The following is a 72,089-nucleotide window of genomic DNA, read 5'->3' on the forward strand; positions in this document are numbered from 1 at the left end:
AGTTTCTCTCTTTCTCTTTTTGCCCTTACCTATAAAGCTTGACCCCAGGGAAACCGCTACACAGAAATAAACATGACCTGGACAGTTTTACCATCCATATATACACATGATCTGGACAGTTTAACCCTCCATATATATTTTTCAATTCCGTGCTGTTGCACATACTTCTGCCACACTGCACAAACCGTAAATCTTCAAAGTAAGATTCCAATACACAATGTAAATGAGCAAAAGGTAACAAACTAAAACAGGAAATTGTGGCATCACCTGATGAACCATTCTGTACGTGGCAGGTGTGAGAAGGTCAAGATGGGAGATTAGTAAACACTGTCAGCAGTGTTGGACTGGGAGGTGGGAAAGCTGAGGAAATCCACTTGCTGGCCAAGCAGTAGTAATAAGGTGTTGCTGCTCACAGTGAAGACTTCCTTCAGGTTTCTATTGGGAATGATAACACAGGGTCACTGCTGCTTGGCCAGCAGGTGGATTTCCTCAGCTTTTCCACCTCCCAGTCTGACACTGACTGTCAGGTAAAAGTGTTCCACAGGTGTCAACTGTGCAAGCAGCCATTTGGTTGCCATAAGCTATGTAAATAAAAGCAATCAATGAAGATAAAACACCGAGATCAGATTCTTAAGACAAAAACATTTTAATTAAAAAAGAAAAACAAACTATGTACAGAAAAACAAACCACATTTTGTAAAAATAAACCATGGATTCTGGTACTGCCTCTGACTTAACAATAGGGGGGATGTTAAATAAAAAAAAAAAAAAAAAAAAATTCTGCAAAGTGCACCTCTACTGATTGTCCCATCAAAATCCCCCAACTGATAGTCGCTGGTTGCATTTAGAGGCTGAGGAGTGTTTGCACAGCATGAAACCTATAGGAAATAAAGCCTTTACTGCTGCTACACCCTCCTCTGTCATGATTCTCGGTTACCTTTCCTGAGATCCCTGATTCTAAATGCATGCCCAGGCATCTAACCGCATCCTGCTACCTGGCTAGAAGAACAAACACCAACCTCTACTTCTGGGGAGAGGAAAGGGGCAATGGATTATATAAATACAGGTGCACTTTAAGCCTGCAACAGAAACACAACGATCCAAGACCAAGGAGTTCAGAGAGGACAGGCGTGGTACAGTATCATTTAGGAAGCACATGAAAGTAGCTCTGGATGATGAAAGGAAGACCATTTTTCGAAGTAAATCATTATACCCAGCTACAGATATTCTGTGTTCTTGCATATGTAAAATAATCCAAACTCCATAACTGTGTACAGAGGCAGGACATCAAATGCACGATACAAGAAGAAAACAGACCCATACAAACAGACAGACATCCATAGAATTAGCAGTGTCACAGTTTTCCATGCTACAGGCTGCTTTAACCACAACAGTCCCAGCAGGGAAACCATGCAGGTCCTGCTGGCTGGGAACGGGCTCTTTAAAAAAAAAGGGACAGAAACAACAGATTCATGTAATGGTTTCCAAAGCCCTTTAGGCACTTAAAGCTCACAAACTTTGGCCATTTATAAGGGATAAGGGGAAAAGGGTGAAGTCCACACTTGAGTCTCAGCACCAGGCTCCTTTCGCACTGCTGCCCATCAGATCCGTCATGCCGTGTAGCCCTTCATGGCACTGCATCAGCAACAGAGGTTTTGTACGGCCACTTCCCTTCCGAAAGTCAAGGTCTTAAAAGAAAAGATGGTGGATGTACCACATAATGGAGGGTGACTGGTTTTGATGGGACAGGTATTGCTGTGTGCATGGGGAGGAGAGGGCAGGAAGTCTTACTACTTCATGAAGGATCACCACAATCTGCCAGGTCTCGCTGCTCAAAGTACCTACACAAAAAATAAAAAAGGGGCGTTTAATGCATTCACATCACTGTAACCATATTTTACACTTTGAGCTTATATTCATCTTGAGCTGCATCTCTGAAGCACTATGAATGAAGGTTTGAATGAGAGCAGTGATACCCTGCATTTAAAATGAATTGGGAGTGGTAGACTTGCACTGAATTTTTCTCCAAAAGCAGCCTGTCCTGTTTTGCCACCTTTGAAGTTTGTTCCCGATTGCTTCATACTCAGTTGATGCCTGGAAGGCAGCGGCCAGAGGTGTTGAAATACGATGTGCTTGTGATAAGTTTCAAGAAAAAAGTCAGTGTGCAGGATTTCAAAGTGAAAAAGTCACATTGACAAACGTTAATTTGATCCCTTTTGCAAAGAATATGCACCACATAGACCATACATACACACGATATATTCTCAGATATATGCTATATTTTGTGAGCCTCTGGATATTTAGACACATTCTATGTGGGCAACTAAACTTTTTGCAATAATGAGCAAAGCCCTGTCCTTTTGCAAGTTCAGTCCTGGTCAATTATTGACTAACAAGGTCGCATCCGGAATGTTAAAAGTAATGCCTTGTACACATTCTAGATGGTTCTCAGCTGAGGCAGCCATTCAGCTAAAACTCTAAAGGTAGCCATACTCTGGTCGATTTGCCATCAGATTCGACCAACAGATAGATCCCTCTCTGATCGAATCTGATCAGAGAGGGATCGTATGGCTGCCTTTACTGCAAACAGATTGTGAATCGATTTCAGCCTGAAACAGATTCACCAACTGCTGAGCTGCCGCTGTCGCCCCCGGGCCCCCGCATACATTACCTGAAGCCTGGTCCCGGGCATCTTCCCTGCATTGGCTCCCGGCAGGAATCTTCTCCGCATCAGCTTCCGCATCCCGGCATCCGGCATAACTTTCTGTCACTCCAGTGACAGCGGAAGTTCAAATAGAGCGCCCTCTATTTGTACTTCCGCTGTCACTGCAGTGACACAGGAAGTTATGCCGGATGCCGGGATGCGGAAGCTGATGCGGAGAAGATGCCAGCCGGGAGCCGATGCGGAGAAGATGCCCGGGTCCAGGCTTCAGGTAATGTATACCTGCGTCGGTCGTACGCCGCTAGTGATGTGCTTCTTACCCGCGGCGATCGCCGGTAACTTTCTGCACGGCGTGATTGACGAGACCGATCTATTTCGGGCCGAAATAGATCGAAAATTAGCGTGTTGCGTGAACGATTTGACAGCAGATTCGATCCCAGTGTTCGAATCTGCTGTCAATCGGCGGGTAATCGGCCTAGTGTATGGCCAGCTTAAGAGGTTTACAGCAGCCCCCCAATCTCCCTCTGATGTGTATGTGAGAGATATCTGGACTACATGCACCACTGTCCTCCCTCCTTACCCCCTCATATTTCATGCCACTCTATCGTGTGCAGAGCGTCAGTCCTCCATAGCAACAGAACACTTAGCTAGCCTATAGGCTAGCAACATGTCTGTACAGAGCCCAGCCCCATCCCAAACCCTGTGGGTGACCGTAAGGCCTGGAACCCACTGAAAACAGCAAACGCAAAACGCTACCGCTAGAGTTTTGTCTGAGCGGTTTGCAAGCGGATTCATGCGCGTTTTCGGTCGCGTTTTGCAACATTGTATTTTTTTGCTCAGCGGTTGTGTAGCGTTTTGCGTTTTTATCCTGATTGGTCCTGTGAATTATTTTTAATTTTGTTACAGTGTGCTGAACCGCAAAACGCTAGCAAAACCGCTCAGTTTAAGGTTTTGCTGAGCGTTTCTGCTAGCGTTTCAATACTTTACATTGAAGCGCTAACGCTCCCAAAATGCTGCATGTCCTGCGTTTGCGTTTCTGGGAAACGCAAACGCTCCTGTGGAAGTTGCCCCATCCATTAACATCAGCTGAGCGTTTTGGCAAAACGCTAGCGTATCGCAGCGCTGCCAAAATGCTCAAAAAAACGCTCTTGTGGGTTCCAGCCCTAATTGTGTGTGTACACATCTCAAGAGGCAGGGTTAGGGTTTAGCTTGTAAAGAGTGGCGATGCTCTTTTGCATAGGGATCAGGTGATTGCAGTTTAGCTGTGTTAAACATTTTGCCTCATTTCTCCACTTGGGCTAAAGCTCCGTACTCGCCACCCAACGGGGCCAGCGACATCCCCTTGATTGTTCAGCGACGCCTCTTCCTGCAGGTGGGTATGCACGACGTCACGCGCCATTACATGTTCGATACGAACAAGACTTCAAGAGATCTGAAATATCCGATCCGCCGTGATGGTTGTTATCGCCGCGCGATGGTCATGTGATTGTGCGCCTGTTCCTACGTCACAATATTGCGGAAACGACCGCTCGACGCTTACATTTTTTTTTTTTTTTTTTTTAAAGGGATACATAGCTTAAGACTACAATACTACATGGAAATAAAGGATGAATTGTGCAAAAACTATAAACACACTTACATTATGAGAGAATTCCAGCATTTACACAATATATATTTTAAAGGGAACCCGAGGTGAGAGGGATATGGAGGCTGACATATTTATTTCCTTTTAACATGGCATATAGAAATCCCTTCGCCTCAGGATCAGAAAAAGTACAAGATATGTCCTCCAATATTCAGACCTTTAGGATGCATAAATCCTGGCTTATGTCTACAGTTACTTTACATGGCAAATTAATATTTACCTTCCAACAAGACAGATGAGCAAGTTGAGAGCAGACACTCTCTCATCTTCCTTGTGTTCCTGCAGAGAACAAAGACCATCATTTCAAATTTCCAGAACAAATTCACTGTAATCATCCCCCCCCCCCCCCCCCCAAAAAAAAAAAAACGCATACAGACTATTAGATGTGATCATTTATAGCATCAGTAAAGTTAATTCATCACCCAATTATAACCCATTCACATTAATCAATTCAAACAACAATGGATGGGTGTTGTTAGCCCAAAAGGGATTGTCCTAGAAGTACCAGTGACGTGCGTGCGTGCATGTGTGATATCTGGCCGATTCGATCATAATGGCAGCACTAGGACAATTTCCAATAGACTTCCCGGATATCGGTCTGCAGTGCGTGGGTAGGCAACAGATCCCTCTCTGATCAGATTCGATCAGAGAGGCATCTCTCGGTTGTTCAGTCTGGTGGCATATGCACAGGTGTACAGCCAACACTCATGTTGTCCCTTCAGTCGGAGATGGTGAGAGGGGCGAGTGGTGTGCGTCACTGGCCAGAACTCTGCAGCGATATGGTGACCTGCCTCCTTAAGCTGGAGGAGGAGATCCTGATGGAAGCTTCAGGATGACGCAAGCATTGGGCATAAGTGTGAATACATTTTTTACCTTAAAAAAAAAAAAAGTGACTTCTATTGGCCCCACACTGTCAGCTAGTTGGCAAATCAGCTTTGTGGGTGATTACTATTAACTTAATGTAAAGTGAAGAATCTCTATGGTAACTAAATGTTAGAATATTAGTAAGTATTGCAATTCAAGTTTCATTTTCTTCAGTAGGCTGCATACAAGGTTAGTTCCTTCAGCTTATCAGATGGAAATCCGGCAGTATGTGGCTGGAATAAGCCAAGTTGGTACACATCTGTTAGATGTGACACCTGAAAAAAGGGTGCAGGAGCTCTTACAGAAAAAAAGTGCACTGCCATAGGCACCCATTGTAAAAGCCGCGATTTGCAGCAAAGAAAGCGGCACCTGCTAAAAAGAAAAACAAAAAAAAAATTGCCTTCTTTGCTGTAAATAGCATCTTTTATAATGGTTGCGATATGCGGCAAGGAAGTTAAATTTCAGCACCGGGAGGCACCTGGTTAGCGGCAGTGACACTAAATTTCGGCACCCAATGGCATTGCAAGCGCCATAAGTTTGCTAACATTCTCATTGCGGCATTGCACAGCAGGCACCTTCCTCGACTTGAAACCAGTCCTACTCCATACAGCCACATTAGTCCTTGCCATGCATTGATGAGAATCAACCAATCTGAAATAGTCTGCATGAATGTTGGATCAGTGTCGCTCTGTAAAATTAATAAGCTGAGGTCATTGCATTCCAGCGGTTCTGGAAGTGTGGTTAGCTTTCAGGGACAACACAGGATGATTTGAATATTCAGTAGTGATCCATTGTTGGAGACATCATATGCTCACTCCAACCTGAATTATCGCAAGTACCTTCTGTTTTAAGAAGGCAAACTTTTTGTTTAATAGAGAGATAGAATGCCAAATCATGCTATACATACCACCCCTGCTCTGATTTGGGAGCACCTGCGTGCTAGCTGCCGGATGAGGGAGTGAGCCTCTGGCATAAGTGGTTTCTCTAAGCAGGCAAGCAAGGCGTACAACCACCGACCCTGAGAAGACAGGAACGAAAGCAGATATCAAAGAAACAAATGAGGCTACAAGAACAATATACTATATATAAATAGGACACTTACCAACTCTGGAGTAAAATCTCTCTCTTCAAACCAGTTCACCAGGTACTCCAACACGCTTGTAACTGTTGCCTTCAAAAACAAGAAAAATATCTCCAATGATTTACTTGAACTACCTTCACAGATTAGACTGGGCTGGAGAACATCACCTATGGCTACACAGCACCACCCCCTGCTTTATTCACATGCTGGGAAGGAGAAGGCCTCTTTCACACAGGAGGCTGGACTGCACACACCATGCACTTTATCCTTCCATTTACTAGCCATCGGCCATAACTCAATGCAGCATTTGAAGCCCCACGTGGCAGCATTTGACAGCCAGTGCAGGAACCCGGCAGCAAGAATCTGCATCGAGACGTGTCTGCGCTCAGATGTGACTCCATGTGATGAGCCCCACTGCACTGCCAATGCCTAGCAAGGGCCCAGCTGACACAAAGCAGCAGCTGACGGGCCTAACAGAGTTACCGCTGCTCTGGATCCTATATAACCTTCCCTGTGCTCTCTCATTCCTCTCATTCTAGCATTATCACCTCCGTTTGCTTTGGAAGCCTCCCAAGGCTGCATATATACTTGTGTCCCCAAGTGCTTTTGAAGACAGGTGGCTCCGTACTACGCATACACGTTCTCCCATGTGCAGTATGGAGCCATCGGTCTTCTGTAGCGCTCAAGTGCTTCCGATGCTTTGCCAGGGGCCCACCAGATGTGTATTCCACCAGCTGGACCAATGTAGACAATGGTGGTGATAGCGCTGGAACGAGGGGAGCAAGAGAGGAAAGGGAAAGCTCTATAGGATCCAGAGCCTTACCTCTCCATAGGCAAGTATCTGTTCCCCTCCCCCACTTCCCATTTACTTTAAGTGGAGGGAATATTTTAAACAACCTGCCATGGCTGCCTACTACATACATTGTTCAAATGCAACAATCAACATTCTTAATACTTCCAGACTAAAATTAGTTTTAAAACGAGAACGGATGGAAATGTCAGTTTGATGGCTAAGCTTTCTTAGGCAGGGGCCATCCTTGCCCCCTTCGAGTGCACTCGCACTAAAAGGTGGATCACATTGCTTGCGTTTTTAAAAACAGACAGCTTGCGGCTTTAATTAAAAATATTTTGTATACATATAGAACAATTCTACCACAAGAGTGGATAGATAACTAACCACTTTTGCTCTTACCTGGCTCATTCGACTGACGATACTCAGCAAAGGTGGAAACCCAACCTGGGATACAATACAAATGTGATTTGTAATAGTAAAGCAGTAAAATTTACTATAGAGGAAGAAGCTTCAGCCCTTAAAATATCAGATCTGAGTTAGAGCAGATATTGTTAATATTCATGAAAGCAAAGACAGCCATACTATTCCACGAAAAGAAAAGGAAAAAAAAAAAAAAACACATACAGTGGTGTGAGAAACTATTTGCCCCCTTCCTGATTTCTTATTCTTTTGCATGTTTGTCACACTTAAATGTTTCTGCTCATCAAAAAACGTTAACTATTAGTCAAAGATAACATAATTGAACACAAAATGCAGTTTTAAATGATGGTTTTTATTATTTAGTGAGAAAAAAAACTGAAAACCTACATGGCCCTGTGTGAAAACGAAATTGCCCCCTGAACCTAATAACTGGTTGGGCCACCCTCAGCAGCAATAACTGCAATCAAGCGTTTGCGATAACTTGCAACAAGTCTTTTACAGCGCTCTGGAGGAATTTTGGCCCACTCATCTTTGCTGAATTGTTGTAATTCAGCTTTGAGGGTTTTCTAGCATGAACCGCCTTTTTAAGGTCATGCCACAACATCTCAATAGGATTCAGGTCAGGACTTTGACTAGGCCACTCCAAAGTTTTCATTTTGTTTTTCTTCAGCCATTCAGAGGTGGATTTGATGGTGTGTTTTTGGGTCATTGTCCTGCTGCAGCACCCAAGATCGCTTCAGCTTGAGTTGACGAACAGATGGCCGGACATTCTCCTTCAGGAATTTTTGGTAGACAGTACAATTCATGGATCCATCTATCACAGCAAGCCTTCCAGGACCTGAAGCAGCAAAACAACCCAAGACCATCACACTACCACCACCATATTTTACTGTTGGTATGATGTTCTGTTGCTGAAATGCTGTGTTACTTCTACGCCAGATGTAACGGGACACGCACCTTCCAAAAAGTTCAACTTTTGTCTCGTCGGTCCACAAGGTATTTTCCCAAAAGTCTTGGCAATCATTGAGATGTTTTTTAGCAAAATTGAGACGAGCCTTAATGTTCTTTTTGCTTAAAAGTGGTTTGCGCCTTGGATATCTGCCATGCAGGCCGTTTTTGCCCAGTCTCTTTGTTATGGTGGAGTCGTGAACACTGACCTTAATTGAGGCAAGTGAGGCCTGCAGTTCTTTAGATGTTGTCCTGGGGTCTTTTGTGGCCTCTCGGATGAATTTTCTCTGCGCTCTTGGGGTAATTTTGGTCAGCCGGCCACTCCTGGGAAGGTTCATCACTGTTCCAGGTTTTTGCCATTTGTGGATAATAGCTCTCACTGTGGTTCGCTGGAGTCCTAAAGCTTTAGAAATGGCTTTATAACCTTTACCAGACTGATAGATCTCAATTACAGTACTTTTGTTGTCATTTGTTCCTGAATTTCTTTGAATCTTGGCATGATGTCTAGCTTTTGAGGTGCTTTTGGTCTACTTCTCTGTGTCAGATAGCTCCTATTTAAGTGATTTCTTGATTGAAACAGGTGTGGCAGTAATCAGGCCTGGGGGTGGCTACAAAAATTGAACTCAGGTGTGATAAACCACAGTTAAGTTATTTTTTTTAACAAGGGGGGGCAATCACTTTTTCACACTGGGCCATGTAGATTTTGAGTTTTTTTTCTCACTAAATAATAAAAACCATCATTTAAAACTGCATTTTGTGTTCAATTATGTAATCTTTGACTAATAGTTAAAGTTTTTTGATGAGCAGAAACAATTAAGTGTGACAAACATGCAAAAGAATAAGAAATCAGGAAGGGGGCAAATAGTTTTTCACACCACTGTATATAAGTAGATAAATACTTGATCCACTTACATAACTTATGCATTGTACTGTCCACGTTTTGATTTCAGTGAATTTTATGTAGTAAGTAAAGAGAAAACGGTTCCAGGCATTTTCCATATGTACTGCCTTTGACTGAAGCCAATCCGATGCAATTTCCTCCATTACTCTTTTTTTCTTCTGCCTGAAATGGTGTATACACTGAAAACCCTCTTCCCCACTGAGCTCTATACTGTACTGCACTGCCATATCTAGTTTCCTTTACTAAAATATGATCTATGTTTTGTGTTTACAGACTCCAGAAGAGTCTCCAGACATGCTGTGGGGGGGGGGGGGGGGGTGTTATAGGAGAAGGTGTATTTCACTTCTCACCCTCCTGTCACACTGAACTGCCCTCAGCCAATCAGTGAGGAGCAGGAACATGGGAGGGGGGACAAGCTTATCTCTCCCCAGCAATATACCAAAATAGAGCCAAGCTGACTGACATAATAGTCATTACAACTGACATAGTCATTACAACAAAAACATTTATGACTATATTGTAATGCTTGCAATGCAGTATTAGGATGTAGACTGCATACAAAACACAGAGCAGTAGGTAAATGGTATTTGACTCTATGGCTGACAATCCCGCTTGAGGCTAGAAACCCACTAGGAGCGATTTCTAATCGCTAGCGATTTGAAACGCTCTTGCTAATGCAATGCTATGGGGGATTTTTATAAAATCAAACTGCTCAAGTGGGATCAAGAGAGTTTTCAAATCGCAAAACGCTCAGGGAAAAAAAAAAAAAAAAATCCCTCCTAGTGGGTTCCAGGCCTTAAACAAACACTCTCCAATACACACAATGTTTCCAGTACACTTTCAATTGGTGGAGAGCTCTCTGTGCCAAGCTATAATTTAGCCAATCTCTATAGAAAACATAACATGCTAGGAGACATCAATGCCCAAGCGATACTATGGAGTGATGCTGTAACATCGGCTGGCTACAATGTATTTGTATATGAAAAATGCTTTAGGGTGTAGTTTTACTATTTGGCCACAAGATGGCCACAGTAACTTTTTTTGTTTATGCGACCTGCAAGCGTACAGGAAGTACGCTTGCAGGAAGACTTCCTGTACGCTTGCAGGAAGGGTTAGGAGGCTGGGAAACTTATTTTCTCACAATGATCGCTGCTTCTCGTAGAAGCAGCTGATCATTGCGGGGGGCAGAGATCAACAAACGGGAAAGGTTTTTCCCGTTCATTGATCTCCGGGCGAGTGGGCGGCGGCGTGCACGAGCGCGGACAGCGGCGTCAGGTATCCGTACCGCTGGGGGTAAAGTGGTTAAAGAATGATGCAAAGAAAAAAAAGCTGTATAACTTAAAATAAAAATATGAGAATATTTACTTTGCTACGAATGTTCTATGAATTATCCATACTACACATACAATTCATTATAAGTGGGTTTTTTTTTTCACTTCAGTGTCACTTTAAGGCCTCTTGCACACTACATGCGATTCCAATTTTTTTATAAATTCCGATTAAAAAAAAACAAACAAGCACTGCAGTACTTTCTTAAAAATCGGAATTAAAAAATTGGATCGTATAAAGAAAAAAGAAGAATTAATCGGAATTGCATGTAGTGTGCGAGAGGCCTAAGTGCAGCCCTATTTATTAGTTATTCCAGCTTTTCCTACTTCTATCAAGTCTGTACATGTGGACAGCAGTGGCTGGACCTTTTAACCTCCTCCCCACTCACCTTGTGATGATTTGTCAATCACCACCTTCCTTAGGTAACAGAAGTCTGGAGGCTTCCCAGTGAGGGAGCCTAAAGTAAACAATGAGAGTTAGAGCCTGAATTAACACTTTTCCAGCAGCAGCAACAGCAACGAAGGTTTTCTCCTGATCAGCTATGTTCTCTCACTTAGCAGAAGGGAACTGCAGCCAGAGTACAGAAGCTGGATATGGGCCTGGTTCCACTGCTGACAGACAGCATTTTCCCTCAGACAAAAGTAACAGGGCAGCACCCATTGCTGAGCAGAGGTGGGCCAAGTGGCACTGCTGTGGCACTCAGGTATTCAAATTATAAAATTATAGAGTGCATGGAACAATTAATGTCACACACTGTCCCCTCAGTGAGGCACCCAATGTAATGTCCTTTGCACAGTCATATGTCCTGCCCACAATCTAGAGCTATTTGGGGGGAAAACCAGATGAAACACACTTGCCACTGCCCATTGTTAACTGCAGAAACATAAAAAGAACAAGTTCCCACAGCAACCTGAAGTACTAACCAACAAAAGCAGACCTACATTTTCAAAACTGGTTTCCTCAGTTCCCAAATGTTTACAGAGTATCAGAAGGAGCGATGATGTAACATTGGTAAACACACTTTACTATTTTTAACCACTTGAGGACCTAGGGCTTTCTACCCTTTAAGGACCGGCCACTTTTTTTCCATTCAGACCACTGCAGCTTTCACGGTTTATTGCTCGCTCATACAACCTACCACCTAAATGAATTTTGGCTCCTTTTCTTGTCACTAATAAAGCTTTCTTTTGGTGCTATTTGATTGCTCCTGCGATTTTTACTTTTTATTATATTCAGCAAAAAAGACATGAATTTTGGCAAAAAAATGATTTTTTTAACTTTCTGTGCTGACATTTTTCAAATAAAGTAAAATTTCTGTATACATGCAGCGCGAAAAATGTGGACAAACATGTTTTGGATAAAAAAAAAAAAAACATTCAGTGTATATTTATTGGTTTGGGTAAAAGTTATAGCGTTTACAAACTATGGTGCAAAAAGTGAATTTTCCCATTTTCAAGCATCTATGACTTTTCTGACCCCCTGTCATGTTTCATGAGGGGCTAGAATTCCAGGATAGTATAAATACCCCCCAAATGACCCCATTTTGGAAAGAAGACATCCCAAAGTATTCACTGAGAGGCATAGTGAGTTCATAGAAGATATTTTTTGTCACAAGTAAGCGGAAAATGACACTTTGTGACAACAACAACAACAAAAAAAAAAAAAAAGTTTCCATTTCTTCTAACTTGCGACAAAAAAAAAAATGAAATCTGCCACGGACTCACCATGCCCCTCTCTGAATACCTTGAAGGGTCTACTTTCCAAAATGGGGTCATTTGTGGGGTGTGTTTACTGTCCTGACATTTTGGGGGGTGCTAAATTGTAAGCACCCCTGTAAAGCCTAAAGGTGCTCATTGGACTTTGGACCCCTTAGCGCAGTTAGGCTGCACATGTGGTATTGCCCTACTCAGGAGAAGTAGTATAATGTGTTTTGGGGTGTGTTTTTACACATACCCATGCTGGGTGGGAGAAATACCTCTGTAAATGACAATTTTTTAATTTTTTTTTTTTTTTTTTAACACACAATTGTCCATTTACAGAGTTATTTCTCCCACCCAGCATGGGTATGTGTAAAAATACACCCCAAAACACATTATACTACTTCTCCCGAGTACGGCGATACCACATGTGTGGCACTTTTTTGCACCCTAACTGTGCTAAGGGGCCCAAAGTCCAATGAGTACCTTTAGGATTTCACAGGTCATTTTGCGGAATTTGATTTCTTTTATTTTTTGTCACAAGTTAGCGGAAAATTGATTTTTATTGTTTTTTTCACAAAGTGTCATTTTCCACTAACTTGTGACAAAAAATAAAATTTTCTATGAACTCACCATACTCCTAACGGAATACCTTGGGGTGTCTTCTTTCTAAAATGGGGTCATTTGTGGGGTTCCTATACTGCCCTGGCATTTTAGGGGCCCTAAACCGTGAGGAGTAGTCTGGAAATCAAATTCCGCAAAATGACCTGTGAAATCCTAAAGGTACTCATTGGACTTTGAGCCCCTTAGCACAGTTAGGGTGCAAAAAAGTGCCACACATGTGGTATCGCCGTACTCGGGAGAAGTAGTACAATGTGTTTTGGGGTGTATTTTTACACATACCCATGCTGGGTGGGAGAAATAACTCTGTAAATGGACTATTGTGTGTAAAAAAAAAAAAATCAAAAGATTGTCATTTACAGAGGTATTTCTCCCACCCAGCATGGGTATGTGTAAAAATACACCCCAAAACACATTATACTACTTCTCCTGAGTACGGCGGTACCACATGTGTGGCACTTTTTTGCACCCTAACTGCGCTAAGGGGCCCAGAGTCCAATGAGTACCTTTAGGCTTTACAGGGGTGCTCACAATTTAGCACCCCGCCCACTTGCCAGGACAGTTAACAAACCCCACAAATGACCCCATTTTGGAAAGAATACACAACAAGGTATTCCATGAGGGTAATGGTGAGGTCATTGAAAATCTTATTTTTTGTCACAAGTAAACGGAAAATGACACTTTGTTAAAAAAAAAAATAAAAAAAAAATTCTGCTAACTTGTGACAAAAACTAAAATCTATTATGAACTCACCGTGCACCTCACATAATACTTTAGGGTGTCCTCTTTCCAAAATAGGGTCATTTGTGGAGTCTGTCCTGGCATTTTAGGGTCTCTGCAATCATTACATGTATGGCCAGTATTAGGAGTTTCTGCTATACTCCTTATATTGGGTATACGGGTAATGCACTCTGGGCTGAAAGGAAAAATGAACGGCAAACATACCTTGCTCCACATCAATGGCAGATCTTCCTCCACATCAATGGCAGTGATAACCTCAGGAGAGAGACACCCCGTGCCACCCTGCACTCAGGGTGAGCCACCAACTTATGTGACTGGGCCTCAGAACTTTAGTATACAGCATTATGCCTGTAGGATACAGCAATATGCCTGCCAATAGAGATGACTCTGTGTGGCATTAAAGCATCATCATAGGCCCAAATCACATATAAACCGGGGGTGTCCACACTCAAGGGAAATTCAAACATGCCGTCTTATATCGCCAACCCAGGACAGATCAGCAATATCAAGCATGGAAACCGATCCTTCTTCCGACTTTTATGCTTACCCGTTTGGTTTTCAAGCTTACCTCTCCTCTCCCTGCGACAATGTGCAAAAGACCACTGAGTGTGTGCCTACTCCTGTGTCTGGAGTTCCCTAGGTTCTAATAGTGTACCTGCTCGTGGTACCTCTCAAAACACGGCCCTACGCATAGGCCAGGCTGGTCAGGACAGCGGGGACAATAAAAATTGGTGTCATTCCTTCCTCCAGTCCTGCTGCAGACACGACAACGTTTTCTTCGGATGCGTTGACCTAGGGCACACGGAATCTGATAGGCGTAATGCCTACCATGCAGTCGGCTAGTTGCATCTGGGGGGGGGGGGGTCTGGCACCTCCTGGATACAGGATGTCCAGAATGATCTGTTCCTGAAATTGGAGGAAAGATCCAGTTCTCCTAGCCTTACTGTAGAGAACAAAGCTGTTGTAAACTGCCAATTGAATCAGATAAAAAGACACTTTCTTATACCAGCGTCTTGTTTTCCAGGTAATTAAATAGGGCGCTAACCTCTGGTCATTGAAGTCCACCCCTCCCATGTTGACATTATATTCGTGGACGACAAGGGGCTTTACAATGACCTTAGTTGCCCGTTGAATTTGGACTGTCGTGTCTGTGTGAATGGTGGACAGAAAGTAAACGTCCCTCTTGTCCCTCCATTTCACCGAGAGCAGGTCTTCAGTACGCAAGGCGGCCCTCTGCCCCCGTTCAAGTCTGGTGGTAATGAGCCGTTGGGGGAAGCCCTGGCGACTAGGCCGCGCAGTGCCACAGCATCGGATTCCTTCTAACTTTAAGTGCTGAAAGAGGGCCACACTTGTGTAATAATTGTCCACAAAAAGATGGTACCCCTTCCGGAACAAGGGTGACACCAAGTCCCACACAACCTTTCCACTGCTCCCCAGGTAGTCAGGGCATCCGACCGGCTCCAATTTTGAGTCTTTTCCCTCATAGACCCTAAAACGACATGTATAGCCTGTGGCCCTTTCACAGAGCTTATACAGTTTCACCCCATACCGGGCACGCTTGCTTGGGATGTACTGTTTGATGCCAAGGCGCCCGGTAAAGCGTAAGAGGGACTCGTCTACGCAGATGTTCTGTTCAGGGATATAAGCATCTGCAAATGTTGAGGACAGGTGGTCTATGAGGGGCCGAATTTTGTGGAGCCGGTCATAAGCAGGGTCTCCCCTTTCATGACAGGTTTCGTCGTCGTTGAAGTGCAGGAAGCGCAGGATGGACTCAAATCGTGTCCTGGACATGGCAGCAGGGTACAAGGGAACATGATGTACTGGGTTCGTAGACCAATACGCCCGCAATACATTCTGTTTCATTAGTCCCAAGTGAAGGATAAGGGCCAAAAAGATTTTAATGTCGGAAACTTGGACTGGTTTCCACCCGAAAGGCTGGGCATACATGCTCTCCGGGTGCTTGGTGATGAATTGTGTGGCTTTACGGTTGGTCTCAACCACAATTAAGTCCAAGAGAACCTGGGTGATGAACAGCTGCAAAAAGTCTAGGGCCGTTCCTAGATGAGCTGTCGCCACCTGGACTCCAGACTGGGCAGTGAAAGGGGGCACTACGGGTGCGGCGGAATCAGGGGATTGCCAATCTGGTTGTGCCAGCACCTCTGGGAGTCTATGGGTACTACAGGCCCGTCTTCTTCTTGGTGGCTGCGACGGGGGTACTACTGCACTTGCCACCGTACCAGTTTCAACTTCCATGCTGACGCTCACCACTTCGCCAGGGTCTACAGAAGTACTGGTACCAAGTCCAGGAGATGCTGCGCTGCTGGTGCCTGCCTCACCAAGAAAACTATCAACAGCGCTAGCACCACCCTGCTGCCACCTGCGGTCTAACGACTTGGGGTCTGGTACGCCTGGCTCTACCCGGGACCATAGCCTCATCATTACTTTCGGTCAGGGAACCACTGCTTTCTACAGGTTGAAATTCGGACCCGGAAGATTCGACGAATGATTCTTCCCAAAAGAACTCATCCGACTGGTCCATGTACCTGTATACCTCGTCATCGGAAAGCCCCCTTCTTGCCATTGTGGATTGCTAAATTTATGGGGTTTTCCTCCGAGACTACCCAGAAAAAAAAAAGAGCACCTACCTAGCAAAAAGGGAGTATTTGAGAGGTATTGGGGTTGGTGGGAAGTGGGGTCTCAGAGGCAATCAAACAATCACGGGACAATCAAATACAATTACAGCACAATCAACTCCAATCACAGCACAAGCAAATCTGATGCACTCGGAAGGTGGTGGTTGGGTGTGGTGGGGGGGGGGGGGGGGGGGGGGGGGGAGGGGAGGGTTGGTGTGGTGGGGGGGGTGGTGGGGGGGGGGTGGTGGGGGGAGGGTGGGGTTGGGTGTGGTGGGGGGGGGGGGGGGGTTGGGTGTGGCGGGAAGTGGGGTCTCAGAGGCAATCAAACAATCACGGGACAATCGAAGCCGATCACGGGACAATCAAATACAATCGCAGCACAATCGAATACAAGCGCAGCACAATCAAATCTGATGCACTCGGAAGGTGATGGGGGGTGGTGGTGGGGTGGGGTTGGTGGGAAGCGGGGTCTCAGAGGCAATCAAACAATCACGGGACAATCGAAGCCGATCACGGGACAATCAAATACAATCGCAGCACAATCGAATACAAGCGCAGCATAATCAAATCTGATGCACTCGGAAGGTGATGGGGGGTGGGGGGTGGTGGTAGGGTGGGGGTTGGTGGGAAGTGGGGTCTCAGAGGCAATCAAACAATCACGGGACAATCGAAGCAGATCACGGGACAATCAAATACAATCGCAGCACAATCGAATACAAGCGCAGCACAGTCAAATACAATGCACTTGGACGGTGATTAGGGGGGGGGGGGTCTGAGGGCAATTTGAGGGGGTGGGGGGGTTGATCAGGAGCCCGCACGGGGCAGACTGAGTCCTGATCTGATGAGAGGCAGACACAGGGGGTTACTGATCGCAGATCAGTTAGTGATCGCTGGGGAGGACAGATGTAAACAAAGAGCAGGAGATGTAATCAGGAGGGGGGTATGAGGGCAATCGAGGGCCTGGGCAGGTGATCGGTTACCCCCGCGGGGCAGTTAGGGTCTGCTCTGATGGGTGGGGGTGCTGAGGGGTGATGGACAGGTGATAGACAGGTGATCAGAGGGTAAGGTAGCTGTATACAGATGTATACAGTATACAGGGGGGTAGTCTGGGATGGGGTCTGGGGGTGATCTAAAGGTAGGGGGGGGGGGGGATCAGGGGTGACTAGGAGGCAGTTAGGGACCTAAACTAAGGGGCAGCGTCGCTAGTTAGTGGCAGGTGGGGGGGGGGGGGGTGGGGGTTTTGCAGGGGTGCAAGGGTGCTAGGCAGGGGTCTGCTGGGGTGATCAGGGGGGGTATGAGGCCTGGGGTGGGTGATCAGGGAGGCTGAGGGCAAAAACAACAGTGTGCTGAGTTACTTACGAAGTGGTTCCTCCTCGCTAGTGGTCTCTGCAACAATGAGACCACGAGGCGAAGGAGGAAGCACGTATAAGGCACTTTGTTTACCTAACAAAGTGCCTTATACATCCTGATTGGTTGCTTTTACGGATTCCTCCGCTCGCCGGCTCTGCTAAGTGGCCGGCGAGCAGAGGCAAAATGCCGGGCTTCCGACTCCCGGCGGAGGATCGCGTCACTGATGACGCGATCGCTCCGCCCATGCCCCTACAAGGACCGCCGCCATTTGTCAATACGGCGGTCCTTGCGGGGTCCACTTCCCGGCCGCCGATTGTATATACAGCGGTCGTGAATTGGTTAATTAAATGTAGGGTTTACATACAGTAATTTGCAATAATAAATTAAATACACAAACCTGTGTGTGCTTTACTGAATAGTTTAGCAGCAAACACTGGGTCATAACCTTTATCAAGCTGTACCAGGACAGAGGATTTAATGAGTAGATTAAAGTCTAAAGCCTGGTACACACTTTAAATTAGGATTGGCCAATCACTGACCAATTTAAACACCTCCATGTAGTATGAGGGTTTACCTACACAATTTGTTCTTAGCACTTAATACCGGTTGACCCTCATGCTACATGGGAGGTGATAAAATTGGTCAGTGATTGGCCAATCATAATTTATTAAGGCTTTATATAGGTAAGTGACAGTTTTAGATTTTTTTAAAAATACAAGAGAACTCCTTTATACACATGCTAGATTGTTGCTATTCTCTTTAGAGAGACACTGCGGGGTATAAGCACTGTGCAGGCAGGGACAATGTGGTGAATGGCTTCAGTTGGCTAAGGCCATACACTCATTAGATTAGCAGCAGATAGATCATCAGATAGATTTCTTATCTATCTGATGTGCTTAGGAACATTTTTTACTAGGATTGAATTCCAATAGATTTCAGTTTGAAATCTATTGAAAAATCGATCTGATGGCATTTTTTTGCCATCAGATTTCCATTAGGGCCAATGCAAAAGTATAAGCAATCTCAACAGATCGACCTAGATTTTCCACCCTGCCAGATCGATTGAAATTAATCGAAATCGGCCGGTCAACTGATTTGCAATCGACCAATTATGATCGATCAGAAAATCGGCTGAGTGTATGGGCCCCGTAATGTGTCCATAACGGAGTGGCTCGTCATTCAGTGATCTGGGAGAGATCACTAAACGCCAAAGGGCAGCTGTACACATGCTAGATTCTTGATCAAGACGGTGCCAAAAAGATTACCTAGTATGTGCACGAGGCTTTGCTCCAGGGACTTTGAAAGGGATTGACATCAGTTAAAGTGGACCCAAATTAAAAATACAAGACTTCAGAAATAAAATCTATTTTCTAAATTATAATAATAAATAGCAGCCTTTTTTCAGCTGCATGATGACAAATATAAAATATTTTACATTTATTGGAGGAACCCATCCCTTCCTTTCAAATTGCCGGGACAAAATCCGGCAAACTGGTGAAGTAGTTGGCGTCTGGCAATGGAGGAATTAATAATGGCTGCCCCCAGTATAATCCTAGTTATGAAAAGAGAAGGGTGAAAAGCATGCACTGAAATGCTCATAGACTTGAAGGAGTGTTTATTTATCTTTCTATGTGTCAGAGTGCTGCAACTAAATATTTGTAATTAAAAAAAAAAAGTTTGGTTTGGGTCCGCTTTAAGGTTCAGATAAAACAACAACAACCTCAGATAAAGTGTCTACACAGAACTAGGAAAACGTTGTCTGGAATTGGCTCAAACATGCTTTATGCCTGGTTCACACCATACAAATTTTCTGTTAAGATTTACCTGCCAGATAGATTTTGTTTTCCCAATAGAAAATTTTATGGCGTGTACCTAGCATTATGCCTGGTTCACACAATGCAATTTCCCATCAGATCGAAGGTTGAATAATTTCTGACAGGTCTGACCTGTTTTCCGATCATTTTTCTGATTGATTTTATATACAAGTGAGTGGAAAATTGATCAGAAAAACGATCAGATATCAAATAGGACCTGTCAGAAATTATTGATTCGACCGTTAATCGGACTAAAAGTTGCATTGGTTGCACAAGGCATTGTAGTTTCAAGAAACTCTTGCAACTTGATTTTTTGCACTCACTTAAATTTATAAACATTTAGCCCATTAAAAGCTGCCTCTATCCACAAAATAGTGTATTTCTTAGAGACACAATGAGACATATTATGTAGGGCTAAATAGAGCTTACAAGGAGGTGCGTGTCAGGTTATTTTCATGTGATAACCTAAAAATACCATATTTTTCGCCGTATAAGACGCTCCGGCATATAAGACGCACCCAGATTTAGAGGGCAAAAATCAGGAAAAAAAAGAAAAAAAATAACTAAACCTAGGTGTGTCTATGATGCAGGTGTGTCTTAAGGACTTTTTACCCCCCCTTTCCAGTTACATTACATACTATTACACCACATAAGGGGACAGTGTTATGATTGGTAGTTCCCATGTTGCCTGCCTGCCTATGTTCCTCTATGTGGTCAGTGTAGTGATTGGCTGTTCCTGTGTCCCCCTATGCTGGTCCTGTGCTGTGTCTCCCTGTGCCTGCTGTGTCCCACTGTGCCTGCTGTGTCCCCCTGTTCTGCCTGCTGTGTCCCCCTGTTCTGCCTGCTGTGTCCCCCTGTTCTGCCTGCCGTGTCCCCCTGTTCTGCCTGCCGTGTCCCCCTGTGCCAGTGTCCCCCGTCCCCCTGTTGTGGCAGTGCCCCCCTGTTGTGGCAGCGTCCCCTGTGCCTGTGGCCCCCTGTTGTCCGTGTGTCCTCCAGTGCCGGTGTCCCCCTGTGCAGGCAGCGTGAGTACACATACATTACCTGCTCCTGCCGCCGCGCTCCTGGCTCCCCGATCCTCTTCTTCCATCTACCGCTGCCCGCTGCTGCCCCCGCCGAACATCGCTGGCCGGTCTTAGCCGCATGGATACGCTATCAGCACACCACGTGCCGGGGTCACGCATGCCGCGAACAACGCTGGCCGGTCCTAATTAGCTGCGCAGGGATACGCTATCAGCGTGCGCCGGGTCACACATGCGTATGTGTGACCCCGGCGCACGTGGTGTGCTGATAGTGTATCCCTGCGCGGCTAATTAGGACCGGCCAGCGTTCGGCGGCATGCGTGACCCCGGCACGTGGTGTGCTGATAGCGTATCCATGCGGCTAATTAAGACCGGCCAGCGATGTTCGGCGGGGGCAGCAGCGGGCAGCGGTAGATGGAAGAAGAGGATCGGGGAGCCAGGATTGTAGCCAGGAGCGCGGCGGCAGGAGCAGGTAATGTATATACTGCTTCCCTGCGCACCTCTGCATCCCGAAATCCGTACCTTCGCCGCATAAGACACACCCACTTTTCCCCCAACATTTTGGGGAAGAAAAAGTGCGTCTTATACGGCGAAAAATACGGTACTACTGATAACAGAAGCAGTGCTCTGTCCAGACACTCAGAGCTTTACCTTACAGAAAGGTGTCTTCCACCCACCAAAATGCCCATATGTGTACTTATAATACATTTCTTATTTGTGCTATGAAAGAAAAAATGTTTGACTTCAGTAAGTTTAAAACAAACCATTTTAACTACATTGATTTCTTATAGAACAAAATATGCCAACCAGCCTACACACTGCTGACTGTACATTGTGGATGAAAGTGTACACACCACTGACGAGGCTTACCTTAATATAGTCGATACCTGGGTTTTGGTTTTCAGCGTTAAAGGCAGCAGCCAAATCAGAATATAACTTCTCACCGAGGCAAAACTTTTTCCAACTTTCTTCATCCTCTATGCTTGGCTAAAAGTGTAAACATAAAAAGCGTATATATGTATGAGAAAAAAAAAAAAAAGTTCATTTCAGCCATTTTTTTTTTATTTTAAAATAAAATGTTCTACTGTGGATAAAAGCCACACATTTACCCAGTAATTGCAACATTTAAAATATTTCCCTAGTACAATGTATGGCGCCAATACTTTATTTGGAAATAAAGCTGCATTTTTTCAGTTTTGCATCCATCACTAATTACAGGCCCATAATGTTAAAAATAACAGTAATATACCCTATTGACCTGCATATTTAAAATGTTCAGTCCCTAAAGTAATTATGTATTTTTTAATTATTATTATTATTTTTTAAATGCAAAAAAAATGTATTTGGGTACTGTGTGTGAGTGTGTGTGTGTGTGTGTGTGTGGGGGGGGGGGGGGGTAAGGAGGAGTTAATTTTAAGTGTAGGTCTTAAAATAAATGTATGTAGGTGTAATTTTACTATTTGGCCACAAGATGTCCTTGCACATTATTTCCTATTAGTGTACTATAAGTTCACGAACGTGAAATAATGGGTGGACGAGTTACTTTCTTAGTTACGATGCAGGCATCTCATTGATGTGGGCAATCACTGACACAGGGACTTAGATCAATGAATAGGAACTGCCTTCCCATTCACAGATCTCCCCTGTAACGGGCGGCGATAAATACCCCCATGGGAACGCAGCGGCCATCCACCGCAGTAGACGAGGATCTACATCCTTAGGGACTTCATAGGATGTCCTGCGGGACGTAGATCTACTGCAGTAAGTAATGTTAACAATTATGTGGACATTGTACTAATACAAGCTTTTTGACCAGGAATGTTGGTTTACATTTGATACTGGTCAGGCGACTTGTGATTTTAAAAAGGGATTAAAAAAAACTCCCACTACTAAAAAGTTAGTTTGTTATGTTAACCACTTTTTACAGTAGGCTGAGGGTTTAAATGTGTACGTGCACTTTGTTATTTGCACTAATGATGCACAAAACAGGCTGTTTAAAAACTTCCATTTTTCAGGAAGTGGTTAAGTCCTATTACAAGTACCGTGTTACTCCTGCTCTTATTGCCAGGAAAGAGGAAGTTGCTGGCCAGGCAGAAGCTCTGCTGTTGGATTTTAGTGCCATTTTTCTTTTCAGCCAGACTTAGAACAGTTTATTAACGTGCTTGTTTTGTGGCAATGCACCGCATGCACTGCGTTGGGATGGCGAATGCCATTATAACACATTGTACCTGCCACACTGTGAACGTTGCATAGGTGGGGCACTGCAGCGTGGCAAGGTGTGTTCAGTGGCTGTTATGCTGCATTGTAACACACCACTGAACGTAGCCACAAGGTCCTGCAAAAAAGACACTCCCTGTAGCAGCCAAGACGGTGGCCCTCTACATAGTAACTTACTCACCATTGTAACATTGCTATCTAAAGGTTGGGATTTCCAGTGACTTCTGTGCTTGTTGAGACTCTAAAAAAACAAAACAGCATGAAGATACATTAAATATAGGTAGAGATATAAGATTTTCTTATTATACACCTGGGATTGTTCAGCATATGGCCCAGGACCACAAAACAGCCTGTACAACTCTGATCCCAGAGGTGCCTGTCTCTTCTACTGACCACATATGCTATTGCTCTGTTGTTGCCTGATGAAGCGGGTTCAAACCTGCGAAACGCGTTGCACATTTGGAGTTCATAAATAAACTATATTGACTGTCTTTACTACAGTTGTTTTGTGTCTACTTGGAGGAGGCAAGTCCACCACTACCTCCTCTATTTACCAAGAATTTGGTTTTTAAGCTCATTTAGCTTCCTTTTATCTTTTTGGCGCCTCAGTTCGCCTGCATAATACTGAGTCCACCCTGGGTGGAGGGTTGAACCCCCTTTTTCTCATCTACAGAGAGCGACTTCTTATTGCTGAGTGGGGTCAGAAAAATCTCCCCACCTGCCTTTACAGTGGTTGCCTAATGGTAACCCTGGTTTGTGAGTATTAATTTTTACTCTATCTAGTAACCATTCACCAGTACATATTACACTATTGGGGATCTTGGTGTGCCTTGTTTTTGTCCCTGTGTTTGTGCCTTAGCGAACTGCACCTGCGCAGAATGCTCCAGCCACAGAAGTGCAGTTGGGGGGGGGGGGCGCACACGGGTCGGGCGCACACATGCGCAGTGAGCTAACTGGGGGACAACGGAGCAGCCTGGGAGGACAGCGAGGGAGCACATTGTCTACAAGAGGCTGGAGGAAGCCCCATATAAGTATAAATGCTTGCATTTGTTTTATATCAGGTACACTTTAAGCATGTGACAAAATGCCTCTCGCTACTTCTTCATGCATTCTGTGCCATTTGTGCCTTCTATACTCTAGGAGAGTTTAACCACTTGAGGACCCACCCTTTACCCACCCTTAAGGACCAGCGCTGGTTTGATTGATCTGTGCTGGGTGGGCTCTGCAGCCCCCAGCACAGATCAGGGTGCAGGCAGGGAGATCAGATTGCCCCCCTTTTTTCCCCCCTATGGGGATGATGTGCTGGGGGGGTCTGATCTCTCCTGCCTGCTGTGGGTGGCGGGGGGGGGGGGGGGCACCTCAAAGCCCCCCTCCGCGGCGAAATTCCCCCCTCCCTCTCCTACCTGCTGCCTCCCCTGGAGATCCGGGCTGCACGGGATGCTATCCGTCCTGTGCAGCCAGTGACAGGACGTCCCCTGTCACATGGCGGCGATCCCCGGCCGCTGATTGGCCGGGGATCGCCGATCTGCCTTACGGCGCTGCTGCGCAGCAGCGCCGTACAAATGTAAACAAAGCGGATTATTTCCGCTTGTGTTTACATCTAGCCTGCGAGCCGCCATCGGCGGCCCGCAGGCTATTCACGGAGCCCCCCGCCGTGATTTGACAGGAAGCAGCCGCTCGTACGAGCGGCTGCTTCCTGATTAATTAGGCTGCAGCTGGCGACGCAGTACTGCGTCGCTGGTCCTGCAGCTGCCACTTTGCCGACGCACGTTATGAGTGTGCGGTCGGCAAGTGGTTAACAAGAAATTAGGAACACACAGCAGAGAAAGATGCGCACTGAGACAAGCTTCCAGATGAGCACAGAGCTAGCATATTGCGCTGGTCGTTTACCTGCCGAACAACAGAGAACTGGGCCACCTGTTGTTGCTGCCACCGCAGACTTGGCGAGTACCCTTCAGGGGCAGGCTGGCATCCTGATAGCTGTGGTGTGATAGAGAAAACACACTAATGAGCAGATCATTCTTAATGTCTAAAATAAGCAGAGTGGCTAGTGGACATTAATACAAATATGATCAAAAGTCAGAATACTTCATCAAAAAGAATGGATCCAGGAGCACTTCATTCTTCTGGACATGCAGACCTTACTTGCACATGATCGTTTGTACATAATGTACCACTGCATTACCCTCTTAGAATATAAACTAAGCCATCTACAATTGGCAGGAACTGGTAACGACAATGCAAATCATACAGTGCTCTCACAATATACAAAACATATTTATAACCTTCCATAAATACATGTAGCCAAACTGGTAGCCTCTGAGTGCCTTTCCACCCTTACACTAAAAACACACTGTAGTGAGGAGAGACCCCTAAAATGCCTAAAATGGACTGGTCTGCACATGCACTCTCCTCCACATCATTCGCTTAACCGGGAAGTCCATGAGTTGATAGGTGGCAGTACACAAGATGTAGGTCCGGTGTATAAATCGTGACCTACAATGTTCGGGATCTGGACCACAGCAGTTCTGTGAGCTTAAACTATGTTTGTAGTCTATGCCGGCTAATATTAGTATGATCTCACTGAATCCTTGGTATGCTCATAACCTCAGACCAATCACAATATACGATGTCACACACGGTGTCACGCCTCTTTTAGAAGCGTACCCCATTCTGCAAAAAGGGTAATCACTCTCTGTTAGTCCCAGGCCGCAGCCATCATGCAGGACCACCCAGTCTTCAAACTCCTGTAGCATGTGACTGTATACTGTAAAAGTTTAACATGGTTTTTATTTTCAGCTTGGCTTACTTGTACATGTGCAGTCCAAATGCGCTCACACGCAGCCACTCATGGACAAAGAGACATATTCGACCCATGCCGAGATAAGAGGGAACCCACACTGGAACTGTGGGCTGGACAAAGGATCCCGGAAGTCACTGGACTATCCAGTAGCTTCCCACTACTGGATAAGGTATCCAACTCTATCCCCCCCCCCCCCATCCTCCAGGTCCACTTTAACTGGACACTCTGTACTGCCACTTTAAAAACCTCTCATTACAGGGTTATATTCAATCCTTCACTGAGTTTCTAGCTGCAAATGTGTCAAACTAGCATCTCTGAAAGTAGTAGCTTACAAGGGCAAAAATGAATATATTTGAATAGTCGACATAAATGGCACACAAAGTTTTACTCACTGCTATGCTGACAGTTTGCTTCTTTCGTAGTTTTTTGGGATCTATTTGAGCAATTACTACATCTGGGCATCGTGCAGCTTCAATCCTACAGCAAACAAAAGTAAAGAAACCAGATTACAAATGTATCTTTTGTTTTCAATGTGATGTCCTATTCTTGAAATATCCCCTGCTGTGTATTCTTCTAGCAATGGATGCCTCCCTGCCCCACCCTGCTGTATATAGTAAGCAGGGCAATCTCAGAAGCCTAGAGGCAGAAATGAACTGTTTAGGGCTGATTCACATGGACAGTTCTGTGACAGTACACAATGGCCTTGGCGCTCGTTGGTTAACGGTCCATTTAGATGGACAGCTGTCGGTGTGATTGCTAAATGGAGTTTGTGCAAACACTGCGTTTTGAGCCTGATTTCCACTGTCTGCCCAGAACTTAACAACATGTTGCCACCAAGATCATTTACCGCCACGCTTCTGCGTACCTCTGCAGGGATGAAAAACGCTGCACACTGGGTAGCACTGGCAAAAGCAGACGAAAGCTTTTTATGCTAGTTTGCAAAAAGCATTTGGAACAAGATGCAAGGGTGCCACGTCCAGCTGGTTCAAACGTCCATCTGAACCAGCCCTTAGAGCGCAGCTACGTGTGTGTGCATGTGCGTTCAAATTTGTGGTAAGGTGTAACTTTAAATCAACAGTTTCAAATTAATTGTTTAAAGAAGAGTTTTAAAAAAAGAAATCAATCCATATTTAGACACCTTAAACTTCAATTCCCAATTTAGAGTAGAGGTCTTGGAAAATAGAGTGGTGCATGGCATTCCTACCCAGTGCAATGCAGGCTCCACATCACTCAAAACTGCAGCTGATTATTTTAAGGCCCAAATCACATGGTAAATAGGTGTCCTGAAATCTAGCCCGTCAGCTGTGTTTCCAGTAAGCTGATAAATGTGTTAAGTAACTTCTCAGGTACACATCTGGCGTTACTGAGCCTTTACACTGATGTTTACAGGAACAGAGACCAGAGGAATAATCTGTGTGCTGCTGGTCACAAATTAAGCCTCTTTTTCACAGACGGTTGAACTGCACAATGTTTGCCAGTTCAGCCTCCTGGCTGCTGCCCGTGAGCACCTTTCAGATGGAATTTTGTGCAGTAGAATCATGACAGTGTTTGGTAACACAACACGTGTCATTGTTTGACACGTGGTGGTGTTATCCCACGGCAAACAAAATGCTACATCTGAGGACAGCGACTACCATGATATAACTCCACAGGGTGATAGTTTAAATGAACCTAGCAAGAACATACAGTTCCCCAGTGTCTAGTGGTCCTCCTCCCTTCCCTATACAGTTCCCTAGTGTCTAGTGATCGTTCCTCCCCTATACATTTTCCTGACATCTAGTGGCCCCCACCTTCCTCTATACAGTTCCATAGTGTTTAGTGCTTTCCCCCTACCTCCCCATATGGCTTCCCTGGTGTTCTAGGGCTTCACCTCCAATAGTTTCCCTGATGGTCTAGAGTGGGCCAAACATAATGCAAAGTGGGGAACCACTGGGGGAGGGGGGGGGGGTTCAGGGGGTACCAATTTAAAGGCCCTTAGGGTCAGAGTTTGACATATATGTACTAAGATGATAGGGTGGACAGCACCCTCTCCAACCTCTAGGTTTCAGATAAGACACCACAATTCAGCAAATCACAACACTTCATACTGTGATTGAAGAAATGTTCCCTAGGTTTCAAATTGGGTCCCCTAAAGTAGACTGGCGCCAACTACACTGGCACCAATTTGTGATAGAACAAGCAAAGCAAGTTGTTCTTTTTTGCTGCCTAATACAGCACAAAACATTGATGTTTAGCCACACTGGACAGACTTCAACAGCATTTTGTGCTGTATTGGACAGTAGGAAAGAGTTTGCTTTGCTTTTATATTTTCTGCCAAATTCTGGACGAAATATTTCAAGCAATGTGTGTAAAAATCAGCCAGTGTATAGCAGCCTTTATCAGAACCCAGCTTATGTCCACAGCCACCTCCTGGCGAGTGCTGTGGACAACCAGGCACTGTATCTGCATACAAAGCACTGACAGCAGTGTGGTGGGAGAAAGACCTGCAGGCTATACACAACGTGATGGCATCAGATGGAAGCTGGTCACACACGGTAGGTATCACTGTCAGCAGGCATCCCCAACCATACTAGAGTGGGGCTACTTACTGCACCCGCCTCAGATACTCCTGAGGGGTCCTGGGCGGCACTGCAGGGTCATAATCTTCCGAGAGATCACAGTCCCCCACCGGCAGCAACCGCGGCATCAGCTCCTCTGGCCCGGAATCCATTCTTGGACAGCAGCACCGTCTACACCAGTGCTGGAGCGCACGGCACTTTACCACTGGAACGCATTTACTAACGACTCTGCTGATTGGCGGTACCTTCGCCTTCTATTGTAGTGTTGTCCGGATCATGAACGATTCGGATCTTTGATCCGAATCTATTTTATGAGTCGATCATCCGAATCATCAAAATGAGTGATTCGGATCGCAAAAGGGGCGGGGCCAGGAGCGACACGCCCCCTCTCAGCGGGCAGCGGGGTCCTGGAAGCAGAGCTGAGATGGATCGCTCTGTTGTATGGGAGGCAGCCTTGCAGGGAGACAGGTAGATGAGAGAGAGGGGACATGGGTGCCACTGCCAGATATGTGTAGAGCACACATACTGGCTATAACATGCTGCCCATTACAGGCTCGCTGTTCCGTAGTGCTGCACAGTGATCACATGGGAAGCTTTTGGCTCAGCACAGCTCAGTAACTTTGCAGACACTGTGATTGAAAGGCAATGTAATCCTCCTGCACTCCGCACTAAACAGCTGCACTTATCTTCTGGGAATGCTTTCTTTCACTGTGTACAGATAAACATATATGTGAAATATATGTAAAGCATATGACTTCAGCATGTGGGTATTACGTGCAAACATTTCTGCTCGTCCCTCCTCCCTTCCCTGTCCACTCCCCGCCCTCTGTCCATCTTCTCCCCTTCTCTGTGTGTCCACTCCCTCCCCTTCTCCTGTCCACAGACCTGTCCTGCTGTTCATTTCACCCCGAATGCTTCCGGTAGTAAAATGATCCGAGATTCGAATCAAAGATCCGGATCTCTTCAATGATCCGATTCGAATCATCCGGATCATTGAAAAGATCCGAACTTCCCATCTCTATTCTATTGCTTGGCTAATAAAAGTCACATGATCTAGAACCAGGCGTGAACTCTTTACCCCTGTCAATTTAGGTGGTGGTGTGAGCGCCGTGTTATATCAAGATTGAGGGCTACACGATGCTGTAATCATCTCTGGTTCTGGATCTGGACATGGATGCTGCAGATAAAAGCATACAGGATTCCTAAATAAAATAAAAATTTGGTAGCAATAGCTAAAGTGAAAGTTTACTTTTGTGGTCGAAAGTTTCACTTTTTATGTAAAAATGCAATTACTGCATTCTAGTTGTTGTGTCTCAATAAAGTTATTGTTCCTCTCCTTGAGGCTGTGTTAACAGCAATTCATTTTTACCCATCAAGAGTCACATGGAAATGTTTGCAGATAGCATGCCTGTTGCACTACAACTTTACGTCTTATTGCATATTCAATTACTTCCCCTACCTTAAAAGGAATACTGTAGGGGGTCAGGGGAAAATTAGTTGAACTTACTCGGGCCTTCTAAAGGTCCCCCGCAGACATCCTGTGCCCGTGCAGCCACTCACAATGTTCTGGGCCCCGCCTCCGCTTCACTTCTGGAATTTCCGACTTTAAAGTCGGAAAACCACTGTGCCTGCACGGCTGTGTCCTCGCTCCCGCTGACGTCACCAGGAGCATACTGGGCCTGCGCAATACACTCTTGGTGACGTCAGCGGGAGGCGCAGTGGTTTTCTGACTTTAGAGTCATAAATACCAGAAATGAACCGGAGGCGGGGCCCAGAGCACAGGTGAGTGGCTGCGCGGGCACAGGATGTCTGCAGAGGACCATTAGAAGCCCCGGGTAAGTTCAACTCATTTCCCCACCCTACAGTACAGGTTCTTCTAAAAAAAAAATAGCATATTGTGATAAAGTTCATTATTTTCTGTAATGTACTGATAAACATTAGACTTTCATATATTTTAGATTCATTACACACAACTGAAGTAGTTCAAGCCTTTTATTGTGTTAATATTGATGATTTTGGCATACAGCTCATGAAAACCCTAAATTCCTATCTCAAAAAATTAGCATATTTCATACGACCAATAAAAGAAAAGTGTTTTTAAAACAAAAAAAGTCAACCTTCAAATAATTATGTTCAGTTATGCACTCCATACTTGGTTGGGAGTCCTTTTGCAGAAATGGAGGCAATCAGCCTGTGGCACTGCTCAGGTGTTATGAAGGCCCAGGATGTTTTTTCGATAGCGGCCTTAACCTGCCTGGCGTTCTATTAAGATCGCCAGGCAGGCTGCGGGAGGGTTTTTTTTTAATAAAAAAAAAACTATTTCATGCAGCCAACTGAAAGTTGGCTGCATGAAAGCCCACTAGAGGGCGCTCCGGAGGCGTTCTTCCGATCGCCTCCGGCGCCCAGAATAAACAAGGAAGGCCGCAATGAGCGGCCTTCCTTGTTTTGCTTACATCGTCGCCATAGCGACGAGCGGAGTGACGTCATCGACGTCAGCCGACGTCCTGACGTCAGCCGCCTCCGATCCAGCCCTTAGCGCTGGCCGGAACTTTTTGTTCCGGCTACGCTGGGCTCAGGCGGCTGGGGGGACCCTCTTTCGCCGCTGCTCGCGGCGGATCGCCGCAGAGCGGCGGCGATCAGGCAGCACACGCGGCTGGCAAAGTGCCGGCTGCGTGTGCTGCTTTTTATTTGAGCCAAATCGGCCCAGCAGGGCCTGAGCGGTAGGCTCCGGCGGTACTGGACGAGCTGAGCTCGTCCAGACCGCCCAGCAGGTTAAAGAGAATCTGTACTCTAATATTCTTACACTAAAAAGCATACCATTCTATTCCTTATTTTCTCCTGTGCCCCTCTGTGCTGTTTCTGCCACTCTCTGCTGCAATCCTGGCTTGTAATTAACAGTTCAGGCAGTGTTTACAAACAAACTAACCAGCTTTGTGATAGGCTCACAAAAACAGAGTGTGTGAGTCATACAGAGTGTGCAGGGGGCCTGCAGAGGGTGTGTATCTCTTCTATCCTATCACAAGCAGCCCTGCACATTCCACACATTCAAGCCTTAGCCCGACAGACACGACAGAGGAAATAAGATAATATTTATTACAGAGACAGTGCAATTGGGAAGGGCTGCAGTAAGCCAGAGCACATTAGAACAGGCATAGGAACTTATAGGATAGAAGAACTAAGGCTGAAAAATTTGTTACAGAGTCTCTTTAAGCTCATCCAGAGTGTTGGGTCTTGCGTCTCTCAACTTTCTCTTCACAATATCCCACAGATTCTCTATGGGATTCAGGTCAGGAGAGTTGGCAGGCCAATTGAGCACAGTAATACCATGGTCAGTAAACCATTTACCAGTGGTTTTGGCACTGTGAGCAGGTGCCAGGTCATGCTGAAAAATGAAATCTTCATCTCCATAAAGCTTTTCAGCAGATGGAAGCATGAAGCGCTCCAAAATCTCCTGATAGCTAGCTGCATTGACCCTGCCCTTGATAAAACACAGTGGACTAACACCAGCAGCTGACATGGCACCCCAGACCATCACTGGCTGTGGGTACTTGACACTGGACTTCAGGCATTTTGGTGTTTCCCTCTCCCCAGTCTTCCTCCAGACTCTGGAACCTTGATTTCCGAATGACATGTAAAAGTTGCTTTCATCCGATAAAAGTACTTTGGACCACTGCGCAACAGTTCAGTGCTGCTTCTCTGTAGCCCAGGTCAGGCGCTTCTGCTGCTGTTTCTGGTTCAAAAGTGGTTTCATGCTTCCATCTGCTGAAAAGCTTTATGGAGATGAAGATTTCATTTTTCAGCACGACCTGGCACCTGCTCACAGTGCCAAAACCACTGGTAAATGGTTTACTGACCATGGTATTACTGTGCTCAATTGGCCTGCCAACTCTCCTGACCTGAACCCCATAGAGAATCTGTGGGATAATGTAAAGAGAAAGTTGAGAGACGCAAGACCCAACACTCTGGATGAGCTTAAGGCCGCTATCGAAGCATCCTGGGCCTCCAAAACACCTGAGCAGTGCCACAGGCTGATTGCCTCCATGCCACGCCGCATTGAAGCAGTCATTTCTGCAAAAGGATTCCCGACCAAGTATTGAGTGCATAACTGAACATAATTATTTGAAGGTTGACTTTTTTTTTGTTTTAAAAACACTTTTCTTTTATTGGTCGGATAAAATATGCTTATTTTTTTGAGATAGGAATTTTGGATTTTCATGAGCTGTATGCCAAAATCGATATTAAAACAATAAATGGCTTGAACTACTTCAGTTGTGTGTAATGAATCTAAAATATATGAAATTCTAATGTTTATCAGTACATTACAGAAAATAATGAACTTTATCACAATATGCTAATTTTTTTAGAAGATCCTGTACAAGCTAGATTAAAGTCAACTGGGGCAGCTGATAATGACCGCCTCAGCCAAAAATCCAGCGTGTGTACTGTACAGTAGCCCGACTCCTGCCAGGCAAGAAATCTTCCAATCAAATCAACTTGTCTAAGCAACAGCCAGTATCTTTCTTCTTGCTCTGTAATGTCTGCACCACTCTGTAGTAGACCCTTCCGCCTCCCCAAATAGCAACAATATGTCAACAACTGTACAGCTGAGGGCTTGTTTCCATCAGAGCGCAGAGCCCCGTGGCTCTGCGTTGCGCGTGACTCCCTGCGGGGCTTGCTATCTTATTCATTAAAGAATGGGATCGCGGGCTGAAACTCCACGAAATGCAGCAAACCATGCGCGACGATTCAGTGCAGAATCGCTGCGCATGAATGGAGATGACAGACAGTGCAGTCTGTGTATGCACTGTATGCTGTCCCTGCATTCTCTTTTCCATAATCGAAGTATACGAAAATGAGTACTGACTCTGTGTCTGTACCAGGGCTCTGGAGTCGGTACAAAACTCATCCGACTCCTCAGTTTATAAAACCTCGGAAAGGAAACCTTTTAGAGAACAGTTCTCCCATCACAGTACCCTCCTATAGCCCAAAGTTTTTTTTAATTAGCAGAACAGTGTTGGTGTAGTTTACTACAACCTATCTGAAACCTAGCATTTAAAGAAACACTGAAGTGAAAAAAAAAATTATGATATAATGAATTGCTTGTGTATTACGGATAATTACTAGAACATTAGTAGCAAAGAAAATATTCTCATTTTTATTTTCAGTTATATAGTTTTTTTTATAACATTGCATCATTTTCTAATATTTGCAGTTTACACACTACTCAGCATTCTAAATGATTCTAAATGACTCCACACGGCTGAGCCCTAGGATGATGGCACTGTGGTGGTGGCGGCAGCAGTTGACCTTGAAGGGCATGTTGGCTGGCTGTCCATAGGTGGCGATACATGCTCCTGGACACTGCCACAAGCTGTTTCTAACGACAAGCTCCCCCTGCTTCTTTCAGCAACTCGTCTCCTCCTACTCCTCTCTGACTCCCCCTCTGAAATGTCCCCCTGTTCATGTTGTCTTTTTCTATTGGGAACCCACGTGACATCCATGGCAGTATCATCATCATCATCATAATCATCATCCACAGCTTCGCTTGTATCAGACACCTCCAAAACTGCACCAACAACAGGTACTTCATCATCCTCACACCTTACGTCCATACTGACACCTAACTCAGACATATGAGGTGGTGTACCAAGTTTAGCGCCTTCATCTTGTAACAATAATGGCCGTGAATCAGTTAATTTTCCACCAAATAACTCCTGCAAACTGTCAAATGGAGCGGATGTGGTGCTAGTAGTAGCAGTGATGGCTGCCGGCTGAGTGTTAAGTGGGGTGCCAGAATCAGAGCAGGAGGAGGAAGATATGTCACGGTTCCGTGCGGAAGCTGAGGAAGATGAGGGGTTCTGTGTTAACGACTTGAGGACCGCCCCCAGCCGATGGGCGGCGGCAAGGGCTGGGCCCAAACGACCGCAATACGGGTGGCGGCGGTGGGCGTGGTTATGCGGCGATCGCGTCATTCGTGATGAGATCAGCCCCTGGTGACAGGCTCCTCCCCCCTCGCGCTGTAACCCGCCGGCCGTTCGGAAGCGCCGGCGGGTTACTAGCGTCCAGATCGCTGCATACAAAGTGTATAATACGCTTTGTATTGTATACAAAGCGTATTATACAGGCTGCCTCCTGCCCTGGTGGTCCCAGTGTCCGAGGGACCACCAGGGCAGGCTGCAGCCACCCTAGTCTGCACCCAAACACACTGATCTGCACCCCCCTGCCCCCTGATCACCCACAGCACCCCTCAGACCCCCCCTGCCCACCCCCCAGACCACTGTTTGCACTCAATCACCCCCCTAATCACCCATCAATCACTCCCTGTCACTATCTGTCAATGCTATTTTTTGTATTCCGTAAACTGCCCCCTGGGGACTCCTGATCACCCCCCCCACCCCTCAGATTCTCCCCAGACCCCCCCCCCCCTGTGTACTGTATGCATCCATCCCCCCTGTATTAACCCACTGATCACCTGTCAATCACCTGTCAATCACCCATCAATCACCCCCTGTCACTGCCACACATCAATCAGCCCCTAACCTGCCCCTTGTGGGCAATCTGATCACCCACCCACACCATCAGATCGCCCGCAGACCCGACGTCAGATCACCTCCCAAGTGCATTGTTTACATCTGTTCTCTCCTCTAAACACCCACTAATTACCCATCAATCACCCATCAATCACACCCTATCACCACCTGTCACTGTTACCCATCAGATTAGACCCTAATATGCCCCTTGCGGGCACCCAATAACCCGCCCACACGCTCAGATTGCCCTCAGACCCCCCTTATCAATTCGCCAGTGCATTATTTACATCTGTTCTTCCCTGTAATAACCCACTGATCACCTGTCAATCACCTGTCAATCACCCATCAATCACCCCCTGTCACTGCCACCCATCAATCAGCCCCTAACCAGCCCCTTGAGGGGAATCTGATCACCCACCCACACCATCAGATCGCCCACAGACCCGACGTCAGATCACCTCCCAAGTGCATTGTTTACATCTGTTCTCTCCTCTAAACACCCACTAATTACCCATCAATCACCCATCAATCACCACCTGTCACCACCTGTCACTGCTACCCATCAGATTAGACCCCTATCTGCCCCTAGGGCACCCAATCACCCGCCCACACCCTCAGAACGCCCTCAGACCCCAGCCCTGACCACCTCGCCAGTGCATTGCTTGCATCTATTCCTCCCACTAATCACACCACCTGTCACCCTCTAGCACACCTACCCATCAGATCAGCCCCTAATTTGCTCCGTGTGGGCTCCTAATCACTCGGCCAAACCCTCAGATCCCCCTCAGACCCCCTTCCGATCACCTCCCCAGTGCATTGATTGCATCTATTTTCCCCTCTAACCACCCCCTGAGACACCCATCAATCACCTCCTGTCACCCCCCCCTAGCACTCCTATTCATCTGATCAGGCCCAATACAACCTGTCATCTAAGAGGCCACCCTGCTTATGACCGGTTCCACAAAATTCGCCCCCTCATAGACCACCGGTCATCAAAATTTGCAGATGCTTATACCCCTGAACAGTCATTTTGAGACATTTGGTTTCCAGACTACTCACGGTTTTGGGCCCATGAAATGCCAGGGCAGCATAGGAACCTCACAAGTGACCCCTTTTTAGAAAAAAAGACACCCCAAGGTATTCTGTTAGGTGTATGACGAGTTCATAGAAGATTTTATTTTTTGTCAAAAGTTAGCGGAAATTGATTTTTATTGTTTTTTTCACAAAGTGTCATTTTTCACTAACTTGTGACAAAAAATAAAATCTTCTATGAACTCACCATACACCTAACGGAATACCTTGGGGTGTCTTCTTTCTAAAATGGGGTCACTTGTGGGGTTCCTATACTGCCCTGGCATTTTAGGGGCCCTAAACCGTGAGGAGTAGTCTAGAAAACAAATGCCTCAAAATGACCTGTGAATAGGACGTTGGGCCCCTTAGCGCACCTAGGCAGCAAAAAGTGTCACACATGTGGTATCGTTGTACTCAGGAGAAGTAGTATAATGTGTTTTGGGGTGTATTTTTACACATACCCATGCTGGGTGGGAGAAATCTCTCTGTAATTGGACAATTGTGTGTAAAAAAAAAAATCAAAAATTTGTCATTTACAGAGATATTTCTCTGACCCAGCATGGGTATATGTAAAAATGCACCACAAAATACATTATACTACTTCTTCTGAGCACGACAGTACCACATGTGTGGCACTTTTTTGCAGCCTAACTGCGCTAAGGGGCCCAAAGTCCAATGAGTACCTTTAGGATTTCACAGGTCATTTGGAGACATTTGTGTAACGATTGGTGTCAACAAGAACAGATTTTCTGATTATGTGGTGATCTGCAGAATCACCAATAATGCCAGTATAGCGAGACACAGGACAACCAGATGTAAAGATAGGTGTTTGGTGCAACAGTAATACAGATAGAGATAACAACTCCCCCAGAGAAGCTGGTAGAGGGAGAAATCTCTATAGAACACAGGGATCAGCACTCCAGCAAGCTGGAGATGCAGATGAACTAGTAATCAGTTCACCCAAGGAGTGGGTGGTGCACAGTAAGGCAACGTATACTGATCACCCGTGGAGCGGGTGATTCAGACTGTAGTGCAGCAGGTGATCACCTGAGGGGCAGGAGATCAAGACTGTACTGCAGCTCCTAATCACCTGAGGAGCAGGTGATGAGGACAGTACCGTAGTTACTAGTCACCTGAGGAGCAGGTGATTAAGACTGTACTGCAGCTACTGGTCACCTGAGGAGCAGGTGATTAAGACTGTACTGCAGCTACTTGTCACCTGAGGAGCAGGTGATTAAGCTGTACAGAGAATCCCTCACCAGGGACTAGGCTCACTGGTGAGGGCAGGAGAGTCAGACAAGCAGATTCGGCAACAAACGGACAGATACGGTACAAAGACAGAAGGCTTAAATCAGAGTAGTGTTCAGGCTGAGTCGGCAACAGGATCAGATAGGCAGAAGCACAGAATCAGTAAGCAGAAGAGTAGTCAAGGCTAGCAGAAGGTCATAACAAATAATACAATTCAATTAGTACTTTAGCTATCAACAGAATCTGACTAAGTGTGGATCCCCAGCTCCTGCTGGTTCTAGCACACTTTGGGATCTGACTAAGGTCTGAGTGCTAACACGTAGCATTTGCAACAGCAGACGAGGAGCTACTGACAGGCAGGTCCTATATATACTGAGAGCGCCCCACAGCGCCGCCCCAGTCACTCAGCCAATCATGAGCACTGCTGGAGTCAGCTGACCGGCCGATCAGCTGACTCCCCTTCTATTTGCATAAAGGTCCTGTCGCCTGGCGCGCGCGCGCGTAGCCCTCAGTCTATGTGCAACTGAAGGACCAGGCAAAACTCCACTATGTAACTGCGCAGCGGAGGCTGCCGGCTGAGACGCGGAGACAGCTGTCATGCCGCTCACCGCTGCGGCGGCATCTCCGCTATCTATTACAATTTGGGTTCAAGACCACTCCTCACGGTTTAGGGCCCCTAAAATGCCAGGGCAGTATAGGAACCCCACAAGTGACCCCATTTTAGAAAGAAGACACCCCAAGGTATTCTGTTAGGTGTATGACGAGTTCATAGAAGATTTTATTTTTTGTCACAAATTAGCGGAAATTGATATGTATTGTTTTCTTTTTCACAAAGTGTCAATTTCCGCTAACTTGTGACAAAAAAAATCTTCTATGAACTCACCATACTCCTAACAGAATACCTTGGGGTGTTATCTTTCTAAAATGGGGTCACATGTGGGGTTCCTATATTGCCCTGGCATTTTAGTGGCCCTAAACCGTGAGGAGAAGTCTAGAATCCAAATGCCTCAAAATGACCTGTGAATAGGACGTTAGGCCCCTTAGCGCACCTAGGTTGCAAAAAAGTGTCACACATGTGGTATCTCCGTACTCAGAAGAAGTAGTATTATGTGTTTTGGGGTGTATTTTTACACATACCCATGTTGGGTGGGAGAAATCGCTCTGTAAATGGACAATTGTGTGTAAAAAAAATCAATTCATAGAAGATTTTAGTTCATAGAAGATTTTATTTTTTGTCACAAGTTAGCGGAAAATGACACTTTGTGAAAAAAAAAATATTAAAATCAATTTCCGCTAACTTGTGACAAAAAATAAAATCTTCTATGAACTCACCAAACTCGTAACGTAATACCTTGGGGTGTCTTCTTTCTAAAATGGGGTCATTTGTGGGGTTCCTATACTGCCCTGGCATTTTAGGGGCCCTAAACCGTGAGGAGTAGTCTTGAAACCAAATGTCGCAAAATGACCTGTGAAATCCTAAAGGTACTCATTGGACTTTGGGCCCCTTAGCGCAGTTAGGGTGCAAAAAAGTGTCACACGTGGTATCGCCGTACTCAGGAGAAGTAGTATAATGTGTTTTTGGGTGTATTTTTACACATACCCATGCTGAGTGGGAGAAATATCTCTGTAAATGGACAATTGTGTGTAAAAAAAATGAAAACATTGTCATTTACAGAGATATTTCTCCCACCCAGCATGGGTATGTGTAAAAATACACCCCAAAACACATTATACTACTTCTCCTGAGTACGGCAATACCACATGTGTGGCACGTTTTTGCAGCCTAACTGCGCTAAGGGGTCCAAAGTCCAATGAGCACCTTTAGGCTTTACAGGTGTGCTTACAATTAGGCACCCCCCAAAATGCCAGGACAGTAAACACACCCCACAAATGACCCCATTTTGGAACGTAGACACTTCAAGGTATTCAGAGAGGAGCACAGTGAGTCCGTTGTAGATTTAATTTTTTTTTGTCGCAAGTTAGAAGAAATGGAAACTTTTTTTTTTTTTCACAAAGTGTCATTTTCCGCTAACTTGTGACAAAAAATAAAATCTTCTATGAACTCACCATGCCTCTCAGTGAATACTTTGGGATGTTTTCTTTCCAAAATGGGGTCATTTGGGGGGTATTTATACTATCCTGGAATTTTAGCACCTCATGAAACATGATAGGTGGTCAGAAAAGTCAGAGATGCTTCAAAATGGGAAAATTCACTTTTGGCACCATAGTTTGTAAACGCTATAACTTTTACCCAAACCAATAAATATACACTGAATGGATTTTTTTTTTTATCAAAGACATGTAGCACAATAAATTTGGACAAAAATGTATGCAGAAATTTTACTTTATTTGAAAAATGTCACCTCAGAAAGTAAAAAAAAAATCATTTTTTTGACAAAATTCATGTATTTTTTGATGAATATAATAAAAACTAAAACTCGCAGCAGCAATCAAATAGCACCAAAAGAAAGCTGTATTAGTGACAAGAAAAGGAGGTAAAATTCATTTAGGTGGTAGGTTGTATGACTGAGCAATAAACCGTGAAAGCTGCAGTGGTCTGAATGGAAAAAAAGGCTCTGGTCCTTATGGGGCGAAAAGGCTGTGGTCCTCAAGTGGTTAAATAGTCAACTACATCCTGACAATCTTGGGAATTGATGGCACGTGCCTTCTGAACACTGTACTTTGGTCGAGGGCCGCACGAAATCACGTCAGCACGACCTTGAACAGACCTGCCGGGTGGCCTGCCTCTGGCACTGCCTCTGCCTGTTGTTTTGTCCATATTGGGGGGGGATGAAGTTAAAGGTATGCACTGACTGCTGGTATAATACAATGTGCAGTCACTCAGATGCAGTGAAAGGTATACACTGACTGCTGGTATAATAGTCTGCTGGTATAATACAATGTGCAGTCACACAGATGCAGTGAAATGTATACACTGACTGCTGGTATAATACAATGTGCAGTCACACAGATGCAGTGAAAGGTATGCAGTGACTGGTGGTATAATACAATGTACAGTCACACAGATGCAGTGAAAGGTACTGACTGCTGGTATAATACAATGTGCAATCACACAGATGCAGTGAAACGTGTACACTGACTGCTGGTATAATACAATGTGCAGTCACACAGATGCAGTGAAAGGTATACACTGACTGCTGGTATAATACAATGTGCAGTCACACAGATGCAGTGAAAAGGTATGCACTGGCTGGTATATAAAACAGTGTGCTGTCACACAGATGCAGTGAAAGATATGCAGTGACTGGTGATATAATACAATGTGCAGTCACACAGGTGCAGTGAAAAGGTATGCACTGACTGGTATATAAAACAGTGTGCTGTCACACAGATGCAGTGAAAGGTATGCAGTGACTGGTGGTATAATACAATGTGCAGTCACACAGATGCAGTGAAAAGGTGCACCTTCCGTGTCCTCACCCCACCTACCTCCCTACAATCAGGGCCGGCCCGCCCATGAGGCGGGGTGAAACGTTTACCTCAGGCGGCGCTTCTGAGGGGGCGGCACCCGCCCGTCCGTGGGTGTGGAGTGCCGCCCGAGCTGGAGGTAATAGCGGGCAGGAAGGGGATATTGGGGCTAGCGGCGGGGAGGGGGGTCGGACCCCCCCCTCCCTCGCCTGGGTCCCCCGTCCTCCGCTCCCCTCCAGCTTGTTATGCGCGCTGGCTGGCTGGCTGCGGCTGTAAGAGGCAACGGGCGGGGATCACTCACCTCTTCCTCGTTCCAACGTGCGCTCCACTGACGTCACTTCCTGCGGCGTAGCAGGAAGTGACGTCAGTGGAGCGCAGGCTGAACGAGGAAGAGGTGAGTGATCCCCGCCCGTTGCCTCTTACAGCTGCAGCCAGCCAGCCAGCGCGCATAACAAGCTGGAGGGGAGCGGAGGACGGGGGACCCAGGCGAGGGAGGGGGGGGTCCGACCCCCCTCCCCGCCGCTAGCCCCAATACCCCCTTCCTGCCCGCTATCCCCTCCAGCTTGGGCGGCCCCCCCACACCCACGGGGGGGGGGGGGGGCGCGCAGCGGCGATTTCTTTAAAGTTTGCCTCAGGCGGCAAATGGTCTAGGGCCGGGCCTGCCTACAATTCACATCATTCGAGGCCCACACCATCTGCCTCTACCACCCCCTCCCTGCCATTGTTGCGGTCTTATACTGCCCTCCGGGCGCACCCCACAATTTCTTGATGACCTTGCCTCCTGGCTCCCTCACATCCTCTCCTCTGACCTCCCCACCATCATCCTTGGGGAACTTCCTTAACATTCTCCCACCCTTTGTCTGTGTCTTACCACCGACACAGTAGCGGACTGAAACTAAATACACTTTTTGAAGAAACCGGCCATCACTCCTAACTGACTGGACTTTTTGTCCCTGCACCCTGGCCAGACTCCAGCAGCGCACTGGAAAATGCATACGGCCGCTGACTGTATACTTCTGAATGTATATTGTGTACATACTTTTCCTCTTTCTTGAGTGCAATATGTTCCTGAGTACGATGTTTTTTACTGCCATGTCCTTATTGTATTGTAATGCTCTTTTTCTGCTTTCTGCCTATGCACCACTTGGAGCTATGTACTATGTATTGTGCCAAACCCAATTCCGAGCATGACCCAGTCATGCTTGGCGAAATAAAACTATTCTGATTTCAATATTCCCATCGATGAAGCCCAGAACTCCGCTGTGACCCGGCTACTCACCATTGCCAACTCACTTGGACTAGTACAACACACCAACACCCCCACTCACACTGCAGGTCACACTCTCGACCTTATATTCACTAAATCCACCACCATTGCAGACCTTGACATCGCACCCTTTCCACCCTCAGACCCTCACCTTCAACCTCCTCACGGAAGGCACCTCCAAACTACCCGCCCACCCACCTGGTCGATGGCAGAGAGACCTACGCAAGCTCAACCCTAGCGTCCTTGCTGACCCTCTCCATGCCCTCTCCTCCACTCTCCCCACCCTAACCTGTCCTAATCTTGCTGCAGCTCAGTATCGCCAAACTCTCTCATCAGCTCTAGAGAAAGCTGCTCCACCAATATTTCGCCGCAACCGACCCCCTAACCCCTAGCCCTGGTGCACTACCCATACTCGCAACCTCCAGAGCAAAACACACGCCACTGAACGGAAATGGAGAAAAACTAGACTTAACCAGGATTTCCTACAGTACAAGGCCAACCTGCTGCAGTTCCACACTGCCCTTGCTCATGCAAAGCAGGAATACTTTACCAAGCTCATCGGAGCACAAGCTTCCAACCCCCGGCGTCTTTTTGCCACTTTCAACTCCCTGCTTAAACCCACCCTCCGTTTCCTCCCCCTCTGCCACAGATTTAGCCACCCACTTCACCAACAAAATTGTCTCCATCCGCCAGGAAATATCCAATCTCCAATCTTCACCTCCCACCCCCTCCCAACTAGCTCCTCCTCCACCCTATCCTCCCCTCACATCCTTCACTCCTACTACCACCGAGGAAGTCAACCACCTACTGCAGACTTCCCATACCACTACTTCCCTCCTTGACCCCATCCCTTCTGATTTACTCCAGCCTCACTTCACGGAATTGGCCCCAGTCCTCACTACCCTGTTCAACCTCTCCCTATCCACAGGCACCTTCCCCTCAGACTTCAAGCAGGCCACTGTACTACCCCTGCTCAAGAAACCCCCCCTCGACCCCTCGCTACCCTCCAACTACCGTCCTATCTCTCTCCTCCCCTTTGCCTCAAAACTCCTTGAGTGTCTGGTTCACAAACGCCTGACCCAGTACCTCAATGCCAACTCACTGCTAGACCCACTGCAATCTGGATTTCGGCCTGCCCACTCAACCGAAACTGCTCTCATGAAAGTGGTCAATGACCTTGCCTTAGCTAAAGCTGAAGGTAAATACTCCATTCTCCTCCTCCTTGACCTTTCAGCATCTTTTGACACAGTAGATCATCCCCTACTCCTCCAGTCCCTTCAGTCCATGGGCATTCACGATCTCGCTCTGTCCTGGCTTTCATCCTACCTCTCCAACCGCTCCTTCACGACCGCCTTCAATGAGTCCTCGTCCACCCCCAACCACCTCTCTGTGGGAGTCCCCAAGGTTCGATCCTTGGCCCCCTACTGTTCACCCTATACACATCCTCCATTGGCAAGGTTATCTCCTCCATGGGTTTTAACTATCATCTGTATGCAGATGATACCCAGGTCTACCTCCACACCCCTGACATATCCACCACTACCATGGACAAGGTCTCCTCCTGCCTATCAGCCATCTCCTCCTGGATGTCCGCTAGGTTCCTGAAAGTCTAGACAAAACGGAATTTATGATCTACCCACCCCGGCCATCCATGAAACTCCCAGATGTGCATGTCACTGTTAACCACACTACCATTCGCCCTACCTCTCAAGCCCGCTGCCTGGGCGTCACCCTGGACTGCGCACTCTCCTTCACTCCCCACATCCAAAACCTCACAAAGTCCTGCAACTTCCACCTTCGTAACAGCTGTAAGATTCGCCCTTTCCTGACCTCTGCCACTACCAAATTCCTCATCCATGCCCTCATAATTTCCCGCCTTGACTACTGCAATGCCCTACTGTCTGGTCTCCTTATGACTCAAACAGCCCCACTGCAGTCCATCATGAATGCGGCAGCAAGAATTATCCACTGCTCCCATCGCTCCACCAGGGCGTCTCCCCTCCGTGAATCCCTCCACTGGCTTTCTATCCAGTCCAGAATCAGATTCAAGATACTGTGTCTGACCTCCACATCTGTCCACAAAACCTGTCCAACCTACATTTCCGATCTTACTCAGAGGTACACACCTAGCCGCTCACTCCGCTCTTCCAATGAACTTCGCCTAACCGCCCTCCGCATCACCCAGTCCCATGCACGCCTCCAGGACAGGACTTCTCAAGAGCTGCTCCAACACTATGAAACTCCCTACCTCCACCAATTAGGGTAGCCCCCTCCTTCAACATCTTCAAGAAAGCCCTCAAAACTCACCTTTTCACTCTGGCCTACTACCCCTCACAAGTGCTCTAAACCCACAGCTGAACTCTGGTCCCCTACCTTTCGTGTTCTTACCTCTCCCTCTAGATTGTAAGCCACTGGGCAGGGTCCTCCTCCTTTTGTGTCCTACCTGATCATGCACCTCCATTACAGTGAACCCATGCTATGCATCTGAGTAAACCTAACTTGCCTAATCTCCATTCTCCCATCCAGTGACTGACTAAGCATTAGCTTGTACTCATACTGTGCTGCATGATCTGGTCTTTCTTTTATTCAAGTATTGTCATTTTGCTGTATGTCACCCCTAAATATTTTCTGTAACCTAAACTAATGTCCAGCGCTGCGTAATATGTTGGCGCTTTATAAATACAATAAATAAATAAATAAAAGGAATGCACTGACTGGTATATAAAACAGTGTGCTATCACACAGATGCAGTGAAAGGTATGCAGTGATGGTGGTATAATACAATGTGCAGTCACACAGATGCAGTAAAAAGGTATGCGCTAAATGTGCTGGGCCTGGCACAGTATAGCAATTAGCAAGGGCCAGCTGCACAGACAGGGCTGTATATGCAGTGTCAGTGGGCCACACACAAAAAAAAAACACATCACAAGAACATTAGCTCTCAAAAGAGCTTTTTTGTGGTGCTTTTCAGCAACAATATCAGCAAGGAGCAAGCTAACAAGAACTAACTAAGCTTTTCCTATCTATCCAGCAATGTCTCTCCCTTATCTCTCACTACAGGCAGCAGACAGAGTGAGAACATGGTCGACGCTGCTGCCTTTTATAGGGGGGGGGGGGGGGGCACCAGGAGGGAGTGCAGCCTGATTGGCTGCTGATTGTGATGTAGAGGGTCAAAGTTTAGCCCAATGATGTAGTATAGGGGGCGGTTCGAACTCGCTATATGTTCGCGTTTCGACATGAACGCGAACCTGCATTGTTGGCGAACCGTTCGGGCCATCTCTAGTCCCGATCAAACTCGGCTATTTTCGCCTGAGCCCGATTAGAAAGCATCTACGCGGACGCGCAAATTCAGATTCCCCAGTCCCCCTTGCCTCAACCGATCCAGTTCTGGGACCCCTAGAACCTTGTCGACAAGGACTTCTTGAAAGGTGTGCTCCCGTCCATGAACAAGTGCAGCCACACTGTGCAGAACACTTCACGCCTGCGTAGTAGCACAGAGCTACTCGGGCTTGGCTATTTCCGCCGACCCTGAGCAGCTCTGTGCTACTGCACAGGCCCAAGGTGTCCTGTGCAGTGTGGCCATGCTCGTCCATGGACAGAAGTGAAATTGCTAATATGTAGAGGATCGCAGCGCTTGATCAGTGGCCTCGATGAGGAAATGGGACGCTTCTGAAGTATCTGACTTTTGCATTTGTAAAACGAACAGGTTTACGTTAAAGTATAAGGCAGGGAGCCAGGGCCGGATTTGTACTCTTTACCACACAAGGCCACTGCCAGCAGCCACCCCCCTCCAGTAATAGGTAGCCAGATAACCCTCCCCCCCCTTCCATATAGATAGCCTAATGACCCCCTCCCTCCAGTATAGGTAGCCAGATGACCCTCCCTGCCTGGTATAGCCTGCTGCCCACCCGCCCTTGATCCTGTGGTGATTTAGGCCATGGCCTATGTGGCCTTGGCTTAAATCCAGCCTTGCAGGGAGCACATTTGTCAGTTTTCTGTGTGTGTTTTTCTGCATGGTTTCACAGAAACTAATGTAAATTGTCGTAATAGCAAAAAAGTGCGCACAGTGCTGTTCTGCAGTCAGTTTTCTTTTTCTGCATGCAAAAAATGCATTACAGCGTGAACTAGCCCATTGATTAACATTGGTTGTCAGTTTTCCTGTGCAAAAGATGCTCACCAAAAAAGACGAGTGTGCTCCCAGCCTAAGGCCTGGAGCCCACTAGAAAGCGCAAAATGCTACTGCAATCACTAGCGATTTATGATAGCGTTTTGCAAGCAGTTTTGGAAGCGATTTCCCTGCTCCTATACAATTCATTAGAATGGAAACGAACCCAAAATGCTGCATGTCCTGCAAATGCGATTTCCTTAATCGCAATCACTCTAGTGGAATCTGTCCCATCCATTTACATTGGCAGAGCGATTAGGGAAATGGCTAGCAATTGAAAGCGCTCCCTAAGGGCTTGTTCACACCTAGAACATTTTGTGCTTTTTTTGAGCGCCGGCGACTTTGAAAAACGTTCTAAATATGTGTAATGAATTCTTATGGGATAGTTCATTATATCAGCGCGTTTTGTATGATTTCCATTCACAAAAGCGCTGCATGTACCATTTTTGGGGAGATTTTGCTACAATGGAAGGTATAGAAAAAAATGCAAAAGCTCACAAATAGTTTTTTTTATCCGACAATTGTGTTCGCTTTATTAAGAATAAATGCATTGTATTTATTCTTTTCCGGGTCAAAAAATATATGTATTTATTCTTTTCCAGAATTGCTCTGCATAAAGTGCTTACAAAAGTGCTTTGCACAAAATCGTACCGCGCAGTGGAGTGCCAGGAGGGGGAAAAAAATATCAAAAAATCGAATATCGCTGCCGACAACGATTTTGATTTTAGATGTGAACAAAAGTAGTTTCAATAAGTTTGTTTTTTTATAGTTTCAATAAGTTTTTATTAAATGTGAACAAACGTAAACACTCAAAAAAACCAACACTAAGTGGGTTCCAGGCCTTAGGCTGAATCCACACTTGTCTTGGCGTTTTGCAGAAGTGATTTTTCTGTGATTCACGCGGAAAAATCACTGGACACTGCGATTTTTCCGCGATCGTGTTTAGTGGTTCTATAGCACTGAAATGCGGGAAATCGGCTGAAAATGGTGCAGGCTACGCGTTTGCGTCTGGCGATTTGCATTAATCACCGGCGATTAACGCAAATCGCCCAAGTAAGAATGGGCCCATAGTGTATTATAGCACTAGCGTTTCAAAAGCGCTACCGCTGGAGCGTTTTGCCGAAATCGCCGGAAAAAGGCTCTAGTGTGAATGGCGCCTAAGCGCTTTTCTAAGCGCTTTGTGATTGATTAGTGCTTTTTAAAAATTTCTCCCATTCACTTTCATTACAATCGCATTAAAAATCACCGCAATTTTTTGTGTATGCGATCACGGCGATCTTTACCACGATTTTGATGAAAGTGAATTGGAGACATTTTTACAAAGGGCTCAAAAAAACGCTAATAGTGTGGATCTGGCCTTAGGGCCTGTCTCCACTCATTCGTTTTTCTGTGCATTTTCAGCACAGGAAAACTGCAACCAATGTTAATCAATGGGCTAGTCCACGCTTGAATGTATTTTTCACATGCAGAAAAACAATTGACAGCAATGCAGCACTGTCAGACAACTCATGAAGGCTGGGTGCACACATAGCAGAAACGCTAGCATTGCGTAAAACGCTGTGTTTTTGCCGCGAACGGAAGTCTATGGGCCGCAGGGAAAAAACGCATATAAAAACACATGTGCGTTTTCTATGCGTTTTCAAACCTGCATTCTTAAAAACGCTGGTTTTGTTGCATAATATTCATAGACGCATGAAAAACGCACATAATGAAAGTCAATGAGAACGCAATGGTATGCATTTTATATACATTTTTCCACAAACATTTTTTTTGCTCTATTTCCACTTCCTGTTGTCTTCCTAGTCATTTGCATAAATGGAAATATAAAAACGCATGGAAAACGCATACAAAACACATATGCATTTTGTAGATGTGAACCGCAAACACATTAAAACGCACGCAAAACGCATGAAAAACGCATTGCAAATGCACCAAAAATGCAGTAAAAATGCACACAACATTAACATAGAACATGTCATAAAATGCAGCCCTTCACGCTATGTCATGTGTGCTCCCACTGCACAGAAATTCTGATGAGTGGAGACAGCTCCTAAGAGGTAGAGGATCAGCAGGACAGTAAAGCAATTTGCATTGTACCAGGGGTGAAAATAAAAATTGTTTCTTTACTTACATAGGACTTCTTCTAGCCCCCATAGGTTTGTATATTCTTTGCTGTCCTGCTGGTACTCCTCCTCACACAGCTGTTCGCCCCTCTCCTGTACTGTGCTTGCATTGACCAAGCAGCATGTGTCCTTGATTACCCTCCAGTGGCCAGGAGTGCTCTTCGCATGCTCACTATGGCCCAGTGCACACCGAGCGGTTTTTGGAGCGATCCGCCGGCCGCATCCGCCTCTAAAAACGCTTGTCTAATGTATTGCAATGGGATGGTGCACACCGGCGGTTTGCGGTTTTTGCCAAGCCGCAAACGCGCCTCCTGCTGCGCGTTTGCGGTTTTCGGAAGCGTTTCGTCCTCAATGTAAAGTATAGGAAAAACGCAAACCGCTCTGAAAAACGCTAGTTCAGAGCGGTTTGCCAGGCATTTTTGTTACAGTAGCTGTTCAGTAACAGCTTTTACTGTAACAATATGTGTAATCTGCTACACAAAAACGCACGCAAAACCGCTAGGTATGTTTAGAAAACCTCTCTAAACATACCTAGAATCGCTCTGAAATCAGCTCCCAAAACCGCTAGCATATTGCGGATCTGCTAGCGGTTTTGGTGTGCACTGGGCCTAAGTGAAGCCTCTTAGCTCCATACACTCCCTGCCATGGAAGCGCAATCAAGGATGCATGTGCGTCACTGAGTCAATGCGATAGCAGTACTGTGTGACTCGGCTGCAGTAGGGGGGCAAACAGCTGAGCGAGGAGAAGGATGGGAGGGACTTACAAGCCTACGGGGGCTGGAAGAAGGCCCAGGTTAGTAAAAGAACAATTTTTATTTTCACCTCTGGAATCCTTTAACCTCCTTTGCGGTATGCCCGACACTGTGGCCCAGTGCACACCAAAAACCTCTAGCAGATCTGCAAAACGCTAGAGGTTTTTGAAAGCAGATTTCAGAGTGATTCTAGGCATGTTTTCTAAACATGCCTAGCGTTTTTTGAAGCGTTTTTGTGTAGCAGATTACAAATATTGTTACAGTAAAGCTGTTACTGAACAGCTATGAAACAAAAATGCCTGAAAAACCGCTCTGATCTAGCGTTTTTTCAGAGCGGTTTTCCACTTTCCTATACTTTAACATTGAGGCAGAAACGCCTCAGAAATCTCAAAAATGCTGCACCCCCCGAGTTTGCGTTTGTGGAAAAAACGAACCGCTCTGGCGTGCACCATCCCATTTACTTTTAATTAGCCAAGCATTTTTCCCCCTGCAAGCGTTTTAAAAAAACGCTCCAGAACCGCTCTGGTGTGCACCAGTTCTTAAAAAGATTTTGTAGTGTGAACAAGTCCTTAGGGCCTGTTTCCACAATACACAGATTCTGGATGCAGAAAAACTAACCGCGATTTTTCTGATGCAGATTTCCCATAGGCATTCATTGGAGTCAGTTTTCTGCATCCAGAATCCACATGTAGTGGAAACAGGCCCTAAGGGCCTGTTTCCACTACACGCAGATTGAATGCAGAATGGATGCACAAAAACTGACTCCAATGAAAGCCTATGGGCCTGTTTCCACTAAACGCAATTTTTCTGATGCAGATTTTCCCATAGGCATTCATTGGAGTCAGTTTTTCTGCATCCATTCTGCATCCAATCTGCGCGTAGTGGAAACAGGCCCTAATGCTGGGTACACACTATGAGATTTTCTGGTCGATTTACTGTCAGATCGATTATTTCCAACATGTTCGATTTGCTTTCCGATCGATTTCCGAGCATTTTCCGATCGATTTCCTATTAAAGTGAACGGAAATCGATCGGAAATTGCTCGGAAATCGAACGAAAAGCAAATCAGACATGTTGGAAATAATCGATCTGACAGTAAATCGACCAGAAAATCTCATAGTGTGTACCCAGCATAAGGACTCGCCTTGCGTTCCAATTGTTTTAGCATTTGCGTTTGGCTTTTTTTGAGGAGTTTTTTTTACTTCTCCCGGGACTCGGGTGGGCACTGTGGTTTTTGTAAAGCGCTTCAATAAGCGCTTTTTCAGAGCGATTGCGTTTTTTCACTCCCTGACGCAAGTCAGGAAGTGAACAGTTTGATCCGGAAAATAATAAATACATTGTATTTATTCTTAAAAACGCGGATATTGTGAGCGTTTTGTGTTTCTCCTATACCTGCCATTGAGGCAGAATCCCCTCAAAAATGGTCCACACACCAATTTACTGAACAAACAGCACACGACTCGCGCTAATATGGACCTTCTCACAGACATTCACCGCACAAGCGTTTGGGGGGCGATTTTAAATATCGCCCGCGCATGAAAAAAGGACGAAAATGCCTGCAGTGTGAACGAGCCCTGGGGGCCTGATTACACTGGCGAATGGGAGCCGAAAGCATGCGATGTGGCTATGCGTCACTTTTCCATCGGGAGATGCAGAAGTGTATAGGAGGAGACGGTGGGCAGATACGGGCGTGCGAGAATCTGCAGCATGCTGCAGATTCTCGGATTGCTCCGCATAACCAGCACAGAATGGAAACTGTTCCACTGCCGTGCATTGTTTACAGTACAGCCGCGGTATGGCCCGTAATGTTGGTGGGCCTTGAGGACAAGGATGGGGGGAACAACTGGAATGAGAAGAATATGGAGGCTGCCATATTATATTCCTTTTAAACAATACCAGTTACCTGGCAGCCCTGCTGATCTATTTGGCTGCAGTAGTGTCTGAATCAGGGATGTGGAGTAGGTACAAAAATTATCCAGCTCTGACTCCTCAGTTTATGAAACCATCAACTCTGACTCCGGGTACCCAAAATTGCTCCAACTCCTCGACTCAGACATCATATTTTTTATGTGAGGCATTCATTAACTTTCTTAACAGCTGTGCTTCATTTGATGACTACAGCAGCATGAGGCTCTCAGGAAAAGGAAGCAGGAGAATGCCCTGCGTCTGGCTATGCTGCCAATGAAAGTTGTAGGGAGGTGTTACAGGACCAGCAGACAGATAGAATGCGTGATGGACAGAGAGGCTGGGGTCAGTTTGAGTCAGCCTGACTGCAAAAGGCTGAGTACACAACCTATGAACTGCCAGTTGGTCTGCACGGCTCATCAGAAAGTTGAAAACCAGAAGTGGGGCAGGAGTGCATGCAACAGCTGTTGGAAAACAGGACATCAAAATGTCCATTACATGGATAGAATGGTGGTCTCCTGTATGACGAATACAGATGCACTCCTTTCAACCCCTGTTGGTCCGTTAGGTCAAATGGTGGTTTATTAAAGCACATATATAATGAAACTTACCTTCCTTACGACCATAACCCCTCACCCCATGTAAGTTTATCTAATCATGTCAGTTTACAAGACACAGAACATGTATATCAAACTTTCTCCTAGCGGAAACAAAGCACCAGAGCTGCAGCCACTAGGGCATGCTTTATAGGCAGTAGCAGTGTTAAGGAGTCTTGCCCAAGGTCTCCTCACTGAATAGGCACTGGCTTACTGAACAGGAAAATTCGAGATTCAAATCCTGGTCTCCTGTGTAGAGTCCTTAAAGAGACTCTGTAACAACAAAAACCTCCCCTGGGGGGTACTCACCTCGGGTGGGGGAAGCCTCCGGATCCTAATGAGGCTTCCCACGCCGTCCTCTGTCCCACGGGGGTCTCGCTGCAGCCCTCCGAACAGCCGGCGACAGAGCCGACTGTAGCTTCAATATTTACCTTTACTGGCTCCAGCGCGGGCGCTGTGGCGACTTTCGGCACGGAAATAGACGGAAATACCCGATCTCCGTCGGGTTCGCTCTACTGCGCAGGCGCCGGAAACTTGCGCCTGCGCAGTAGAGCAGACCCGACGGCGATCGGGTATTTCCGCCTACTTCAGCGCCGACAGCCATCAGAGCGCCTGCGCAGGAGCCAGGAAGGTAAATATTGCGTCACGGCTGTACGGAGGGCTACAGCGAGACCCCCGAGGGACGCAGGACGGCGTGGGAAGCCTCATTAGGATCCTGAGGCTTCCCCCACCCGAGGTGAGTACCCCCCAGGGGCCGTTTTGTCGTTACAGTTCCTCTTTAACCAGTACACTATCCAGCCATTGTGGCCTCGATCACAGTGGTGTGTTGCGGTCAGTTCTTTGGAGTTGGAGTTGAGGAGTCAAAGCAATTTTGGGTACCTAGAGTCGGAGTCAGTTGTATTATAAACTGAGGAGTCGGGTGATTTTTGTACCAACTCCACAGCCCTGGTAAGTATTAGACTAAGGAGTTAGAGCAATTTTGGGTACCTGGAGTCGGAGGTTTCATGAACTGGGCAGCATGGTGGCGTAGTGGTTAGCTCTCTCGCCTTGCAGTGCTGGGTCCCTGGTTCGAATCCCAGCCAGGGCACTATCTGCAAAAAGTTTGTATGTTCTCTCCGTGTCTGTGTGGGTTTCCTCCGGGCACTCGGGTTTCCTCCCACATTCCAAAAAAAACCATACAGATAAGTTAATTGGCTCCCCCTAAAATTGGCCCTAGACTACAGTACTTGCACTACATAATATAGACATATGGCAATGGTAGGGATTAGATTGTGAGCTCCTTTGAGGGACAGTTAGTGACAAGACAATATATATATATATATATATATACACTGTACAGCGCTGCGTAATATGTCGGCGCTATATAAATAATAATAACTGAGGAGCTGGATGATTTTTGTACTGACTCCACAGCCCTGGTTGCGGTGCAGTGCACCAGTGCGGTGGCAGCGTTGCGGTATAAGGGGTTACAGTACGGGTATGCAACACAACCTGGCCGTAACATGCAGTACATCTTTTTTGTACCATTGCATTGAGTTCCAGAGTTTACAAGGAACGCAACGCAATGTACCACTGTAAACATGGCCTTTTTAATGTTAACCAACTTGTGCTAATGCACAGCCCATTTTGGTTATCCCTCAATAAATGCTACAGCCATTAAAGTGTACCCGAGGCGGCGCAGATGGGACACAGAGGCATGTTCCCTGCTGGCTGACATGCTTCTGTGTGTCCTCCATGCCAGTCACTGCCCCGCTGCACCACACTATCACCCCCTGAAATTGGCGACTTGCAACTTGTCGCCAATCTCGAGGGGAAAGGGTGAAGAGGCATTCCCTGCTTAACCCTGTTACAGTGGCTTGCAAAAGTATTCGGCCCCCTTGAAATTTTCCACATTTTGTCACATTACTGCCACAAACATGAATTAATTTTATTGGAATTCCATGTGAAAGACCAATACAAAGTGGTGTACATGTGAGAAGTGGAACAAAAATCATAAATGATTCCAAACATTTTTTACAAATAAATAACTGCAAAGTGGGGCGTGCGTAATTATTCAGCCCCCAGAGTCAATACTATGTAGAACCACCTTTTGCTGCAATTACAGCTGCCAGTCTTTTAGGGTATGTCTCTACCAGCTTTGCACATTAGAGACTGAAATCCTTGCCCATTCTTCTTTGCTAAACAGCTCCAGCTCAGTCAGATTAGATGGACAGCGTAGGTGAACAGCAGTTTTCAGATCTTGCCACAGATTCTCGATTGAATTTAGGTCTGGACTTTGACTGGGCCATTTTAACACATGGCTATGTTTTGTTTTAAACCATTCCATTGTTGCCCTGGCTTTATGTTTAGGGTTGTTGTCCTGCTGGAAAGTGAACCTCCTCCCCAGTCTCAAGTCTTTTGCAGACACCAAGAGGTTTTCTTCCAAGATTGCCCTGTATTTGGCTCCATCTATCTTCCCATCAACTATGACCAGCTTCCCTGTCCCTGCTGAAGAGACGGACCCCTAGAGCATGATGCTGCCACCATATTTGACAGTGGGGATGGTGTGTTCAGAGTGATGTGCAGTGTTAGTTTTCCGCCACGCATAGCGTTTTGCATTTTGGCCAAAATGTTCCATTTTGGTCTCATCTGACCAGAGCACCTCCTTCCACATGTTTGCTGTGTCCCCCACATGGCTTGTGGCAAACTGCAAACGGGACTTCTTAGGCTTTTCTGTTAACAATGGCTTTCTTCTTGCCACTCTTTCATAATGGCCAACTTTGTGCAGTGCACGACTAATAGTTGTGCCATGGACAGATTCCCCCACCTGAGCTGTAGATCTCTGCAGCTCGTCCAGCGTCACCATGGGCCTCTTGCCTGCATTTCTGATCAGCGCTCTCCTTGTTCGGCCTGTGAGTTTAGGTGGACGGCCTTGTCTTGGTAGGTTTACAGTTGTGCCATACTCCTAACATTTCTGAACGATCGCTTGAACAGTGCTCCGTGAGATGTTCAAGGCTTTGGAACTCTTTTTGTAGCCTAAGCCTGATTTAAATTTCTTAATAACTTTATCCCTGACCTGTCTGGTGTGTTCTTTGGACTTCATGGTGTTGTTGCTCCCAATATTTTCTTACAACCTCTGAGGCAGTCGCAGAGCAGCTGTATTTGTACTGACATTAGATTACACACAGGTGCACTCTATTTAGTCATTAGCACTCATCAGGCAATGTCTATGGGCAACTGACTGCACTCAGACCAAAGGAGGCTGAATAATTACGCACGCCCCACTTTGCAGTTATTTATTTGTAAAAAATGTTTGGAATCATGTATGATTTTCGTTCCACTACTCACATGTACACCACTTTGTATTGGTCTTTCATGAGGAATTCCAATAAAATTGATTCATGTTTGTGGCAGTAATGTGACAAAATGTGGAAAACTTCAAGGGGGCTGAATACTTTTGCAAGCCACTGTATTGCCAAGCATGTATTAGGTACGTTGTGGCAGGTAAATGCTTTAACTGCCAGCAACATACCTAGTACGTTATTTGGGCCCCCCTTCTCTGCCTCCCTGAATCCAGTGGTCCGTGTGTAATTACTCACCCGATCGCTCGCTTTAAGCCGTGTCCCAATCGGCAGCTGGCTCCACTCTACTTCCTGTATGACGCATATTAACTAAGCGCCATTCAGAGATCGGGAGAAGAGCCTGCTGCTGGAGGGGACACCGTGTGAAGCGAGCGATCGGGTAAGTAATTACACACCTACCGCTGGCTCCAGCTCTGTAGGGGGTCACAGGAGGGGGCCCATGTGGAGGATGATGTTGGCCCCCCTTCCTGCAGTAGCCCCTATACCTGCTACCTATGGGGCTCCTATACCTATTACCTATGCTGGGGCAACTATACCTGCATCCTATACTGGGGCAACTATACCTATATTCGGGTACCTATACCTGCTCCCTATACTGGGGCACCTATACCTACTACCTATACTGGAGCACCTATTCCTGGCTACCTATACTGGCTGCACATATATCTGGCTACCTGTACTGGCGGCACCTATACCTATATTCAGGCACCTATACCTGCTACCTATACTGGGGCACCTATTTCTGGCTACCTGTACTGGCTGCACCTGTATCTGGCTACCTGTACTGGCGCACCTATACTGGCTGCACCTATATCTGCTACCTGTAATGGTGGCACCTATATTGGCTGCACCTATCCCTGGCCTGGAGCACCTATTCCAGGCTACCTACGGTATACTGGCTGCACCTATATCTGACTACCTGTACTGGTGCACCTATTCCAGGCTACCTATACTGGCAGCACCTGTACTTGACTACCTGTATGGGCGCACCTATTCCAGGACAGGAAAAGTGGGATACCAATACATATCTGGTATCCTTGGATTCAGCAGAATCAGGGCTTTTACAAACAGTAACATTTTTGTCAGTAAATGTAATGCTTATTTGAAAAAAAAAAAAACACAACAGAAAAATATTTTATTTTTTATATCACTTTTTTTTCAACATATTTTACTCAAAAAAATTTGAAATATCTCCAGAAAAAGTCAACATTTTGTTTTGAAAAACCTAAGAAAATCTAATGAGGGCAAAATGTCTAAAAACTGCTTGGCAGTAGATGTTCGCATTTAGGACAAATTGTGTGGCAGGGAAAGGTTTAAACACCCACTAGGGGCATTCCTGAAGCCCTTCCCAGCTGCCATTCGCCAGCTCTGCCTCTCCCTGGCAGCTCCCCCTGCTGCTCCCCAGCCTCCCGGCATTCCGCTGTGTGAGACACACAGAGCGGAGCTTCCAGCGTTGTGACCGTCTTAATCAAGACTGAGCGCCACGGATGTGCGTCAGGTGGCAGAAGGGTTCAGTGGGGAGAACAATGCTTTCAGTCGTACCTGGCTGTAGTGATCTGCTAGGACGGATCACTGGTTGAGAAGGGTCGTGGGCTGCAATACACACGCTAGATTCTATGAGAAACTGAACTGTGCACTTGTTGGACAGTTCAGCTTCCTCGCCATGAGCAATTTCATGCAGCCCATTGGCAGCCTTTCTAACACCACGTATGTCATAATTAGACATGCAGTAGCATTAATCGGCAGAATAAAAAAAATGCAAATTATGTCTGAGGGCAGCAACCTCCATGCTGAAATGTAACTCCATCAGGGGTGGGGTGGTACAGCTTTCAAACGTCCATGCTGAGTGCTACGAACTGCAGAGAGCAGCTGACAGGTGGTGAATTCAGCGCCCTAAAGTGAACCCCAGGTGGTTTTAAAGGAAATAGTTAAAAAGTTAGATACAGTAGAGTCCTCGTAAGCGGGAACACGGGCATCTAGATGTCTTAACTAACCGGCATGCCTGAGGGGTGGGGGCGGAACTTTCATGTTTTTCATAACTTTTGTGCAGCAGAAGGGACTTACCGAAACAACGGGCACTGTCACTTTCTGTAACTCCCAGCGGCTTTTCTGCTTGCATCTACGGCTCCCGGCATGTCAGGTGACCTGCATCAGTTCAGATGCATGCTTCATTGTATATGGAGGATCAAGGAAAGCCACTGGGAGCTGCAGGAAGTGAAGAAGACGGCACCCGGGGGTTCGGCAAGTTGCTTCCACGGTGCACAGATATGCAAGGGGGAGATTAGTGTTATTTTAGGGCCGGTTGCTTGATTTCTCAAGGCAATCCGCGCCTGTGCCAGATAACCAGGATTCTACTGTACTTATCTAAGTAGGGGGAACCTCTGGATAGTCCAGAGACTTCCTGTGTCCTTCTCGAGCCCATTGTTGCCACACACGGACCCTAACATTTCCCGACAAGCTTGTCAGAAATGTTCTCCTGTCCAAGCTCCGCTCCATGTATGAGCGGGCTGTACTGAACCTGTGCGAGTATGGCCGCACCTGTTCAGTAAACCTGAAGCCACTTGTCCATGAGCCTCTTCATGCTACTTTGTAGGCACAGTATGGCAACGGTCATGCACAAAGAAGAGCATCGCTGAGAACTTTCAGAGGGTCCCAGGCAGCGGTGGTGCCTCAGGAGGGAAGCCCCAGGAGGTTTCAGATGTTTCCCTCTTCTTAGGTAAGTATCCAAATTTTTATTTCAAAATCGCTTTGGGTTTGCTTTAAAGGTGACATGCCTTACAACTGATGTTGCCCTTTGGGAATCGTAACATGATCCGCTTGGGTGACAACGCTGGCCTGCTCAGACGTGTCAGCTGTGTAGCTGACAAAGCGTTCTGCTGCTATGGCTGGGGGCAGAGGGATGTGGGAGCGGCACGTGCATGTGGCAGGTGGGGGAGCAGCGTCTTCAAAGAAGTTGGCTGCTGCTCGGCTAAGTTGACCTCCAGCCCCATACAATCCGATCGCTCCCACGCCGCTGTCCTCAGTCTTCTGCAGCGCCGGTACCGTGTCCCCGCACTTCTGTCAGTCGGAGCCAGTCTGACGTAAGAGAAGTGCGCCCTCTACGTATCTCTCCAGCAGCTGCTGGAGAGATACGCAAAGAGCGCACTTCTGCGTAGACTGGAGCCGACTGACGGAACCGCGGGGACCAGGTATCGGCGCTGCAGAAGGCTTAGGACGGCGACGTGGGAGCGGTTCGAGCGTATGAGGCTGGAGGAAGCCCCAAGTATGTATAAATCTTTCTATTTTCAACAGCTATGAGTCCCTTTAAGCCTCATCCTTTGGAAAAGACATGCCTCCCAATGCTTTGAGATAAGAAAGAGGGATATTTTAAAGGAGAACTGTAGTGAGATGTATATAGAGGCTTCCATATTGATTTCCTTTTAAAGGAAACCCGAAGTGATATGTGACATGATGAGATAGACATGTGAATGTACAGTGCCTAGCACACAAATAACTATGCTGTGTTTCTTTTTTTCTTTCTCTGCCTGAAAGAGTTAAATATCAGGTATGTAAGTGGCTGACTCAGTCCTGACTAAGACCTAGTGCACACCGAGCGGTTTTTGGAGCGATCCGCCGGCCGCATCCGCCTGTAAAAACGATTGGCTAATGTATTGCAATGGGATGGTGCACACTGGCGGTTTGAGGTTTTTGACAAGCCGCAAACGCGCCTCCTGCTGCACGTTTGCGGTTTTCGGAAGCGTTTCGTCCTCAATGTAAGTATAGGAAAAACGCAAACCGCTCTGAAAAACGCTACTTCAGGGCCCTTTTCCACTAGCGCGTTTGCGCTAGCTGAATCGCAAAACCGCAAACCGCTAGCGATTTTACAATCGCTACGGTTTGCTTTTTAACATAGGAATCGCGGTAGGTCATTTCCACTACCGCGATTCGTTTTTTACTTGATCGTGATCGCGCCGCGGAGCGACTTTTGCCGCGATTTTGCTATGCAGTGCATAGCATAGCAAAATCGCGGCCGCAAACGTCGGGAAAACGGCGGAATTGCGATTCAGCAATCGCTAGCGTTCAGCGCGAACGCTAGCGACTGCTAGTGGAAAAGGGCCCTCAGAGTGGTTTGCCAGGCGTTTTTGTTACAGAAGCTGTTCAGTAACAGCTTTTACTGTAACAATATGTGTAATCTGCTACACAAAAACACACTCAAAACCGCTAGGTATGTTTAGAAAACCTCTCTAAAGGGCCTGTTCATACTTGCTGCGTTTGTAGAACGCGTATAAATTCAAAGAAACGCAAGTTGAAAAACGCATGCGTTTTTTTTGCGTTTGAATGCGTTTTCTATTGCGTTTTGCACAAACACAGGGGAAAAAAAAGAATTATGGGAACCGTAGAGGAAAACGGACGCTAAAAACGCAATAGTACGCGTTTTTGATACGCGTCCATAGACTTTCATTGCGTCCGTTTCTATGCGTATCGCACAGAACTGCGTGCAGCAATGCGGATGAGAAACGTATGCGTCTCATACGCATACATGTGAACTAGCCCATTCAAAAGCATTAGGAGCCGTTTCTATGCGTTTTTGGTACCAGTACGCGTTCCCTGAAAACGGCTAGGAACGCATATAGTCTGAACAGGCCCTAAACATGCCTAGAATCGCTCTGAAATCAGCTCCCAAAACCGCTAGCATATTGCGGATCTGCTAGCGGTTTTGGTGTGCACTGGGCCTTAGACAGTTATGTAATTCAGATGATGCTGATCTTCTCTATCATTATTAGTTCTCCTTTTTAAAATAAGCAATATATCACTTTAACTGATAAAAATAATGTTTAAAGTCAATTAAACACCATTTTCATGTAACATATATCAACACATTCCTGAAGAAGGGACAAATAGGGAAGAAAGAGGGACAGAGGGATTTAGTTCCCAAAGAGGGACTGTCCCTCTGAAAAGGGGACATTTGGGAGCCATGAAAAAAGGCCTTGCTGTACCGGGCACTTAGCAAGCATGGGCACTGCTGGCAACCACTTCTTACTCCAGCGCCACTCATGTTTTAGCGCTAGTTTGAAGAGAAAGTTACGTCTGGTTGAAATTGGCAGATAAAACACATCACGGTTTCCATTATAGCAGAACTGGGGACATACAGTGGTGAATCACGACGCACAAACATGTAAACGATATCCCCTCTCAGGGACCCTAGGAAGCCAGAGTTGGGCACCCAATGGGCATGGGCAGGTGCTGTAATCGCCTCTCAAGCTGCTCTCTGCTCCTTGACGTGGCACTGGGCGCCGCCATGTTGGTGACGTCAGGCGGTGCGCTGGCTGGCTGGCAGGCCACTGGGATCTAGCAGGAGCTGAGGAGTGAGAGGGGAGAGAGGTAAGAGTGTCTGCGGGACTGCTGAGCTGGGTGAAGGGTAGTTTGTGGGGAAATACACTGGCATGTGTTGTGCGGAGGAAGTGAGGAGCTGTGCATGGAGCGAGCGTGAGTTTGTGTGTCTGTGAAGTGAGTGTCACTCATCGCTGACAGCAATATAAAATAAACAGCCGTCTCTCCACGGAGGATCAGAACGTCCACGAGAAATGATCTGCTGTCTCATTCATCGGCATACATTGCACGCTACGTGACTTCTCGTTAATAGTGAATGCTGAGGGCTGCGAGCTGCTCTGACAATCAAACTTTTCCTTCTATGCTCAAGTAACGGTCCTTGCATTATGCAGCTCCTACCAGGAGGACCTGTCACTGGCCCTGATCTGCTGGGCGATGTAGCTCTGCTTCACATTCACTATTACTTTGTAATGCTGAGACATTTGAAGAGAAGTACAGCATATAAACTACATATATCAGCTGTGAAATGAGAAATTACATTTTAGCTCTAGATTGCACAGGACTAGTCAGATTCAGAAATTCATAATTGTAACTGTATCTCCAATAATATACTCTAAAGGAAAAAAGGTGTCCAAGGTCCTTTCCTTCATACTTCTGGTCAGTCATTAATGCCATAGATCTGCTGGGAGCTGCACTGTGTGAATCTTCTGTATTTAAATTTCAAAACTTTTAAGGATTAAAATGCAATCTTCATGTCAGCTGTATCAGACACACCCAAAAGGTTAAAAGTGTGGGAGTATAATAAATGTAAAAGAAGATTTGTAGACTTTGCAGGTTCTTGTGGTGTTATGTACATGATTTATTAATTGCTAACTTGATTAATTAAATAAGATACCAGAGTCCCTTCTACTCATGATTATCTCTATACAAGGATCTCGCTTAAGCTGGCCATACACTGGCCCGATTTGCCGCCGTTTCGACAGCAGATTCGATCACTGGGATTGAATCTGCTGCCAATCGTTCGCGCTACACGCCAAATTTCGATCCATTTAGTCCGATCCCGTCGATCTGTGCGGAAAATTACTGTCGATCGCCCGCGGGTAGGGAGCGAGTCGCTAGCGGCGTTCGAGTGCCCGACGACCGATGCAATAGAGCGGCAATACATTACCTGCTCCACCGGCGTGACTACCCCCAGTCACCGCTGCTCCGTGTCCGCGCTGGTCTCCGACATGCTTCAGTTCCTCCTGCCCGGCAGGAAGTTTAAACAGTAGAGGGCCCTCTACTGTTTAAACTTCCTGCCGGGCAGGAAGAAGTAAAGCATGCTAGACCTGGAGACCAGAGCGGAGAATACAGCGGAGACCTGGGGACTGGAGCGGCGGCATCACCACCACCACCACAACAGATTGTGAACGGTTACAGGCTGAAATCGATTCACAATCTGTTTGCAGTAAAGGCAGCCATACGATCCCTCTCTGATCAGATTCGATCAGAGAGGGATCTATCTGTTGGTCGAATCTGATGGCAAATCGACCAGTGTATGGCTACCTTAATTCTTGTTTCTGGCTTCAATGGGTGGAGCTGTTGCAGCTCTGCATTTAGATAGGGGAAAGTAGCCGATCTCCGTCAGGTCCGCTGTACTATGCAGGTGACTTGCGCCTGCGCAGTAGAGCGGCCCGACAGCGATCGGCTATTTCCGCCTATCTCCGAGTGGAAAGCCAATACTGCGCCTGTGCTTGAGCCGGGAATGTAAAATATTTACGTCCCCGCCGTTCGGAGCGCCAGAGCGAGACCGCCGTGGGACACAGGAGGACGGGGGAAGCCTCATTAGGATCCGGAGGCTTCCCCCTACCGAGGTGAGTACCCCCCAGGGGATCTTTTTGTCGTTACAGGTTTTCTTTACAGAACACCTGTAAGGAATAAAGTGCTCTTGGTGGGCACTTACCTCAGAAGGGGGAAGCCTCTGGATTCTAATGAGGCTTCCCCCATTCTTCTACGTCACCCCGATCCAGCCCTGGCTCCTCCGGACAAACACCCCTCCCCCCAAAAAAAAAATCCCTAATCCTCATTGCCACTGCGCATAGGCACAGTAGCGGCTTTACACTTGGGCTCCGGCAGAAATAGTCAAGCCTAATTGGGTCCACTCTATTGCACAGGTGCTAGGCACCTGCACAGCAGAGTGAACACGGTCAGGCTCAGCTATTTTTGCTAGATGGGAAGCTGCTAGAGCGCTGCTGCCAACAAGGATGTCTTCGGGAATCCCAGCACTGGATACCCTCTACTGCGGAGGACAGGGGAAGCCTCTTTGGATCCAGAGGCTTGCCCCTCCGAAGTAAGTACCCCCAGGGGAACTTTTTTTCTTACAGGTTCTCTTTGAGGGCCCTTTCACACCGAGTCGGTGTGGTATTTTTACCGCACCCCACCGCCATGCAATGAAAGTCTATTGAGACTTTCATACTGAGACGTTGCGACAGAAGTGACATTTTCGCTGCATCCCCGATGCAGGGCCAGAAGTTCATTAACGCGCAGATTCTGCGGCGAGTTGCATCAGCCCAGAAGTCATGTTAGTCTATGGCAATGCGTAGATTTCTAAAAACTCACCAATGCGACGTCACGGTGCACACGTGCAGAAGCGTATATTAATAATACACTTCTGTGCACATCTGTATACCCAAAGCAGGAAGTGACGATAAGCGCACCCCGCGGGCGTCACTTCTTGCTTGGCCGGTGGCTAAACGGAACACCGCGCTGAAGCGCTGTGTTCCCTGAAGGCCTATTTTTGATGGTGCATTGTGGTGCGTCTGGTGTGACACACCGCCTAGCTGACGCTGGTTTCCAGTGTGAAACCAGCCTGAGCGTTGAGGGCCCATTTGCAATTCACTTTTTCTCCTCCGTTCTCTCCTGGGTGATCATTTTTCATCTTCTTAAAATAACTTTTCAGCATTTTGCAATTGAAAAGGTACTGTCAAAATGATTTGGTGTATTCTCTATCTTGCTGGGGGTTTGAAGGCATTTTATTGACAGGTGGAAAAATATCAACTTGGAGAAAAAGTGAATTATATACATATGGGCCAAGGGTTATAAAGCCTGGTACATACTTTCAATTATGATTGGCCAGTCAGGGCTTGTTCACACCTAGAGCATTTTTCGTTTTTCTTGAGCGCCGGCGATTTAAAATAACAACACCCATTGTGCAATGAATCCTTATGTGATAGTTGATATCTGTGTGGTTCATCTGCTTTCCGCTCAGCAAAGCGTTGCATGTACCATTTTTAGTGCATTTTTGCTACAATGGAAGGTATAGGAAAAACAAAAAAAGCTCACAAAATCGCTTTATGCGGAGATTGCGTTCACGATTTTAAAAATAAATACATTGTAATTATTCTTTTCTGGGTCAGAGTTCTCTTTCTGACTTGTCAGGTAGTGAAAAAACAAATCGCTCTGCAAAAGCACTTTGAAAAGCGATTTACAAAAAAACGTGGCACAAAGGTAAGTGCCAGGAGGGAAAAAAAATCACTTACAAAATCGCAAACCGCTGGCCTCAGCGATTGTGATTTTAGATGTAAACAAAGCCACAATGACCAATTTTACCATCTCCATGTATTGTAGTGTGAGGGTTACCTACACAATCATGGATCCGAGATGAAAAAGTAACTATAACAAGTAACTTGTCTATATATCTTATCTAAAGTTTAGAAAGTTTACCCAGCAAATCTAGCTGCAAACAGCTTCAAAAGTTTATGATTATTTATTGATGTGATACAATGAGGGCAGCCATGTTCTGTTTGTCACACTACACTGAGGCAAGGTGATAACGCCCCCCTGACGAAGGCGGCGAAACTGCGGTAGGGAACCGCTCTCCTCCATGGGACGCCACCCAGCAGTGCAGCACCCAGTGAGGGTTGTGACATCTGCCACCCGTCCGGTGGCCTGTCTAGATAAGAGTACCAACTGGCCGGTCCTAGCACTCTCCGGTGCCCGGAGTTGATGCACATACACACTGGGAGGGATCTATCGGATGCCACATGCTAACAGCTCTCTGTCCTCTTGCCGGATCCAGCAACACTGTGAACTGTCCAAAGGAGTGGGTGAGATGCACCTATGTGTGACCTACTAACTGTCTGCTGCACGCTTTGTGCAAAGCTGAACTAACACGTGATGTGATATACAGGGAGATCCTGGTTGTCACCCGCTGTTTTGAAGCTGTTTGGCTCGGACCGAGGTGATATTTTGGCTTGTGTTTTCTGCTAACTGTCACTGTTGTGCACTCGCTCAGATCTGCTGCTGCTACTAACACTAATTGCTTCTAATTCTAAGCATTATGACAACTGGTGGAAGTGTTTATCTGCAAAAAAGGACTTAGGAGTAGCTCACTCATCATACAACCATTTGTCCCAATCTGGTCCCCTTGTACCCTATGTGTGTGTGTGTATGGTGCACCAGTGAGTGGGGTGTGCTTTGCATGTGTGGCTGGGTGGCCATCCTATGCGTTTTTAATTTGTCTTAGTGAGTTTCATAATGTTAATAAGGAAATAATTTTGTATTTTCCTAAATTAATTGCGGACATTACTTTTTTATGACACGCATGTCAGCTTTATTAAACCACTTCAAATTTTGAGTAAATATAAGCTTATAACATCTCCAGCTCTCAGCCCGTGGAGAATTTCACTCCTCCCCTCTGCCTCTGAAATCTCTGGCTATTAACCTCCTCCTCCTGCCCAGACTGAGCTCCCATAAGCCCTTGCTACCTGGGACAGAGTGCCAAGGCTCTCTGAAAAGCTGTGTGTGAGGCTTGTTTAGTTTATAGGGAATTAAAGTATTAAAACAAAGCAAAAAAAGTATTTGGCTTGAGGAATGCCCTATAAACTATATGAAAGGAACACAATTATGCAATAAGTAAACATTTATCTCGGATCCACTTTAAGGCTAGAAACCCACTAGGAGAGCTTTTCTGAGCGCTTTGTGATTTGAAAAGCTCTAGCTAATGTAATGCTATGGGTGTGATCCCACTAGAGCGGTGTGATTTTATAAAAATCCCCCATAGCATTGCATTACCAAGAGCTTTTTCAAATCACTCACGCTTACAAAGCGCTCCCAGTGGGTTTCTGGCCTAATACTTAATCTGTTGAGCCTCATGCTACATGGAGGTGATAAAATTGGTCAGTGATTGGCCAATCCTAATTGAAAGTGTGTACCAGGCTTTAATCATGCTTAAGAAGTACTTCTCTGAGTGTGATGGCCAACAGTAGTTTAAGTTTTTTTGGGAACCCCTTGTACTGCGTCTTCCCACGTTAAGCTTCCCTGCATCATCCCTGCCACAAGGTCCATACAAGTTTATGGAGACTGGCATTTTGGCTGTGTTACTATGGATGCAGCAATAACTTTTTATTACTTATGCCACCAAAAGCAAAACGTTTTGAATCAGGATGATACCATCTATTGACTACATTAAATAAATTAAAAAAAAATTACAGGAAGCTTTTTGGTTATTGTGCCTTCATCAGACTTGAATCCAGTTATAACACCAAAGTGATACATGCACCGTATTTTTCAGACTATAAGACGCTCCTGACGATAAAATGCACCTAGGTTTAGAGGACTAAACCAGAGGAAAAAAATATATACTAAACCTGGTGCATCCATGGTGAATCTTGTGGATTATGCCCACTGTGTACCTTATGCTTCCTTGTACCTCTTGTTTCTCCCTGTGTCCTGTATGCCCTTTTCTGTCCCCTGTGTCCTCTGCGTGGGCACAGTACAATGAATCCCTGACATTGCGGCAGGTTGGAGGTTTGTAATGGCAGGCGTTCACAAGTCAGGAACTCCCTGCATTTGGACTATAAGACGCAGTGTCATTTTCCCCACTTTTGGTGGAGAAAAATTGAGTCTTATAGTCCAAAAAATACAGTATTTATTTCAGGACAATGTAGGCTTAATTTCACTGGCATTTATGTTTTTCTTTTTTGGTGGGTAGGGGGGATTTCCTACGTACTTGCTTGGCTGGTTCCTGTAGCTCCATTTTCTGTCTAAAATCAACAGAATATTAGTAGACGAAAAGCTGTCCAGATTATTACCGTTCTCTACTATCACCCACATAAGGAAGTCAGGGGGAAGCAGGGAGCAGGCACCAGCTAGTCTTCACGTCAGCACAGATCAGGTGACCCCTCCCATCACTGCTCTCTGCAGGTGCATTTTTAACTCTTTGTGGCCAGCAATACAGATCAGTTTAAGCAGCAGTGAGCAAAATTCTCTAGCTAGGGAATACTCTCCAAAAGAAGTTTCTCCAGAACAACATTCAGACAATACTGCAGCCAAATACTGTAGATCAGTAGGGGTGCCAGGCAACTGGCATTGTTTAAAAGGAAATAAATAAGGCAGCCTCCATATTCTTCTCACTATAGTTGTCCTTTAATACTCCCCGGGATAAACTGGCTTTTGAATATTGAGTGTTCTCCTTACTTTCTTGTGTGACTTCAATGTCAAGGTTCCCATATTTGAATCATTGCTATTTTAATGTTATTGTTACAGAAATGTAGTTTCACGAAGGAGATTTAAGAGTTTGCATTTTTTTTGATTCACAACTTACCAAGGAATATGTTTGTGAACATAGGTGTTCCAAATATAAATTTGTATATAAGATAATTGCTGTTCACGTACTCTAGGGAGCAATTTTATAGCAGCTATGTTTTACAGGTAGTTATATTAAATTGCAGTGCTGAGCAGTTGCTAGGTGTAGGATTGCATGGGCAAACCCATCCTTGACAGCAATATTTTGAACAGTTCTTACATTGTACTGTAGTTGTGAACTGTCTGCTTTTATTAAAATGTAGGCTAAAGACCACGTCCATCGTGCTGAAGAAGAGTACATTTACCGTGTTGCTTATTTCAAAATAAGGTAAAATTGGCAAATTAAAAGCAGGGCTGTGGAGTCGGAGTTGGGCAATTTTGGGTGCCTGGAGTCGGAGTCGGGAAAAAATGCACAGACTCTGACTCCTAATGAATTTGAACTGTAATTAAAATAGAAAATATGATAAAATGTTCTATTTCTCAGGTAATAGTCATCATAAATAATTTATACATACAATAATAGCTGTGCTTAGCCTGCAACAATGAAATACACCAATCAAAATTAGTTACTTGTGCTGCTTCAATAAAGCAGTCCCCGTATTTTTAAAGCCAGATATACACATCTGATTGTGACTGTATATATACTAAATAACATCTATGCTGTAAGTATAAAGCCTGATGTGTAGCCGTGTCACTAATAGAGATGGTCAACGAGATGGAGATAATTCTGCGTTGATTCTGATTTATGCAAATGTACGCACTCTCTTTGCTCATGAAATCAAATCATTTGATATGTTGTTAAAGTTTGCTGACTACAAATTAAATGATACCCGAGACGGATGAAAAGAAAAGTTTTATACATACCTGGGGCTTCTTCCAGCCCCCTTCAGGCTAATCAGTCCCTCGCTGTCCACCTCCACCACCTGGATCTTCTGCTATGAGTCCTGGTAATTCAGCCAGTCAGCGCTGTACGGCCGCATGCCGCTTCCACAGCCAGGAGCGTTCTGCACCTGCGCAATAGTGCTGCGCAGGTGTAGTACGCTCCCGGCGGCGGAGTGTGTGCATGCGCACCACGCCAGACTGGCTCAAGTACCTGGACTCATAGCAGAAGATCCAGGTGGCAGAGGAGAACAGCGAGGGACTGATTATCCTGAAGGGGGCTGGAGGAAGCCCCAGGTATGTATAAAACTTTAATTTCATCTGTCTCAGGTTTACTTTGTTACACATACATATGCACGCCCCACAGAGCTGCAGGGAATACACTGAGAATGTTGTGCACATTGAACACAGAGGTGTTGTCTATCACCCATAAACCTAGTTTAGATTGTGCATGAAGAATGTGTAATAGAGGAAGAATCTCCTCATTCACCTGCAGAGTACCTGCACATCACTCTTACATGTACCCACAGTTACATTGCCTAGGGCCTGATAGATGTTCTTTGTTCTGGTCTTTACCTTTTACACGTACTCTTACCAAGGACTAGTTTTAGTCTATGACTAAAGGGAATAAATATGGCAGTCTACATATCCTTCTCAGTTCAGTTGTCCTTTAAAATTCCTAAGCGTTGGCAGTTAAGAGACGATTTTCACGTTACATACTTTCAATCAACAAGATTGTAATATGCAAATTAGAGGAGTCGGAGTCAGTGGAATCCTAAACTGAGGAGTCGGAGGATTTTTGTACAGACTCCACAGCCCTGATTAAAAGTACACTTACTCTCCTGGTGACCCGTAAAAATCTAGCATTCTGAGCCCCACCCCAGCCTTCCGAAGCAAACTGCAGTTCTGTGGCCACCCGAGCTGTGTTGCCATGTTGCTGTGGACCACCCCCAGCGTGGCTGCAGGTTATCAGACCACCACCGTTCTGCTGGAGGTGCACTTTAACCAACAAACAGAAAATTCATATTACCCCCTTGAAACTTCAACAGGCTGGTACACTCACAAAACAAAACTCGGCCGAGGTGGCCAATTAACAAACGCCTCAGCAACTCCTGATGGCCGCCTGGCCCCCAACAATCTGCCTGGCCATCACTTCGAGGGAGCAGTGGCCAAGAGCTTTGTTCTGCACACTCACCTGGCTCCTCTGTATAGCAGCAGAACACGTCAATAGCCTGCAGGCTAGCAATGCATCTGTGCAGTCTAAGCCCTTTAATGTTGCCCGACGGAGTGGATCTCGATTCCCACCAGGCGACATTAATAGTGTGTATGGGCCTTTACAGTATTTTTCTGCTATACTTTGTTCGAGAGGTTTACTTTGCCCCAAAAAGACCTATTAAAAAAAACCACAGTAACTTTGTATTCTACTCTAACAGTTCAGTAGAATCTCTAATACAGTAGTAAACTCTGATTTGGTAAACCTTTGGCTAAAGGAAATTCAGTTCCCAAGTCCCAGCCATGTGCCTGTATAAATGTTTAATGTATGATGAATTCTGATATAGTAAACTTCTGATAGGGTAAACTTGGCCAGGTCCATTGAACTTTAATCACATTTTATTGTATTGTTCACTGCCAAGTGTAGATCTCTTAGGGGTAGTCAAAGTAGCACCCTTTCCCTGAGTGGTTAAAGAATATTCAGCTAAGCGTTTACTTTTCTTTCCTGAGGAAACCTATTCAGAGATGTAGAAGAAGCGAGGGATTTCAGTCATTAGACCGCCCCATTTACTAGAGGGATTATCTGTGAAGAGTATAAAATTGTTACACCTATGATCCATGCAAGATCTAAGTGCTGACCAAGTGCTGCCAACATCTTCCGCAGTGCTGTACAAAGTATATTGGGCTTTATTCACTAAGCTGCGCTGCTACAGCAGTTTTATGCACTGAGGAGTCGGTACAAAAATCATCCGACTCCTCAGTTTATGAAACCTACAACTCCGACTCCAGGTTCCCAAAATTGCTTCGACTCATCAATTCCAACTCCTTATTCTAATTTTTACAAAGGCTATGGATTTGGTTCATAAATCATCCGACTCCTACTCTGATGCCTCAGTTTAGTAAAACCACTGACTTCGGCTCCAGCTACCCAAAATTACTCCGACTCCTCGACTCCACAGCCCTGGTTTTACAGAGCGTACATTTGGAGCTGATGACGTCTCTGTGATGATAACCGCACAGGTTTGCAGCTGGTTGGTAACTGCAGTGCAGAACCTGCACTGCTAATGAGCGTCCATGTGATCGGTACAGTCCCGTGGATGAAAGTGGTGTTTGTTTCCCTCAAGGTAAAGGAACAGTCTTATAGTAGGAAAGACATCAGGAGAACGAGCTCATCTGAAATAAAGTGAATGCTAGTATATTATTATATTATTCTTCATGCTTATCAGCTGAAGAATTTACAACATATTTCACTGATAAAATTGCCAAAATCTGAAGTAGTTTTTTTCCATGCAGACCTAAAACTCCATCTCCTCTTGTCGATTGCTCCCTATCTGCTTTCTCTTCACTCTCCGAACATTCTTTCTCCACTCTAATCTCCAAAATCTCATCTAACCACCTGTTCCTTGGATCCTATCCTCTCCGATCTCATTCCGCAGATATCCTCATCCCTGCTCTAACATTGCTGTTTGAATTCTCCCTCTCCACTGGTATTTTTCCGTCCCCACTCAAAAAGGCTGTTGTAACACCACTACTTAAAAAAAATTATCTCTAGACCTCACTGTGCTCGCCAACCACCGCCCAGTGTCACTTCTCCCATTTGCATCTAAATTACTTCAGCAGCACATTCATGCTAAACTTAGCCATTATTTATCTGCTAATTCCCTGTTTGATCAGTTCCAGTCTGACAAACCACTCCACAGAAACAGCCCTTACTAAAGTGGCCAATGATCTTCTCACAGCTAAATTCAAAGGCCATTATTCCATACTCAGGGGTAATATTTGATTCTTCTCTCTCATTTATTCCTCACATTAACTCCCTAACCAGCTCCTATAATTTCAAACTCAAAAAACATAGCACACATCCGACCTTTTCTCACTCAGGACACAACTAACATGTTAGTACATGCTCTTATTATATTTCGCTTGGACTATTGTAATATATTGCTTGCTGGACTTCCGACTAACCGACTGGCACCCCTCCAATCTGTACTGAACTCGGCTACTCGTCTCATTCATCTCTCTTCTTGTTCTTCCTGTGCGACTTCTCTCTGTCAAGCTCTTCATTGGCTACCAATTAACCAGAGGATACAGTTCAAACTCTTAAAGAGAGTCTGAAGCGAGAATAAATCTCGCTTCAGACCTCATAGATAGCAGGGACACGTGTGCCCCTGCTAAACCGCCGCTATCCCGCGGCTTAACGGGGGTCCCTGATCCCCCAAATCCCCTCCGTAATGCGGGTGAGCGCTTCCTGGTTGGGGCAGGGCTAACCGCCGCAGCCCTGCCCCACGCGCGTCTGTCAGCGCGTATCTCCTCCTCTCCCGCCCCTCTCAGTCTTCCTTCATTGAGAGGGGCGGGGGAGAGGCGGTGATGCGCCGCTGACAGACGCGACTGGAGGCAGGGCTGCAGCCATTAGCCCTGCCCCAAGGAGCGACCAAGTCTGCAACCAAGTGTCGCAGTGGGGGGTTTGGGGGTGAAGGGACTCCCCCCGTTCAGCGGCGCTATAGAGGCGGTTTAGCAGGGGCACACGTGCCCCTGCTAACTATGAGCTCTGAAGCGAGATTTATTCTCGCTTCAGAGTCTCTTTAACCCTAACCTACAAAGCTCTCCACAGTCCCTCTCCCTCTTCACTAGTTTCCAGATACCAACCCAACCGCAATGTCAGATCTGCACATGAGCTTCTTTTATCCTCCTCTAAAATTACCCCATCGCATTCACGTATACAAGACTTCTCATGTGCCTCACCCCTTCTTCCACAGCACATTCGTCACTTTCCCATTTTTGAAATCCTTAAACGCTTCCTCAAAACGCCCCTGTTCTGACAAGCATATGCTCTAACTTAGGCTATTCCTCCTTCGGCCTCGCATCTAGTTTATCTACTTACTAAATAACCTAAACATGCACTGCTTGTTGTATACTGCATACTTCCTGACCTCTTTTCTCTCCCCCCCCCCCCCCCCCCAACACAAATTCCTTTAGATTGTAAGTTTGCAAGGGCAGGGCTCTCACCCTTTTGTGTCTTGGAATTTGTTAATCTTTTTATAGCGTGCACTCTGTTATACGTTTTGTTCATCATGTTACATCTGTCATGATAATCACCAGTTCTGTATTTTGTACCAGTGTCCATATTTGATGTATATCATTGCTGTATCATTATGTACCCCTTGTTTGTTTTCCTACTTTGTACAGCGCCACGGAATATGTTTGCGCTTTATAAATAAACAAATAATAATATCAAAGAAATACTGTGGCTGTTAAACATAGTGCAGATGTGATTTTTTTGTTGTTGTTATTGGAGAATTCGCATTTCTTGTCCTGCTGGTTTGCAGAATACAGCATTATGTGGGGTGTGACTTCATCCTGTTACTACGCCTTGAGTAATAGAGATGGACAGTGAGATGCTATTAATTCCAGCTTCCATTCAAATGTTATGGAAAGTGTAGGCAGTAGGGATGGTCAGTGAGATAAGGAGTTTATGCAAATTTTATGCAAATTATATACAACTTGAAAATGAACCAGTCTAATGCAACAACTGGATTGTATTGCTGTATTTCTGAATTGCATAATGTTTCCTTTTTTTTTTTTTTTTTTTTTTTTTTTTTTTT

The 72,089-nt window shown here is 46.0% G+C and overlaps 2 protein-coding genes across 2 annotated transcripts in view; one reads left to right on the forward strand and one right to left on the reverse strand.

Moving 5' to 3' along the window:
• Positions 1-627: 627 nt before the first annotated feature.
• Positions 628-28,359, reverse strand: GEMIN2 (gem nuclear organelle associated protein 2). Its single transcript, XM_068251686.1, has 10 exons — positions 28,127-28,359; positions 25,931-26,015; positions 24,626-24,715; positions 22,917-22,976; positions 21,389-21,505; positions 7,445-7,489; positions 6,274-6,342; positions 6,079-6,189; positions 4,528-4,586; positions 628-1,841 (listed from the first exon to the last, which is right to left on the reverse strand). Exons 1-10 carry the CDS (start codon positions 28,246-28,248, stop codon positions 1,796-1,798), a joined length of 804 nt encoding a protein of 267 aa, XP_068107787.1. The 5' UTR covers positions 28,249-28,359; the 3' UTR covers positions 628-1,795.
• A 31,426-nt stretch (positions 28,360-59,785) lies between these two features.
• The window catches only part of SEC23A (SEC23 homolog A, COPII coat complex component), a 223,734-nt gene continuing 211,430 nt past the window's right edge, over positions 59,786-72,089 (forward strand). Inside the window, exon 1 of the mRNA XM_068253444.1 lies at positions 59,786-59,883. The gene's annotated coding sequence lies outside the window, so the exon portion shown is untranslated. The remainder of the gene's footprint in view (positions 59,884-72,089) is intronic.

This window comes from Hyperolius riggenbachi, chromosome 9, assembly GCF_040937935.1.
Source record: "Hyperolius riggenbachi isolate aHypRig1 chromosome 9, aHypRig1.pri, whole genome shotgun sequence".
Classification (NCBI taxonomy): Eukaryota; Metazoa; Chordata; class Amphibia; order Anura; family Hyperoliidae; genus Hyperolius; species Hyperolius riggenbachi.

Excerpts from the sequence above, each read along its gene's own strand:
- GEMIN2 (XM_068251686.1), bottom strand. The coding sequence starts at position 28,248 with ATGGATTCCGGGCCAGAGGAGCTGATGCCGCGGTTGCTGCCGGTGGGG. Across the intron at positions 21,506-22,916 it reads TAGATAGCAATGTTACAATG|CCAAGCATAGAGGATGAAGA; the intron begins GTGAGTAAGTTA and ends TTACACTTTTAG. Across the intron at positions 6,343-7,444 it reads TCGTCAGTCGAATGAGCCAG|GCAACAGTTACAAGCGTGTT; the intron begins GTAAGAGCAAAA and ends TTGTTTTTGAAG.